This window comes from Mustela erminea, chromosome 3 (assembly GCF_009829155.1).
Source record: "Mustela erminea isolate mMusErm1 chromosome 3, mMusErm1.Pri, whole genome shotgun sequence".
Taxonomy (NCBI): domain Eukaryota; kingdom Metazoa; phylum Chordata; class Mammalia; order Carnivora; family Mustelidae; genus Mustela; species Mustela erminea.
This window is the reverse complement of record NC_045616.1, coordinates 102,166,512-102,236,860: the sequence shown is the minus strand read 5'-3', so window position 1 is coordinate 102,236,860 and position 70,349 is coordinate 102,166,512. Positions and strand designations below refer to the sequence as shown.

At 48.4% G+C, this 70,349-nt stretch overlaps 1 protein-coding gene and 2 long non-coding RNA genes across 8 annotated transcripts; 2 read left to right on the top strand and 1 right to left on the bottom strand.

Moving 5' to 3' along the window:
- The first annotated feature begins 33,240 nt into the window (after window positions 1–33,240).
- Window positions 33,241–38,526, top strand: LOC116585506. Of its 4 annotated transcripts, none has more exons than XR_004283668.1 (4): window positions 33,247–33,285; window positions 35,239–35,451; window positions 37,181–37,271; window positions 37,586–38,526. It is a non-coding gene; the product is annotated as an uncharacterized LOC116585506 (long non-coding RNA). The 4 variants fall into 4 exon arrangements; XR_004283665.1 differs by having other exon boundaries at window positions 36,965–37,271; XR_004283667.1 differs by lacking the exon at window positions 35,239–35,451 and having other exon boundaries at window positions 33,241–33,285.
- A 4,534-nt stretch (window positions 38,527–43,060) lies between these two features.
- BOD1 (biorientation of chromosomes in cell division 1) lies at window positions 43,061–50,418 on the bottom strand. Of its 2 annotated transcripts, none has more exons than XR_004283664.1 (4): window positions 49,915–50,418; window positions 46,035–46,159; window positions 44,695–44,962; window positions 43,061–43,817 (listed from the first exon to the last, which is right to left on the bottom strand). XR_004283664.1 is itself a non-coding variant. In XM_032334900.1 (4 exons), exons 1-3 carry the CDS (start codon window positions 50,401–50,403, stop codon window positions 44,767–44,769), a joined length of 810 nt encoding a protein of 269 aa, XP_032190791.1. In that variant the 5' UTR covers window positions 50,404–50,418; the 3' UTR covers window positions 43,061–43,817; window position 44,766. The 2 variants fall into 2 exon arrangements, 1 of the variants encoding a protein (XP_032190791.1); XM_032334900.1 differs by having other exon boundaries at window positions 44,766–44,962.
- On the top strand, window positions 50,301–69,963 carry LOC116585507. 2 transcript variants are annotated; one of them, XR_004283669.1, is made up of 4 exons: window positions 50,301–50,662; window positions 51,292–51,440; window positions 54,108–54,223; window positions 67,448–69,963. It is a non-coding gene; the product is annotated as an uncharacterized LOC116585507 (long non-coding RNA). The 2 variants fall into 2 exon arrangements; XR_004283670.1 differs by lacking the exon at window positions 51,292–51,440 and having other exon boundaries at window positions 50,304–50,662.
- Window positions 69,964–70,349: the final 386 nt, after the last annotated feature.

Below are 70,349 nucleotides of genomic sequence, written 5' to 3'. Positions count from 1 at the left end.
TAGAAAGTATTCAGTCCAGGTCATCTGTTACTGTCACCACTGACAGTGAAAGGCAAAGGACCCCACCCCATCCTCAGGGCACTGTCCGGTGCTGTGTTGGGAGGGAGGTGGGACTGGTGGAAGGGAGCATGGTAGTCCTCTGAGATATGTAGAGCTTATAGGATCTTCAGAAATGGCCTCCCTCCCTTTCAGAAGCCAGGAATGGTTCAGGGCATTACCTGAATCCCGTGATGTTGAGACTCTGTGACCAGTAAAACCTTCTATGGTTCTTGGGGCACCTGGGTGGCTCAGTGGATTAAAGCCTCTGCCATCGGCTCAGGTCATGATCCCAGGGTCCTGGGATCGAGTCCCACATCGGACTCTCTGCTCGGCAGGGAGCCTGCTTCTTCATCTCTCTCTGCCTGCCTCTCTGCCTACTTGTGATCTCTGTCTGTCAAATAAATGAATAAAATCTTTAAAAAACAAAAACAAAAAAAGCCTTCTATGGTTCTTCTGGCCCAGTAGCCTCTATTTACTTGCCATTACTCCAGGACCCCAGGGATCAGGGCTACAGGAGGGGAAGGGTCCTCCTGGCCAGAGATCAGACTCACAAGGAAGCTTATTTCTTCCCAAGGAACAAACCCCCTTTGGAGGCTGCTGCGCTATGGCTTTAATTGGCCCATCTCACCACACAACATGCCTGAAGCCCTGAATGTTTCCTTAGACAAGACAGTCTCTGACTTACAGGAATGAAGAGTCACCTTTAATTCCTGGGTCCAGAAGGATCCCAAGTGAATTTAGAACAACTGAAGACTCAGTTCAGAGGGACCCTTTAAAAAGCAACCAGTAATTACAGTTTGGGAGCCACGAAGTAGCCCGAAGAGACCAAGGCCTGTCCATACTAGACCAAAGAAAGAATTTTATTTACCAACTTTTCATTTATCCTCCACCCACTTCCAAGAATTTGGGGTGGCTGACTGCAGAAAGCAAACAAGAAGCCCATCTCCAAGCCTTTCCCTGCTGAAGTGGGCTCTTTTGCCAAAAGGAAACAGAGACTGATTACGGAACCCTGTACGTCTTGTGGAGGGACCCGCTACTCACATGCATAATCCACCCTGAAAAGAGAAACCATTCCAGATGCTTCTTTTTCCTGGCATCATCAAGGAATGAAATTTGTCATCAAATGTTGCCGTATTTAAATCACCGATTCCTCTCTGTTCTACGCATTGGAATTCTAACATTAGAATTCTTAATGTGGGCGTTTCAGGAAGGTGACTGGAGAGATTGTATCAATTTATCAGGCAGTTGGTCTCAGAGTAGATGTAGTTCTGGTAGAAGAGTTGAGAGTCTAGACTCCTGGGGAAAGACAGGAGGGCTGCATGGGGCATGGGTAAAGTGAACCAACCGTATAGGGAGGTCTGGTGTCTTGAGCAGGGGACGTGGTCATAAGAGAAAATGTACATGTGTGAGGGCAGGAAACACATTTTTGAGCATCTATTTTATGTTTAGTCTTTGAAAATGTGATCTCTAGAACAACCCAGTGAGGTCAATATTATTTATTCTTGATTTTACTCAAGGAGGACCCTGAGGTTCAGAGAGGTACAGCGATGGGCCTAAATCACACAGCGAGAAAGGAAATGAGTCCTGACTCGTTCACAACATGATCTGGGAGCACCCGATCCAAAATCCAGGAGCACGTGTTAAATCCTCAGCTCTAGGCCTGGGGAGGCTTTTGGGATTCTCTTAGTCAAACCTCCTCCTTTGATGGACAAGGTCACCCTAAAACTTGTCTCTAAAGCCCCAGGTTCCTGCTTTTTGCTAATGATGCACAACTTCACAGGGCTGGCCAGCTGCCAGGACTTGGCCCTACAGGAAAGCACCCTCAAATTCTCCAAGCTCGCAAAACCGTTTTCAGAAACGGAAGAGTGTCACAACCACACCTGCTGGGAAGTGGAGTCTATTTTGTGCTGGAAGCCACTTTATTTACCAGTACCTGATCTCGTTCTGTGTCAGAGCACATTCCGAAGGATCTAGAAGCACACAGGTCAGATCCTGTTAAAACCAGCACCCAGAGGGTAGTGCTACTTCCTTGTGTCAAGTGTTTACAGGCCTGAGGCTTGGAAATATTTTTGACATAGAGTGCTTTTTGTTGCTTATGGGATTAGATTTTTTTTGGTAAATAGCTGCATGAATTCCAGCGCAAACACAGACTTCCTTATATCATTTGCAGGTCAATTAACATCACTTTTCTTAGTGTTCTATTGGCAAATGCTGCCAAATTGAGGCAGTAGCACTATTAGAAATCAATTTATTTAAAAACCACTATGACATGTATTAAATGGAGTTAAACCAAAGACAGGTAGGCATTTCTCTTGGGAGTGGAAAGAAAGAGGGTAATGATAAGTTCAAGCATGGAACTATACAACCAGTAGGCCAAGAACTGCCAGTTTTTGAACATCTTCTTTGCGTTGGGTACTCTTCTCCCTTTGAGTTATCATTTAACGAGAACCAGTCAGACTGCCCGGGTTTTACTCTCAGCTTCGTCATTTTCCAAGTGTGTGCCCCAGGACAACGTCTTTACTCTCTCTGTGCTCCTCTTTCCTCATCTGTAAAATGGCGGTCATCGTGGCCCTCATCCTCGTGGCAGGATTGTGGGACTAGATGGTTATCCTCGTGAGGCATTTAGCACAGAGGTGGGCTTACAGGAAACCCTCAGCAAACATCAACCGTTCTTACCTTTTGCTTTCATTAATGTGCCAAGTAAGTTTTCTCTTACTCATTTTGTGAAATTCTTCTCTGGGCTCACAGAGGGTTAATACACTGGCCAGAGCTACACAGCTCATCTGGGACAGAGCTGGGTCTTAAACTCAGATGTCTCTACCTGACCCAGACCTCTACTAAAGCCACTGAAGTACCAGAGCAGGCCTCTGTGTGATCTCGGGCAGGCAGATGGTGGTAGGAGGTGAGGTGGCTTGGAGCAGGAGGGCCACTCCCATGTTGTTTTTTCTGGGGTTGGTATGGGACCTTCTACTTCATAAACGTGAGGAGAAAAACATTATTGTTACCCAAAAATTGGCTGGCCTAAGAGGAATTCAATTTAGGAGAAAACGACTCCTGTGGTTAGGGGAACACTTCAGCGTGCCTGTTTGGTTTGAAACGTGAGGCCCACAGGGCAGACCCATCACACTGGCTCTTACCCTACAAGACCTAGTGGCTCCTTCTTGTGGGAAATACTTTGTCAATCCCCTTGATCATCCTGAAATGAATTGAAAATTATCTGGACACATCATTCCTTTCCCCAAATTAATATTTGCCCTAACTATAATAGAAAAGAAGGAAAAACGTAATTTATGATAAAATAACATGGGCATCAGTGCCGAGCCACATGGGCACGGTCACCCTGGGGGATGTGTTTGAAGTGGTCAAACACCTGTTACAAACTATAATGCCTAAGTTTAGATTTAAGAGAAGCAAACAATAATCAAATGAAGATCATTGAAACTTCCTTCATAGTTAATAGCCTGAATTAAGAGTCAACTAAGTATATATATAAGCCTGCTTAAAACCTAGAATCATCTAGAAATGTAGACAGACACAGGTGGGTTATATGGGTTACTCATGTACCTCGAGCCGCTTTGCTGTCAGTGACAGATTTTTTTTCTGAAATGATTCAAACATTGGTAGCGTTCCAAATAAAACAAAATAAAATCTTCTCTAAATTTACACAGGAGTTACATTCTGGGAATCTCCATGTATATTAAACTGTGCAACTCCCCTCCCCCCCGATTTTGTGTTTATGTGTGAAGCTGAGCTAGGTTCCCAGTCCAATCATTATAAACAGATTTTTCAGCTACACAGATGTCTGATGGATCATTCAAAAGGTGTGTGGGATTAGAAATCAAAATATGAAAGGTAAAACTAGAAAACTTGTAGAAGGAAACAAAGGGGTAGGCAAAGATGACTTGGGACCAAAAATTATTAACCCTAAAGAAAAATTTGGTGAATTTTACTGTCTTGGAATTCTGTTTCATCAAGTGACGCTTTTAGGGACATGGAAAGACAAGAATGAAAGAAGCTATTTGTAATCACCTATTCATTGGGAGAAGTCACATACAGGATGTATAAGGAGCTACAGATTAATAAAAAAGCAAAGGCAAACAACCTGACAGGAAACGAGGCAGAAGTGTTGAGTGGGCAGTTCACAGAAAAGGATCCCCAAATGGTCAGTGACCACAGTACCCTAGTACAGTATGCCTTCCAGAGTGGCTACCATGAGGCAGACGCTCTAAGTGTTGACAAAAAAGTGGGTCAACAGGGAACTCCCCTACTGTGTGGGTGGGAATGGCAGTTGCCACACCAATTTGGGGAAGCTCATTGGCAGTAGGTTATGACAAGGCTATGAAATACCTGTCCTGTAATGCAGCTGTTCCCCGCCAGGTGTCTGCCCAGCCAAAGTGGGTACATCAGCGAATTAAGAAGCATGTGTGGGAATGTTTGAGGCAGCAGTATTCCTACAAGCTCCATACTGGAAAGAGCCCATGTGCCCATCAAGAACTATATGCAGCCACATGGAAGGATGTCACACACATGATGGTAAATGGAAGACACCAGACACAAAAGAATACACATGGCAGATGGCATGAAGCCATTTCTAGGAGGTTCAAAAAAAGGAGGGGAGGGCAGACTCCTAAAGTTAGAAGTCAGGATGGTGCTTATCTGTGGCTGCACGGGGGTCTGCGGGAGCTTTGAGGGTTCTGATGGTCTTCTGATTTGGGTCTGGCTGGCAGTTCCAGGGATGTGCTCACTTTGTGCACATGCATTGACGGGACACTTATATGCATATATGCGACACTTATATGGGTATAGAAGGCGTGGTCTTCTACACGCATGCTACAGCTCAATCAGTGTACAGTAAAGACTGGAAAAAATTAAAGCCAGAAAAGTGCCACTGGGTCCCTGGCAATCATCGGAACAGCTCAAAACGTTGCACGGATTTCCAGAATGTGCCCTAAGATCCCCCTGTGAGAACCACCGGCCCAAACAGAAGGGGTAACACAAAGAAATGGGTGAATTCTCAACGTGGGTAAGTCACAGGAACTGAGGGGCTTACTGGCTCACGCCTGGGAGGAGATGGGAGGAGGGGTCTACAGAGGAACCCCAGAAGCAAGAACCGGGGCTGGAGCTTGGAGGGCATTGCTCTAATGCAACCTGGGTTGCAGTCCCGTATTTTGGGCTGTGCAGTCTGGAGTAGCAGGGGTGCCACCTGGGGGCGCTCTAGTGGCCATGCCCAGTGTGGCTACAGGGCTCGGATGCTGAGGATCAGGCACTGAGGTGGTGGTCCGCCAGATTAGTGGGCCCAGTAAAGAGTGAGTGCAGTGAGAGTCTCTGGGGTTCTCATCCACTGGTTGTCTAGGGGACCAAATCAGTGAGGGGGATGGCCAGTACTTCCTAGGATGTTTCTGAGCCCAAAGAACAAGCCATGAGTTCTCTGGTCACAGGTGAGAGTTTCCAAGGCAGCAGACCACCAGTGACGGGGTGGGAAGGAACATGGCTCTGGATGCTCGAGGGTCCGAGCCGGGACCCAGGCCAGGGCCCCTCCCTTCCCCATGCCAGGGTGGTAAATGGAGGCGTGCGTGGTCCCTCCCATGCACATTGGGTTGTAGAGGTGCCTTGTGGGTATCACCGGTCTGAGCAAACATGAGGCAAGTGAGTTAGAGCCAAGGCTTAGGCCCTCACCTCCCCGAGTGTTAAGCCTTTAGCTGCTGGGTGATGTGAGTCTGAGGGTTACAAGGGAGCAACAGGGAGAGACAGGAGCACACTAATGGGACTCGAAGCAGCTCTTTACAACCTGCGTGATGGTGTTTAAGATGTCCCAGCCAGTACAAGTGTGCATTTATATAGTGGCTGAAGGTCAGCGCAGCCTGAGTACTGTCCAGAAGAGAACTGAAGGGAAGCATGGGGAGGTCATCTGAAATACATTTTTAACTAAGAGACACTCGGGCAGCATACAGTTCTGTCTTATAAACAAATGTCCAAGCCACCTGAAGTTGAACAAGAATTCAAGAAACAGAATTCTGTCCTCAAAGTGGGCTGAGGCAGTTCACAGGTTGTCCGTTCTCCACAGACTGAGAGAGGAAGAGGCATCTGAGCCAGAGGTCAGACCAGGGAGAGATGGTCTCTCAGTTAAGATTAAGTTCAGCTGCTGTGAAAGCACCATGCCCAGAAGAGCAGTAGTTTATACAAAATAATGCTGACTCTTCTCTCATTTAAAACAGCTCTACAAGTTGTTAGTCCAGGGCTGGTGTGGTTGTTTCATGGTCACTGGGTTGCCAGGTTCCATCACTATTTCTGCTTCACCAGCCTTATCCTTTGCCTTCATGCTTATTTTGCTTCATGGCCCAAGGAGGCTGTTGGAGCCCCAGCTCTCTCTTATGTATTCCAGAAAGGAGGATGGAAGGAGGGGTAAAGGGGTACTCCATCTCATTGCTCCCCTTTAAAGGAATGTCCTTGACGTTGCCTAACGCAAACCTGGAGTAATTTCCAGGATATCATAGGAAGCGTGGTAGCAGTAAGGCCATACAGCAACAGAGACGCTTTAATGGTAGTCATACCCATAGCAAGCATTTTGTAGGGCATATTGGGAGGAAATGGAGCCTCTTAGAAGTCAGTAGTTTTGTACCCAGTGATTTAAAATGAGCACAAGGGAATGCAGTTAGCAACAAGAGTTCTGGGCCCACAAAGCAACCTGGCAGAGGGCAGAGGATAGAGGGCAGAAGGTTAGGCTGTTGAGTCTGGACGCTGGAAGAGAAAGAGGAGCAAGTCAGATGAGAGTGGCAAATGGCCTCAGATGCACCTGCTCAGGGGGCTATCTGTTCCTTGGCAATACAAGTCCAGTGTGAATGCCAGCTCAGTGCCGTGTGACCCGTGTGCCTGTGTCCAAGTCCTCCCACACAGAAGCCCCAGGTATCAAGCTTCCCAGAGTCCTTCCTGGGCCCTTCCCCAAGACATCCAGGACCTTCAGACCCAGGTCAATAGCTCCATCACACAATTAAGTCTCTAAGTTTAACCAATGCAAAACTATGTTCGCTCGGTGGTGGGATATGAAACATAACTTTTCCTCTGTGATGCTGAGACAATCTGGAGCCTTGGGAAACTCTATCAGTTGGCTTCTTCTGATGGCTGAGCATGAGGAAAATCTTACCATCCCCGTGCCACAGGCATTTGAGTAGGAATCCAGCCCCACTACTGGGCAGGGGTAAGAAATCCCTCACTTTGTAGCCATGGGCCCCTAATCCTACCATTGCCCCCAACACCAGCCTCACAGCTCATTGTTCCCCCAATATCTTTTGAGCATCTTCTGTGTACACCAGAAGTGTTCAAGGTGCTGGTGGGCAGGTCTTCCCTTGAAAATGTGGGTCCCAGGCATAGGTATAAGGGTAGGTCCCCATATTATTTATCTCAACAGTTAAGAGTTCTAATCAAGCAAAGAAGCCATTAAGCACAATATGCTCTAAGGCCTTCTCTTGAGAAATGTGCTTTCATAACTTTCTGGAAGGTCAGCTTCACATTCAGAGTCCTTGGATGTCTTAGAGCTCCAGCTGGAGTGTGGCCCCAATGAAGAGTCAGCTTCCCACAATGGGGGCCACCTTCTGTTTCTACCCCTGCTGCCTCAACACACCACAGGGGCTTCCAGGCACACTGTGTGCTGTCCTTGATTCCTGTGAACAGCCATCCTTGGCCATGCCTTAGCCTAAGGGGCTGTTCAAACTGGGACACTTCCCAACCCTACAATCCTGGAAATGGGCTTGCGCATTTTGGGGGTCTAGGATCAGCCCCATCTAAAATTCTGGGTCCAATAGGATTTGGAGATGATTAGGGGCTATTTGTCCCTTGAGGCTCTGCCCTTCATGAATCTGGAGATAAAGGGCAGGGTTAGACATGGCTAGGCATGCCTCCCTTGGGTGGCCTGCCCAAACCAGGACCAACTACAGTGGCGTGGCCCCTCTACCCAATTGCATTCCTTCTGCGTGCCTTCTTTTCCTCCTCCTCCTAGCACCCGTGAGCCCGACCTTCCTATTCTGTATCCTATACTGTGAGTTCTAATCTTGGACCTTAGAGTGTGCAGGCCCTTTTTAGGTACTCAGGACAGAGCCACTGGTAGATCAGTGGTGAAACTTGGATTAGCTACAGCTCAGAGGGGCAAGGGGGAGTGGGAAGAACCCAGGCCCTGTGGAGGCAGACAGACCTGGGTCTGGCAATGGTCTCTACCTCATACCAGGCAGCCGTGTATGACCCTTCATTTCCAGGAACTGTCTTCCTTACATGTCCCTTTATAGGCTTTGAGGGGATTAAAAGGGAAGTCCCTAGCCCAAATGCCCTGGGTCCTCTTCTGTCTATGTCCTTCTCTTTAGTTTTAGATTTTCCTGCTAATTCTCTATTTAATTATTAACAATTCTTACTTATTAAGCATTATTTGTTAGGTACTTCTTGAAGTATTTTATATATGTTAATACTTTTATTTTATTTTATTTTTTTTAATTTTTGTTTATTTGACAGAGGGAGATCACAAGTAGGCAGAGAAGCAGGCAGAGAGAGAGGAGGAAGCAGGCTCCCTGCTGAGCAGAGAGCCCGATGCGGGGCTCGATCCCAGGACCCTGAGATCATGACCTGAGCTGAAGGCAGAGGCTTTAGCCCACTTTGCCACCCAAGCGCCCCTATGTTAATACTTTTAATACTTACCATGACTCTTTCAAAGAGAAGCAGGTCAATGTGTAGGCACATTAGTTAAAGTTTGCCTTTAACTGTGCACAGGGACAGTTTCAAAGTGTGCCTGGCAGATCAGTGAGCACATGTGAACTTGCTAAAACATGCACATTCTCAGGTCCCAGTCCAGATCCACTGAATCAGAAACTATGCGGTTGGGGCGCAGCCATCTGTGTGCAATGTGACCTCCAGGTGACCTTGATGTGCACTCAAATTTGAGAACCATTGGCCTCCTCTTTCCAAGGGTTCAGCTATCCTGTGTAATGATTAATAATAACCAGTGCTAACACTTATTTGACTTACAGTATGTGCCAGGCCCTTTCTAAATGCTTTGACACTCTCAAAGTATTCTATGAGGCTATAAATATCCCCATTTTATAGGCAAAGAAACTAAGGCACGGAAAGATTGACTGTGCAAGGTCATGCAGGCCTGAACTCCAGAATCTGCTTCTGTGTTTTCCCAGTGGTTGTAATGAAGACACAGAGGCATGACAACATATTATATGATTTTTAAAAAATCTGTTCCCTGAAATCCTTGCAACCTCATGGGTTTTTCTTAAATAGTGGTTGACCAGAAAATGTGTCTGTTGGGAACTGTCCTGTTCTCAGGGTATCTGACTCGTCTAGGCTTACCTTTGCATTGGGTGGCACATCCAGATATCACCAGGCAGGTGACATAGCAGGCATGACAGCTGACAGGCAGTGAGGTGGTCCCAAGGTGAGGCAATGGGGCTTGGTGAGGACTGTGGTGAGCTGGGGTGTATGCCCAGTCCAAAGCGGGAGACCACTCCACAGCCCCAGAGAGATGTTACCATGTGATGACATGGGCTCCTTTCACTCCATTTTATAAGCAAAAACAGAAATCTGGATTTTATGTGAAATCTCCCAATTTTAAAACTGACCCCCCCAATTCACGTTTTCAGACACCATGAAGGCTATTGATCTGCAACCAGGCTCTGCTCCACTGCCACTCCTGTGTAGCCCTCTTCAACGTCCTGCAGAAGGGAGTCTGCACTGGTTGATTTAGCTGTATTTCTGAGATGAGTCTCCTGAATTAATTACTGAATTTTATGCATTTTTCAATGTCACCCTGGAGCCAACAGCGAGCCAGCTGTGCAGGGGGAAAAAGAAGGAAGCAGGGAATTGAGTTGCACGTCAGAGATCCCAGAATTACTGCGCTGGGGCTGGCAGGTTCTCTTCAGCCCACGGAGGCAGAGGGCCTGCGGTCCTGAGGTTCTGTGGTCCAGCAGGCCAGTGGTTCAGAGCCTGCTTTTCAAGCTCTGCGGAGCCTACATGGCAGAGAAGGAGGTGTTGCGAGCGCCCCCTTGTGGTAAGATAGAGGCACTGCCGACAGCTGGAAGGTTGCAGGCGTGAACTTCCCGGGGCCTGGTCCAGGTGGGGAAGCTGGAAAATTGGAAAATGACCCGGGTGGTGGTAGGGGGCGGAGCAGGAAGGTAGCCCCCTCCCTGCAATTCCAGAACTAGTCGAAATGTTAACAATATCAGTAATAATAATACAATAAGTATAGTAACCATATTAAAAATAAATAGAGTGACTTAGTAGTTGATATTTACCAGCTGAAGATTCACAGTTCAGAAGGGGTTTTACTTACTGTGTCTATTTAATCATTAAAAACACAACACTCTAGTAACACATAAGTGTATTCTCACTGAACAAGATACAAATAGATTGGAAGAACATCCTAAAAATATTTTTAAGGTCTTTAGAAAACTTTTTTTTTCATTTCATTTATTTTATTTTATTTCTTTTCAGTGTTCCAGAATTCATTGCTTATGTACCACACCCAGTGCTCCATGCAATACGTGCCCTCCTTAATACCCACCACCAGGCTCACCCAACCCCCCTCCAAAACCCTCAGTTTGTTTCTCAGAGTCCACAGTCTCTCAGGGTTCGTCTCCCCCTCCGATTTCCCCCAACTCACTTCTCCTCTCTTCTTTTTTTTTATTTTCAAAGAGGAAGAGAGAGGTGCAGGTGAGGGGTACAGAGGGAGAGGGAGAGAGAGAGAATCTTAAGCAGGCTCCACACCCAGCACAGAGCTGGATGCGGGGCTTGATCTCACAGCCCTGAGATCATGACCTGAGCCAGAATCAAGAATCTGATGCCAGTTCGACACTTAACCAACTGAGCCACCCAGACGCCCCTGGAAGACGTTCATTTTGAAATAATTCTGAGCTTGCTAAAAAGTTGCAGGAATGACACAGACTTTCCACACACCTATCATCTGCTTCATCTTCTGTTGATAGTTTGCCGCATTTGCTTCTCTGTCATTTGCTCTCTCAGATGCCTGAAAAGCTAATCTAGGCTTCCAATGAGGTCCTAGGTAATGTCAGGTACAATCATTTGAGTGAGGACCATTGACTTGGGTGTCTGCCTGGATTTTTAAGAACTGAGCCATTTGACAGAATGTCATAGCACGAGACTCCTTTCCCCATAAGTAGTTCCACGGGTATTTCCTAAGAATAGGGTTGTTCTTTGCCATGGCCCCAGTCCAGTTGTGAGAACTAGGAACATTAACATGGAGGCGAGACTGTGTCATCTACAGGCCTTCCTCGAATTTCACCAATTGTTGCAGTAATGTCACTTGTAACATTTTTTTGTTGATCCATACTATAAAATATGAAAGTACTGAAGTTTTCCTCACCCTCCCCTTTGGCCACCTGTAGGCTGCCTACCCCCCCAAGAAGTCTGTCTCTCATTGTCCTCAATGAAATCATATTTCCCACTTAATTTGTATGCCTTGAGAACTCTTTTCAATCTCTTCCCCAGGCAGCCAAGGTAGAACTTTCTAGTATTATTTTACACCAAAAGGAAGTCTAAAGCTGATGGGACAAGTGCCTTTGGTGTCCAGGCTGGAGTGCCAATCCTGTCCTGTGACCCTAGGTCTCCCAGCCTTGCTAAGAAAGCAGGCGAAGGTGAAGGGAAACCTGGTTCTCCAGGGTTATTACAAATGCTGCCCCCTCTCCCCGCACCTTTTGGCAGCTTTTGGAACAACCCTGGCACCCTCCTCCTTGAGACAGCCTCCATCTGGCTTCCCAGAACACCTCTCCCTCCCAGTTCTTCCCCTCCCCCCGCCCCTGCTCTTTTTGGGTCTCTCCTCAGGCCCTCCACTCTGAGCACTAGGGCTCAGTCCTGGACACTCTCTCCACCTGCACTCCTAGGCGGCTGAGCGCATCAGCTCCTAAGGGGAGAGAGCGCCCAAATGCTGGGGGCTCCCAAGTTTGCACAGCTAGCCTGCCATCGCCGGTCAATGCTAGGCTCACATACGCAACTGCTGACTTGACATTTCCTCTTAGATTTCCAATGGGTGTCTCGTGCTTAAGATGCCCAAATGGAACCCCCGATTCCCCAGCCCCAGCCAGATCCCTCCTGTCCTCCCCTCAGCAGGCGGTAGTTCTGTGTTTCTGGCTGCCCGGGTTGAAGCCTGGAGCTGTCTCCCCTGCCTCTCTTCTCTCTCATACTCCACATCCAAGAGCGGTTCGTCCTTCCTCCCAGTTCCACCCCCTTCTCACCACCTCTGTGGCTGCCCCCCAAGTCTCCCCACCTGGATGATCACAGAAATTTTCCAGCGGGTCTCCCTGCTTCTTCTCTGACTTGGAGCCTATTTCCTACACAGAAGACACAACAGCATTTACAAAACACAAATCAGATCACATTTGATTGTCATATCGAATTGTCACATCCATGCTCTGAACGCCCCAGGAGCTTCCCATCTCAGAGTCAACGCCTCCTCCCCTGCCTCTTTCATTTCTCTCCCACTCTTCCCGTCCTTGCTTTCTTCTAGCCTCATGGCCTTCCTTGCTGTTGCTTGAATGCACGAGCACACTTCCACCTCAGCGGTTTTGTCTGGCTGTCCTCTCTGCCGGGAGTGGTCTTCTCTTTGATATTCCCATGGCTCTACTTCTTCCTCTCTGACTCAGCGAACTGTCAGCATTCTGGGGAGCTTCCCCCTAATTGTTCATTCATTCAGTACATTTATTCATTTCTTCAACAAGTATTTATCGAGGGTCCGCTTTGTGACAGGGTGCCACTCTAGGTGCAGAGGAAACATCTTTAACAAGATTCTCATCCACATGGAGAAAGGCTATAAACAATAAGATAGAGGGTCAAGGATAACTATTTCAAAGGGGGAGGTGAGCAGGCAAGGGAGGTTGGGTGTGCTGGAGGGGTTGCAATTTAAAATTGGGTGATTGGAACAATTCGTAGAATGCCATTTGAACAAAATTTTGAAGAGGTGAGGGCTTGAGTCATGAGGACACCTGGGGGAAGAGCAGCAGGAACCGCCAGTGCAAAGGCCCTGAGGCAGGGAGCATTCCTGCAATTTCTAAGAACAGCAAGCCCTCCAGCGTGGCTGGAGTGGGTGAACAAGGAGAAGGAGTAGGAGATAGGAAGACAGGGGAGGAAGGAAGTTTGTGGGGTCAAACTTTTTTCTGAGTAAAGCAGTGGCCATCAGGGAGGCCACCCTAGCAAACCCCCTCCTTCTTCCCAGTGCCCACACTCCCTGCCTTGCTCTGTTTTCATCACTCAGCAAACTTACATGCCAGGGCCTTTCCTAGGTTCTGGGGACACAAGAGGATGTTGCTGGTGGCTGCCCTTAAAGACTCCCCAGGCAAGCAGAAGGGACAGGGAAAGGATAAACGCACAGGGAGCTAAGTGGAGGGCTTCGTGGTGTGATGGGGTCCAAGGCACCTGGCCATCTGTAGCCAGTGGGTGTGGTGGGCAGGCCGGGTGGGCCTTGTCAGGGAGCCCAGCAGAGTGCAGCCCATCCCTGGTGGAAGTGTTGACCAGGGTCTGTGTTGCTGAGTGTGATGGCAGCAGTGGGGTCTTCTTTGCTCAGAGGAGGTGGAGGAAACTCACGATCACCTGTGTGGGTTTAACCCAGAGCTCTTACAGCAGCTGTGGTCTCCCCACTCCATGCCGACCGGGGCACAGAGGGCTTAGCACACAGAGAAGGCTGCCCGCCCCAGCCCAGCATGCTAGGGGAGCTGAGCTGTCCCCCGAGTCCCTGAATCCCAGAGGGGAGTGGGGGGCAGAAAAGAAAGGGCTGATGGGCACATCTCCCAGGTCCTTTACTTTGTTCTCCATGATTTATGAGACACTATTCCCTGATTTCACACTCCCTGGGACTCCAAGACTGTGGGCCATGAAACTCTGCTCCAGAAGAAGTCTTGTCTCTGGGGGATCTGGGTCTCAGCCCTGACTTGGTCCTGCTGAAGCTACCATAGAAAAGGGACCACTGGTGCCCTGAGAGCCAGGGTTGATGTCCAGTTGGGTACAGGACGAGTTTGATTCCTGAGGACCGTAAGTGTCCCTGCCCCGCAGCATCTCAGTTGGTAACTGACAACGCCAGGCCCACAGTCTAACCGTGGGCCTTTCATTCATGCTGCACCACATTCTGGACTCTCTGCGGGTGTTCGGGACACAGAAACCAAAAGGCACAGCTCTGCTGGGGTCGGCTGGAAAAGGCCAGCAGGTGAGCGGGCAGGTCTAGTACAGTGTGAGCAGTGCCATTGGTTAGGACCGGTGGGTGTGGCTCAGGTGGGGCCACCAAGGCAGCCTCTGGTGGGGAAAGGCCTTGGATTAGTGTTCTATGCCTGCTGCAATAAATTGCCACAAACTTCATGGCTTCAAGCTGCACACCCTTCTTCCCCTTTCATTCTGGAGCCCGGAAGTCTGAGATCAGTCTCCCTGGCTAAGGTTGGGGTGCTGGCCAGGCTAGACCTTTTTGGAACCACCGAGAGTAGAAAATATTCCTTGCCTTTTCCAGCTGCTAGAGGCTGACTTTCCTTCATCTTCAAAGCATGTCATTCCAATCTCTGCTCTGTCATGACATGGCCTGCTCCCCCCATGGTCGAATGTCCCTCTGCCTCCCTCTCTAAGGGTGCTTGGGATGACATAGAGCTCCCACCTGGATAACAGTCTCCAGATCCATAACTTACCACAAGGGCAGAGACCACCATATAGGGCAGCATGAATTTTGGGGGTTCAGGCGTGGATATCTGGGGGCCTAGCACTGCTTCCCAGAGCAGATGACTATGAGGCAGGGCAACAGGGGTGGGGGTGTTCCTGAGTGAGTGACGGGCAACCAGCAAAGGCCAGGAGGCATAGAAAAGGCTGGCATAGTTGGTGAGGGTGCAGGCCAGATCTCAAAGGGCCTGGGGCACCAAGTTACAGGAAACTTGGCTTTGTCCTGGGAGAGGTAGGTCTGCCCTAAAACCAAAACATGGACAAAAGGTGGTTGTCTGGGCCAGAGCCTCTCAGGACCCAGATGTCATGCTCAGAGGGGCTGTTTTCAAAAGGGTGGATGGGGTTCTGGAAGACCAACAGGGATGGGGCCTGCCTGGGATGGGCCAGTGATATGTGACCACCTCTTTGGGAAGGTGTGGCCATCCCTAGGAAGCAGGCAGGGAGGAATCATCAGATCCAGAGAGGGTGGCCCTCTGGCCAGGAGTCTGTAGCTGACCTGGAAGGGACGGAGCTGGGTTACGGTTGCCCCAAGTCCACTCTCCTCTTGCCCTCCCCTGGCCAGCTGATGCCCCCCTCCAGGACAGAGCAGAGGGGTGAAGGACAGAATGGGGCAGCACGGGGGAATGCTCAGCACATATGTCACAGGGACAGTGGCACAGCGGTGTCATTTGCAAGGAGGATCACTCTGGACACATGTACAAGGATGGATCTGAGTGGGAGACAGGGCAGAAGTGGGGGGCCAGCTTATTCCCATTGATCAAAGTAGCACTTTTAAAAAATAAGTTCTCCCCAAGTGGGGATCTATTTACCCTGTGGGGTGTCAGGGATAGTTTTGGAATCAGCAGTCTCTGATAGGGTAAAATTTACCCCAGGCTGCCACCTTACAGTGTGCTAAATGCCTCCCCAGTGGGGAAGGCTCGGCGGGCTTGGCTTCAAGCCACAGAAACCACCCATAGCAACTTTAAGCAGAAATATAACTTATTACAGGGTAGTGGGGGGCTCCTGGCATTCTTGATCAGCCCAGGGATCAGGCTGAGAAGCCCTACGATGGGGACATAGCCCAGATATGCCAGTTCAGGATAGCTCCAGGGAGCGATCCTGTGAGCCCCACAATGAGCCTGGGCACTATCCTGGGTCCTCTGCTGCCTCCATGGGAAGCTGCCTCATCTTCTTGCTGCTGGCTCTTAACGTGTGGCTGCTGGGACCTCTAACCATGGAACCTGGTCACATGTCTATACTCCTGTTCTGGGACACAGAGTTTCTGGCTTCTCTGGGGAGTCAGGGATACAGAAGGAAGGAATTCTCCAAAGCTAAGAAGGTTGTAAGGGATGAAGGATATTTACACATATTAAAAGAAAAAAAAAAAGGACACATATACATTAGAAGTAAGTAAAGGTAAATTAAAGTTCAGACCACCATATCCTTCATCCTCTGGACAGCATGTGTGCTAGTGGCTTCTGTCATTAGGGAGAATAATATCTCCATATTATTCTTCCAGTATGCAAAACCTTTCCAGGACCCTCCCCCTGAGAGTCACAGGCACCCCAAAGTATGCCCTAGCTCCAGTCCGTGTTGCTTTGTCATGAAGCGTATGGGCTTCTGGTGTCCCATGCAGGCCCCTGGGCAGGCTGGAATACTGATCCAGTGTCCCACTTGGGTACCCTCCCCTTCCCTCCCCTTCCTCTGAAACATATTGAGGGCCTAATCTGCTCTAGACTCTGGGGGGACACGAACACCATGTTGTCTGACTCCCGAGCTCTCTCAGATCCCACTTAGGCATCAGCAGGAGTCACAACCCCCTACCTACCATCCATTCCACGGAGGCCAGTTGCCAAATGAGACCTGCCAGGAGCCAAGGGCAGGCCCACATGTCCTAATTCTTCTGTGTGCGTAATGAGTCAGATACCCTTAATGGAGGATCCCAATACTTGGACTTCCCTGGGAGCCCCCCTCGCTAGATCACCCCGTTTATTAAGTAGGTTAGCTACTCTCCATGGGGCTGCAAGGTTGCTAAGTTTCTGCCTCTCCACAACGGAAGTCCCCTCTCTTCAGTTTTCAGTATATTTTCCTTTAAATCCTCACTACCATCCCCCTCCTGGCAACGTGATGCCATTGTCTAGACTCTCTGGGACACTTCCTTCACAGGCCTCCCAGCTTCTGCTGGGTTAGGTTGATGTTCCCGTGGGCCCCCAGACCTGGTCCGAACTTTATCCTGGTTATCTGCTGCTGTGTCACAGACTACCCCCAAACCTAGTAGCGTAAAACAACAGCAAACATTGACTGGCTTTCACAGCTTCTGTGAGCCCGCTCAGCTGGGTGATCTGCTGTGCTGCTCTCCTGAGGTGGCGGTCCAGAGGGAAGCTGGAGTGGCCATCACCTGAAGGCTGGATCGGGGCTGGGGGACCCACTCCGGAGGTGGCTCACTCAGATGGTTGACAAGATGCTGCCTGTGGTGGCTTTCTCTCCATGGGACTTCCTCTCTATGGGGCTGTTTGAGCAACCTTGCAACATAGCAGTTGGCTTCCACCAGAGCACAGGGTCTGAGAGAACAGGCGGAAGTCACAGTGTCCTATGATTTAGCCTTGGACCTCATACACCATCCCTTCTGCAGTGTTCCACTGGTCCCACTGGCCAGCTCTGATTCAGTGTGAGGGGAGAACACACTGGCGCATGGATGCCAGGATGTGGGGCTCATAAGAGGGCCATCTTGGAGCTGGTGACCACAAACAGTTAAAGGGACATAAGATATGTGTTATATATACACGTCTTTCATTATAAAAGTAACACATTATTTATAGAGATTTAGGAAAACTCAGATTAGTCAAAAGAAGGTGGTAGAAACTTCCATAATAGCTCCACTCTCAGAAAAACCCCTGTCAACATTTTGGGGGTATATCTTATCATGTCTGAGCTTTAAAAATTTTTACAAAAATTGGGTAATGCTGGGCAAAATCGTTCATGACCTCTATTTTTTCATTTAATAGTGCAGTCACAAATATGCCCTGGCACATCTTTTTTTAATGGCAACATTATAATCCTGGGAGCTTTGAAAACCTGAGGCCTGGGTGCTACCCCCAGAGAGTCTGATGTGATTGGTTTGGTGGAAAAGTAGGCTCAGCAGGTTTTTAAAGCCTCCAAATGATTCAGACACACTGCTAAGGTTGAGAACTGCTGCTCTAGGGTATCTGGTTCTGCAGAGGGGTGTGTGTGTGTGTGTGTGTGTGTGTGTGTGTGTGTGCGTGTGCATGCATGTGAGTGTGTGTGTGTGTGTGTGTGTGTGTGTGTGTGTGTCCCAGATGCCTTCAAGTTTGTAGATTCCCACGGTCACAATTCTGAGGTCGTCCTTCCTGAGAATCTCATTCCACGTATTATGGAAGAGCCTGGAAATCTCTCCCAAATGTTCCCCGATCCCACCCCTCACCCCCAGTCAGCCCTCCCGGCACCCCGAGGCCCCTCCCCGACTCCCCCGCATCCCCCACCATAGGGGCTTATGCCTTATTGGTCACTTCCTGCCTCTGATTTCCTGTTCATACCGAGGAACTAGTCCCACTCCTGTCTGTCCCTAGGACTGTTGCCTTCTTTCTCTCTGTCCATGTCAACTTAGTGTTGGTTTTCACTGACCGCCGGCATACAAGTTTAGCAGATGTTTCCTGGAGGTCTGCAGTCAATGAAGGGGGTTGCTCCTGGAGTTAAATCACTCTGCCCTAAAGTCCTTAGGTTGACTCCTGCAAAGCCTGCTTCCTCCAGTGGTCAGCGTGCCGCCGCTGGCCAGACTCCAAACTGCTGTTCCTTTCATGATCAGAACAATTCGACTCTCTTTTTCTATGCCTCTCCTCTACGTCCAGGTAGTTCCAAAGAGATGCAGTTCTCTCTGTGAGGAATCGAGTGGCCTGTACCCTTCCTAGGTGAGCCAGCTCCCACTGTAGCCAGTGTTAAAAAAAAAAAAAATAGCATCTCCTTCTTTCTTCTATTTGTGCAAAGCTTCAGGGATTCTAACAAGTTATCGTAATAGTTAGAGGACACTGCTGAGTTCAATGCAAGTATTCTGGCCAGAGATCCAGGGTCCTTAGATGAAACCCAGTAGCGGGAGGGGTCAGGGGTTCCTTGGTTCTGGAGAAAGGCAGCTGGTGTCTCAGCAGATGTTTCTAAAGATTTGGACTTGGGCCACATCTGTTCTGCGGGGAGAGCAGGAGGAGGGGAGGGAGGGAAGAGGAGAGAGAGCAAAGGAAGCTAAAGATGAAAATAAAACGATAAGGTTCCCCCTAAAATTAAAGTGATCTCTTTTCCTGATCTCAGGAAAAGGCAGAGAGAGAAACATGGGGAATCATGGTGACTCCAAGGCCCTGTGGTCCATCCGCCTTCAGATCCTAGAATCTGCAGTCAGCCTTGGCTGTATGGGATGGACACACTTAGCCAAGCTGCCCGGGAAGCCAGCTGCCACTTCCTTTCCTTCCCTTATGTTTTCCCAAGAAGGGAGAAGGCTTTGCTTGAAAAGTTCAACATGAAGCTTTGCTGTGTATACCCACTAGATGAGTGAAAATTAGAAGGTTGTCTAATGCCAACTGTTGGCCATAGTGTAGGTGCAGTGGGAACCCTGCTTCTCTACAAGGCAGTGAGGGCAAGGGCTGCCACTCCACAGAGCAGCCTTGCCCACCAGCGCAGGTTCAAGTTAACTGCATGGATCCCCCGCTGCTGACCAGGCCAGCCTGCGGGCCAGAGGCACTCTGTCCTAGGGGCATATGCCAGAAGATGATCGTTTGGCACTGTTCATGGCAGGGGAGTAGGAGGCCACCGAGAAGGCCGTCCCTGGAGGCTCCCATCAGGCAGAGCACAGGGGGCGATGTACGTACAAACTGACGTAATCTATAGAACAAACTACCTTGGAATTCAAGGATACACATGAAACACATAGGAAGGCTGGCCACGTAGAAAGGGATTGTGAGTGGGAACTGGGGGCTGTAGTGGGTTAAAGGTGGTTCTGAATGCTTGGGCATTGCTTCCATCCAGAGCTGGGCTGATACCTCTGGGTGAGCCTCTGACCGGCCAGGAGAGTATAGCAGAAGCAGTGTCCTGTCAGTTTCTGGGCCTGGGCCTAAAGAGAATAGTGGTTTCCATGCCCTCTCTCATGGAAGTTGGTCTCTGGGAGCTCTGAGCTGCCTTGCAACAAATTGACTATCCTGATTGTCCCAAATTGGAGAGGCCACGTTTAGGCACTCTGATTTGTGATCCTAACTGAGCCCAGCCATCCAGCCAGCCCCGAGCCTCCAAGATCACCAGATGTATAACTAAAGCCATTTCAGATGCTCTAGACCAGCCCACCTAGGCTGATTACCACTGACTTTAGTGGATGCCACAAGGGGCAGAAGAGTCCACCATGTGTGTCCTGCTCCATTCCTCATTCACAGAATGTGATATGATAATAACATCACTGGGTTCCAGGGGCATTTTGTTGTTCAGCAATAAATCCCTAGAAAAAGATAAAGGGCATTAAATCATGAAAGCCCTTGCACTGAGCAATGATGAGGCTTTGTGGCAGAGAAGTATACAGAGTCCCATGAGCTGAGCCCTCCTGCCACTCTTCTGGGCAAGGAAGAGATGCCTGGATCTAGCCATGCAACTCCAGTGCTATGGGTGGGGAGTGGAAGGCCAGCACGGATCCTGTGCAGCTGACAAGGAGGGAATTTACTTCCTCACTCACTAGTTCCACAGTCCAGAAGTGGCACATACCTGGTCAACTTGGCGACCATTAAAAATGTTATGGAAATATTAATATGTTTTCAGAGTTAAAATCATTTGAGATTAGAAATATACTGAAATGTAAATCTTAAAGCGGGAGATAGCCCAACGGCTCACCTGCCTTAGAGCTGACCAGTATTCAGTAAATATTTATTGGATGTCAGACACAGTATCAGCACTGGGGCTAAAAATGAAGTAAGACACAGGTCTGCCCTGGGGGAACACAAAGAACAACTTTAAAAAATGAACTTGCACTCACCACCCGTCCCAGGCCACTTCCTCAACTTGGAGCACCTAGAGTTTCCTTGATGACATGATAATCTGCTGTTATTATAATATTTTGAAAAATTTTAGTGGGTTTTTTCCAGGATGAAATCTGTTTATGTACTGCCCTTCTTCCAAAGCATCATTTTGAAGAATGATGTTTGCTACCAATATTTGATAGATGGCTAAGTTGCTAGATCATCAGGATCTTTTATTTATTTACTGCTCCTAACATTTTTTTTAAAGATTTTATTTATGTATTTGACAGACAGAGATCACAAGCAGGCAGAGAGGCAGGCAGAGAGAGAGGAGGAAGCAGGCTCCCTGCTGAGCAGAGAGCCTGATGCAGGGCTCAATCCCCGGACCCTGAGATCATGACCTGAGCTGAATGCAGAGGCTTAACCCACTGAGCACCCAGGTGCCACGCTCCTAAAATTTCTACACAGGAAGATTCATTGTCAAAATTCAGGGCTTCTGAGTGAATTGGGAAAAAAAAAAGATTATTAACAGAGTATGAATTTTATTTCTAAATATGTTAATTTAGATCCCATCTTATTGCAAAATAATTTGGGATAGCTTACATAAATATGCCCCACATGAACTATCACAACTCCATAATGAAATGACAAGCCAATTAAAAAATGGGCACAAAGTGTTTTGAATAGACAGCTCTCCGAAGAAGATGTCCACATGGCCAATAAGCACATCCAAAGACGCTCGATGTCATTGGTTGTCAGCACAATGCAAATCAAAGCCCCAGTGACTTCATACCCACTAGGATGGCTGTGATCAAAGATGGATCAAAACACACCTTGGGAAGAAGGTGCAGAGAACCCTGATAGACGGCTAGTGGGAGTAGACTTTGGAAAACGGTCTGGCAGCTCCTGAAATGGTTAAACTGAGAGTTACCCTAAGATCCAGCAATCCCACTCGTAGGTATATACCCAAGAGAAACAGGAACGTGTATCCCCACGAAAACGTGTACAGTACACAAATGTTCAAGGAAGTATTATTCGTAATAGGAAAAAGTCGGACTAACCCAAGAGTCCATCTGCTGATGCAGAAATAAAATGCAGAAATAAAATGTGATGTATCCACACAGTGGAATATTATCCGGCACTAAAAAGAAGGTACTGATCGATGATACACAACATGCATGAGCTTTGAGAACATGCCCATACTGTGTGATTCCATTTCTATGTTAATAGGCAAGTTAGGCAGATTTATAATAGATAGGTCTTGAGGCTTCTGTATCTTCTGTCTTTCAAAGCAGTCCACAGGATATTAGCAGTACATAAGTCCTAAACATTATTATTATTAATAATTTACCGCTCACAGATTCCAGTAGGAACCAGTGGAGGAGAATCTCAGCCCCTTCTGAAGTCTCTGACTTAAGCCCAGGACCCTATGCAGTAAGCACTGAACGGGGTGTTGGCCCCAAACCCTTGGGAACTCCCTTAAGAATGCCTGATGAAGGGGCACCTGGGTGGCTCAGTCAGCTAAACGTCTGACTGTTGATTTCTGCTCAGGTCATGATCTCAGGGTCATGAGATCGAGCCCCATGTGGGGCTCCATGCTCAGTGGAGTCTGCTTCTCTCCCGTGCCCTTTGCCTCTCCTCCCCCCTCCCTGACTCACATGCACTCTCCTTCTCAGTAAATAATTATCTAAAAAAAAAAAAAAAAGAGGGGCTCCTGGGTGGCTCAGTGGGTTAAAGCCTCTGCCTTTGGCTCAGGTCATGATCCCAGGGTCCTGGGATTGAGCCCCGCATCAGGCTCTCTGCTCAGCAGGGAGCCTGCTTCCTCTTCCTCTCTCTCTCTCTCTCTGCCTACTTGTGATCTCTGTCTGTCATTATTATTGTTTTTAATCTTAAAAAAAAAAAAAAAAAGAATGCCCGAGGAAGACTGAGCCATACCTGTGTGTCCATCTTTGGATCAATGACTGGCTTGATGGACTAAAATTGTAGAGATATTTCTAAGGGGGGGGAAGCCAAACAGATAAGCATAGAAGTCCATAAGGAGACTGTAAGATCAGCCCAGAAGCTGAGGCTGGCAAGAAGGTGATGGAGGGAGGCAAACAAGGAAAATAAAAGGTAAAACTAAAACCATTCATATTTTAAAATAAACTTTGAATTGGCAGTTTTAGATCAGCAGAAAAATTGTAAAAGCAATACAAAGAGTTTTCACATATTCCACACCCAGCTAACTCTATTATGAACAGCTTTTATTGGTGTGGGACAATTGTCACAACTAATGAACAAATATTGATATGTTATTACTAACTAATATTAACTCAGATCTCTTTAGTTTTTACCTAATGCCCTTTGTCTATTCCAGGATCCCACTCAGGACTCCGCAGAGCCGTTAGGGACCGTGTCTTTTTGGGCTCCTCTTGTCTGTGACAGTTTCTCAGACTTTTCTTTTCCATCCGGTTTCTCGTGACCTTGACAGTTTAAGGAGTACTGGTCAGGGATTTGGTAGAATGTACCTGCACTGGAATGTGTCTGTTATTTTTCTAATGAGTAAAAGGAGGTGGTAGTTTTGGGGATGAAGAGCACAGAGGTCACATGCCACACACGTCACATCATGTCAGGGGAACATACCGTCAACATGACTTCTCGCCGTTGTTGTTGACCTTGACTGCCCGGCCAAGGTAGACTCGGGTTTCTCCTCTGTCAGGTTACCCTTTCCCTCTGTTCTCATACCCCCTCTTTGGAGGATGTCATCCGTATAGCCCACACTTAAAAGAGCCAGGAGTTGTGGTCCCCCTCCTGGAGGGTTGGGTAGCTACATCAGTTAATTTGGAATCCTGAACAGGAAACTGGAATTATGTAGAATCTGTTACCAACCAAAGGGGGAGCTGGGGCAGGAAACACGTGTCTCCAGGTTTGAAATTGGTCTTGTATCCTTCAGTGAAGAAGGGGGGAGCTGGTGCCCCTCAGAGAGAAGGGAGAGAGGAACGAGAGTTGCCTGGCCTCTCCCTACCTCCCAGACCTAGTGGAAGAGGGGAGCTCTGTTCCTGACTCTGGTGCCCCAGGCTGTCTCCACTGTGCCATTCCTGCTGATGACATGCCTGGGAATCTTGACATGACACATTCATGAGTTTCTCAAGCAATAATGGAAAAGTTTTCCTTCTTTTGCTCTGAGCAGTTCATTTAAAATAGCAAAAAAGGTCAGTTATAAAACTGCAACAAAATAATCGGTCTCAGGAGTGTTTCTCCTCCTCCCCCCTCCTTTGAGTGAGTGGCCAGCACTGAGCTGCGTGCCTAGACCTCCTGAGATGATGTGCTGTCCCATGAAGGCAGCAAAATCACCTGATCAGGGCATATGGGGCCCTTGGGACTCATGAGTGGGTGGGTCCCAGTTCTGGGAGAAAGCCACCAAGAATTTTTCCACTCCGTGATCAAAGGGAAGACTCTTCTGGATTGGACTGTTTAATGAAAGGCAAATGTAATTTGGAAAAAACAAGATCTGGCTGCAAAATACAAAGGTTATTTTTACTGTAGAGGGCCAGTTGTCTAATAAAATGCCACCACTGCCAAAGTTTGTCTCTTCCCCAGCCCCAGGAAGCTTTACAGGCACCTAAGTGTCTGTCCTTTTGATGATGCTGTGAATGTCTCAGTGAGCTCAGTGGGAGCCTGGCCAAGGTCATGGAGTCCCTGCCGGTGGATTTGGTGTCACCTAAGGGCTGAGGTTTATTTCCAGAGGGAGAGATTGAGGTTTCCATTTGTGACAGTCATGGAAGTGCTTCCTTAGTGCTGTCCTGTTCGGGCCGTGAGCTGCACCCATGTGTCAGCTTGGGGGCTGCAGGAGACATGGTACGAAGTGTTGGTGGTTCTGTTCTAGAGCTGCCTGCAGACTCTGACGCATGGGGTGCAGTTTTGTCCTGAATTCATGTGTCTTGTACACAAATCCCTGCGACCGGACAGAAAACATTCTCTGACAGCTGTCTGTAGACAGGATTAGGGCTGAGCATGGCGTCTGTGTTCCTGAATCTGGACTCGAGGTGTCCAATAAGCCATTGGCTTCCTAGCAGGTATCTGAGATCAGCTTTCAGACCTTCCCCAACACCTGCTGCACGCTTCACCTCCTCTTAAGAGCAAGCAGCAGAGCAGTGGCAAGACCAGGCTGGAATCCTGCAGCTACCATTCCTTACTCTCTGACCCCGGACGATTCCCTGGCACCTCTCTGACCCTCCATTTCATTAATTGTGAGAGGGGATGACAGGCAGGACACGATGTCTGAGAAACGGTGGATTGCACAAAATAAAGTGAGTGACTGGTAAAGAATATATTTCCTCTTCTGACACAGAGTCCCAGCTCTTGATTCTTAAAAAACTCAATGATTTCACGTTTCTACTACTTTAAAAAAAAATACCTTAATTTTTTTGGTGTGTGTTATGTTAGTCACCATAGAGTATGTCATTAGTTTTTGATGTAGTGCTCCATGATTCATTGTTTGCGTATAACACCCAGTGCTCCATGCAATCTGTGCCCTCCTTAATACCCACTGCTGGGCCAATCCATCCCCCAACCCCTCTCCCCTCTAAAACCCTCACTTTATTTCTCAGAGTCCACAGTCTCTCATGGTTCTTCTCCCCCTCTGATTCCAGCCCCCTTCCCTTTTCCTTTGTTTCTCCCCATGTCCTCCATGCTATTCCTTATGCCCCACAAGTAAGTGAAACTGTATGATAATTGACTCTCTCTGTTGACACATTTCACTCAGCATAATCTCCTCCAGTCCCATCCATGTTGGTGCTAAAATTGGGTATTCATCCTTTCTGATGGAGGCACAATACTCCATTGTATGTATGAACCACATCTTCTTTATCCATTCATCTGCTGAAGGGCATCTTGGCTCTTTCCACAGTTTGGCAATTGTGGCCATTGCTGCTATGAACATTGAGGTCCATATGGCCCTTCTTTCCCCTAAATCTGTATCGTTGGGGTAAATACCAATTGCAGCATCATAGGGTAGCCCTATTTTTGATTTTTTGAAGAATCTTCACACTGTTTTCCAAAGTGGTTGCACCAACTTACATTCCCACCAACAGTGTAAGAGGATTCCTGCTTTCTCCACATCCTCAACAACATTTGTTTTTTCTTGCCTTGTTAATTCTGGCCATTCTAACTGGTGTAAGGTGTTATCTTAATGTGGTTTTGATTTGAATCTCCCTGATGGCTAGTAATGATGAACATTTTTCATGTGTCTGTTAGCCATTTGTAGGTCTTCTTTGGAGAAGTGTCTGCTCATATCCTCTGCCCATTTTCTGACTTGATTATATGTTTTTTAGGTGTTGAGTTTGATAAGTTCTTTATGGATCTTGACTATCAGCCTCTTGTCTGTAGTGTCATTTGCAAATATCTTCTCCCACTCCGTGGGTTGCCTCTTTATTTTGTTGACTGTTTCCTTTGCTGTGCAGAAGCTTTTTATCTTGATGAAGTCCCAAAAGTTCATATTTGCTTTTGTTTTCTTTGCCTTTGGAGATATGTCTTGAAAGAAGTTGCTGTGGCTATGTTGAAAAAGTTATTGCCTGTGTTCTCCTCTAGGATTCTGATGGATTCCTGTCTCACATTGAGGTCTTTCATCCATTTTGCATTTATCTTTGTGTATGGTGTAAGAGAATAAGACCTTATTTTTTTTACAGCAGTTTTAGGTCCACAACAAAACTGAGAGGTAGGTACAGAGATTTACTACATGTCCTCTGACCTCCCTCACACACAGCCTCTCCACTGTCAGTGTCACTCATTGGAGCGGGACATCGTGACCAAGGATGGACCTAGACATCACAGTCATTCAAAGTCTGTGGTTTACCTCAGGGTTCACCCTTGGTGTTGTGCAGTCTATGGGTTTGGACAAAAGTGTAATGACATATATCTACCGCTATCATATCACACTGTCTTTTCCCTGCCCTAAAAGTCCTCTGTCCTCCACCTACTCATCTCCCCACCCCCACCCCTGGAAACCACTCTTCTTTTTACTGTCTCCATGGTTTTGCCTTTTCCAGAATGTCATATAGTCAGAATCCTATGGTGTGTAGCCTTTCCAGACTGGCTTCTTTCATGCAGTAATCTGCCTTTAAGGTCCCTCCGTGTCTTCCCATGGCTTGATAGCTCACCTATTTATAGCCCTGAATGATATTCCAGTGTCTGGGTGAACCCTGGTTTATTTATTCATGCCCCAACTGAAGGATGTCCTGGTTGCTTCTAAGTTTTGGCAATAATGAATAAAGCTGCTATAAATGTCTACATGTAGGTCTTTCCATGGATGTAAGTTTTCAAGTCCTTTGGGTGAATACCTAGGGAGTGCTGTTGCTGGATTGTACAGTAAGATTATGTTTAGTTTTTTAAGAAGCAGCCCGACTGTCTTCCAAAGGGGCGGTATCATTTTGCATTCCTGCCAGCAAGGAGGGAGCACTCCCATTGCTCCGCATGCTTGCCAGCAACTGGTGTCGGTGTTTTAGATTTTGGTCATTCTAACAGGTGTATGGTGGTATCTCGTAGTTACAAACCATCACTTTTTTGAAAAGCATACATTTCAACAGATTATTGGTATGGTTTTAAGAGATCCCAATCTTCCCACAAATCTGAACATGGTAATTTATCACAGACCCTAAACAAGGGCTCTGCCTCGGGTTTTCGCTTTTAAAAAAGCATTTTCTGAGAGAACTGCTACAGTCTCATCCTGTGCTCTGTGGATATTTAGGGGGGTCTTTGCCCTTATGCGCTGGGACTAGACTAAAAGAGTAGCCAGTATGAAGGGCTAAAAACACTTTAATATGAAGTTGCCTATCAGCTAGGCAGATGCATTCATATCTTGTGGAACTGATAGGTCCCATCCCAAGAGCTTAGGGTACGTATCTGGTCCTATTTTTTTTTTTTCTGATTAATCACTTGAATACTACCCCCCCAACTTCAAACTCTTTTGTTACAAAGCCTAATGCCTTGCTTTTGATTTTTTTTTTTAAAATAACCCAGGGCCTGCCTTAGTTCTGCTTTTGAAATACCAGATGCAGAGGGACCTATTGTTCTTGCCCATCTTCACCACAAGGTGGCGCTGTTGAACAGCAGCCTGTGCAGCTCTGTGGAGGGGAGGCCTTTACTCTTCTGTATCTGTGGTCCCTACAGGGATGTTCCGCTCTCAGGCTCCAGAGTCCGCTCCCTTGGTTCATGTGCAGATCCTGTTCCCCCAAATGAGACCCTGAGTAGCATGCACCAGCTTCTGGGTGTTGAGCCTGAATCATCCACCTCCCCAGACTCCCATGTTTTTCCTGGTAAGTGTGATGGACTGAATGTTTTGTCCCCATTCCCTACCACCTACCCCCTCCACTCCCAATTCATACATTGAAGCCCTAAACCCCGGAAGGGACTAAGGTTGGTAGGGTCCTGATCTGATAGGATGAGGGCCCTTCTAGGAGGGCCACTCTGACACCGGAGAGCCTCATGTCTGTCTTCCTCAATGAGGCACTGAGGCAAATGTGAGCGGTCAGGGAGAAGTCAGCCGTGAGCAAGCCAGGAAGAGGGTCCTCACCGGCATCCTGACCTTGGACTGCCAGCCTCCAGGGCTGTGAGGAAGCAAATCACTGTTGTTGAGGCCCCCGGTGTGTGGTAGCTTGTGATGACAGCCAGAGTGGACTGACACATTGTCTGTGTGTTGCAGGGAATGACCCCCATGGAGCTCCCTGTGTCCATTCTTGTCAGCATCCTTTGCTCGGGGGCACCCCTGTCTTACCTGCCAGAGCTGCTTGGGGAGGGAATTCTGGCACACTGAGTATCCAGGCCACAGTCCAGCAGTATGGGGGAGAGAGGAGTGGGGTTCTAGTGGGCATGCTCTTGGCCCTTGCCCTGCAGGAGAAGCCTGGTCAGAGGAGGAGCAGAGAAGGGGCCTCTAGAAGGTGGGGCCCAGGCTGGGGTCCTTTCTCTCCAGCTTACAGGCTGCCTGGGCTGGATCCTGGGTCTGCTACCCACTAACTATGAGCCTGGGGATAGGTTCTTTGTTCTCTTTGTGCTTCATTTTTCTCACCTGGAAAATGGGTGAGTGGGGGCAGTAATAATAGGACTAAGCTCACAAAATCATCATGAGTTTGAAATGCATCAGTGGTGTGAAGGGCATAGACTAATGGCTGGCTTATGGTAGATAGTACCTAAAAACAACAAAAATGGGCTGCCTGGGTTGCTCAGTGGGTTAAGCCTCTGCCTTCGGCTCAGGTCATGATCTCAGGGTCCTGGGATCGAGTCCCACATCAGGCTCTCTGCTAGGCAGGGAGCCTACTTTCTCCTCTCTCTCTCTATCTCCCTCTCTACTTGTGAAAACAACAACAACAACAAAAAACAAAAAAACAAAAAACCCAGCCTCTCCAAGGGTTCTCCAAACCATCCACTCACACATAAGCAGTAGTGGTCTCTTCACACTTTACTCAAGATCTGGTACGAGGGCCAGAGGTCTGGGGTTACATCATGCTCCCCACAATAAAACCCCTAAAGATGTCCTTCTCTCATGTTCTCTTTGTTTATCCTGCTTCCGGGGTGTCTCTCTCTGGCCCTTTGGCCCGGTGGTCCCCAGCCTTCCCTTGTCTCTTATCTAGTCCTGACTCCCCTCCCCCCCGGGAGAAGACACCTTCCTCTCCCAGTCTCCTTGTCCCTGAGCTAGTCAGTCATATCCTTGTTCATTTGTATGTGAGCTAAGGGTCTCTCTCACCCTCCATCCCAATCATTCAGTCAAAATATTTCTTTCAAAGAAATATAATGTCCTCCCCGGTGGATCCTGGTGGAGGACATCTTCTCCAGCCTTCCATGCGCAGAACTGAACGTGGGGCCAAGGTGTGCCTGGGGAGTCCTGTTACCCTATTTCATTTCTGCATCTGTAGCCCTCGTTGAAAAGTAGTTCCCCGAAGACAGGGGTGACACCGTATTCATGACACTGGGGCCTGGTTCCAGGGGCACGGATGACATGTGGATAGGGGGAAGGTGTGCCGCCTTTGCTCTCTGCCGCATCCCTCAGCAAGGCCTTCTGGGCCCTTCCTCTGCTCTCATGAGGGGCTGGTTCACCACACCCTGACATGCTCCGAGGTCCAGGCTCCCTCCTGGGAATGGTGCCTATCTAGTGACCCACTAGTCATTTCCACTTTTATCTTCACCCTTGGGCTTCCGAGAAGCTTGCTTTGAGCTTTTCCCTAGCAACACAGAACATTTGCAGCTTTGGCATTTAAAATTACCCCCTTTGGGACGTCTTGCCTTAAACAGAAAGAAAACAACGAGACTCAAGTGCCAAAACTAATTGGAGACCCCTTCCCCACCCCCAAGGCCTGACGTCAATCTCTTATTTAAAACCAAATATAAATTAGAGTTATGTACATGTATCCACCCACAAGCAACCAAGAGGTAATACTCCTTTTTTTAAAAGATTTTATTTATTTATTTGACAGAGGGAGAGAGATCACAAGTAGGCAGAGAGGCAGGCAGAAAGAGAAGGGGAAGGAGGCTCCCTGCTGAGCAGAGAGCCCAATGCGGGCTCGATCCCAGGACCCTGAGACTGTGACCTGAGCTGAAGGCAGAGGCTTAACCCTCTGAGCCACCCATGTGTCCCCAAGAGGCAATACTTCTATCCGTTTGATCAGATACTAGCTTAGTAAATGCATATATTTTTTAAAGATTTTATTTATTTATTTGACAGACAGAGATCACAAGTAGGCAGAGAGGCAGGCAGAGAGAGATAGAGGGAAGCAGGCTCCCTGCTGAGCAGAGAGCCCGATGCGGGACTCGATCCCAGGACCCTGAGATCATGACCTGAGCCGAAGGCAGCGGCTTAACCCACTGAGCCACCCAGGCGCCCAGTAAATGCATATTTTTAAAGATACACACAACTATGACTTGTTCCAAAAATAAATTGAGATAGCTATAGAATTATAAGTTCATATATATCTTTTTCATTTCATTTTATTTTATTTTACAAACACTTATTTGGGGGGTGCATGGGTGGCTCAGTTGGTTAAGCATCTGACTCTTGATTTCAGCTCAGGTTATGATCTCAGTGTCGTGAGATCCAGCCCTATATTGGGCTCTGTGCTCACCGGGCAGTCTGCTTGAGATTTCCTCTCTCCCCAACTTCTGCCCTTTCCTCCACCCTCTCTTAAAAAATAAAGAAGCAAACAAACAAACAAAAAAGCACTTATCTAGAACCCATTCTGTGCCAGGAAATGTTCTAAGAAGGCTACAGATGCTGACTCACTGACTCCTCATGACTACCACTGGAGGTAGGCACTATAAGAATCCCCATTTTACAGATGAGAAAACTGAGGTACAGAAGAATGAAGTGACTCATTTAGAACACATAGCTGGTGAGGGGCAGCCACGAATCCAGGCAGTGTGGCTTCAGGGTCCATGCATTTAGGAGCTACACTATGCTTCTAGAACTTCAAGGAGCCTAGGAAATCATCTCTTTGTTTCCCTGTGTGTCCATTCCTTGAGCAGACTCACGGTGAGCCCCACGGCTGTGCCATGTCCACCCAAGGCACTGGCCACACCGAAGGGACAGCGTCTGGGGACTGCTCTTAAGGGACAGCCAACCTGTGGGCCTCCCCACACCGAGGGGCTGAGTGCGGCGTCAGGACCCCAGCCCCAGGAATGCACTCAGTGACCCCCTTAGGGTGTGAGGCTCAGGAGCGCTACTTACCCTCTAGTCTCTGTTTCTTCAGCCGTAGCATGAGCGTCAGACCCCGGCCCTCTTGGCTGGTTTTCAGGGTGTGATGAATTGGTGCTTGGGAAGGGGCCTGTGGAGCCCTGAGGGACACCTGCTCAACCCCCCTCCTCCTCCAGAGAAACATCACCCGTTTGGCCTCTGGTCTCCGTGTCCATTTGGAGGGAGAATCATTCAACAGATGTGCTTTGTTTTTGGGGGGTGCTGGGGGCGTGCTCGGCGCTGGTGAGGGCAGGGTAAGGTGGACTCGATGGCAGGCGGAAGTGAGTTTCCAGCGTGGTGCAGGGTGAAAGGTCAGGTGTGATTCTGCTGCTTTTGGCTTCCAGCAGCGCAGTTGACTGAGAGGCGGTTTCTTTATCTGTGATGGCACTGGTCACATGAGGACCGTGAGGGGCTTAACTGAGACGGGTGTGTAAGAGCCTGGGTATGCACTGGTGCCAGTCCCGCTGTGTGGCCTGCATGGGGTCAGACACTAAGAGGAAGGTGCTCCCCATGGAGAGGACCCATAGCTCAGTTAGAAGGAAGACCCTGGCTTGGGGCTGGCCAGGCCCCACAAAGGATGAAAAGGACAGAAGTTAGGGACACCACATGGATGCCATCCGGCTTTCTGCCCCTCACTTGCAGCTCTGCCTGCCCTTGGCTTTGGTGATTATTTGCATCCAGATGGGCTGCCACCCCCCAGCTGCCTCTTGCAAGGCCGGTGGCCTTTGGGGCCACCAGGGAGTGGGTTTTTGCTTACATGGCCTTTGTCTGTTTATAGCAAGTGGCACTGATGAGACAGGTGCTGTGGTTGGACTGGGGTCCTACCCTATAAAGACAGCTTTCAGGCCACACTTGGCTGGAAATTTGGGGACAAGAGCTGGGTGAGATAGAAGGCGAGGTCAGAACTGGCAGGTAGCAGCAATGTTTTAGGCCCTTACTACATGCTAGGACTGTACTAAGGGGCTTGCATGCATTGTCCCAGCTCTTTGGTCCACAGAGAGGCTGAGAGGCCTGTCTCTGGCTGCTTAGCTACTCATTTGGAGAGCTGGGATTGGAGCCCTGATCTCTCTGCAGGTCTGTGCTGTCTTCCCCTTGGTTACTCTGCCCCAAGTGAAATGAATACCAGCAGTTTCCGTTTAAAGATCCTCTGTAGTCTTTAATGCAGCATTGTAGATAAGGAGACTAAGGTTCCTAGTGGACCAGTGACTTGCTTACTGTAGTTCACAGAAGTAGGAAGTGACAGAGCTGGGGCACATCACCCAAGGAGCCTGGCTGTCCCACCAGGAAGGTCTCCTCTGACAGACACTTTTCCTCTAGGAAAACCCAAGGGGTACCCCTCCTGACCTGTCTTACAGGTCATCTCCTGGCTCCCTCTTTCAGCCTGATGCACAGGGTGTGTCTGAGGAGTATGGAAGTCTGGCCTGCATCTCTGCCCTCAGCTCAGCCATCTCTGAGCTCCATGACAAGTGATGCTAGCTCACTCAGCTACATAGGGGTCCACATGGTGGTCTAACCCAGGTGGGTTTCCCTCCAGAGCTATTGCTTCTTGCCTCCTGTAGAGCTTCAGGTTCCAAGGCCCTCTCGATTCCCTTCCCTGTGCCCATCATACCCTCTCTGGCAGGTAAGCTCACTTCTGATCCCCTTTCCCGCTCAGATCTGCCTCCTCTCCTGCGTATCCCTGCCCTGTCCATGCCCCACCTTTTCCATCTCCCTCTCCTGTCCCAAGGTCTTTTGGAGCCTGCTTGCAAGATAAATCCCATGCCTTGGGCTAGGCTTCTGGAATCTCCTGAAGGAGACAAGCCCTTACTCCGGGTCTGCTGCCCACAGGCCAGTTGGGCAACTTGGGCCACACCTCAGAGCCCATGGAACAAGAAAAGCTGCCAGGTAAGAGGTGGAAGTTGGGATGCCTGGGTGGCTCAGTGGGTTAAGCCTCTGCCTTCAGCTCAGGTCATGGTCCCAGGGTCCTGGGATCGAGCCCTGCATCGGGTTCTCTGCTCAGTGGGGAGCCTGGTTCCCCCTCTCTCTCTGCCTGCCCCCCTGCCTACTTGTGATCTCTGTCAAATAAATAAATAAAATCTTCAAAAAAAAATAAAAAGAGGTGGAAGTTGAGGTGACCCTGTTCCGTGAGGATGTGGTTGTATCACTCCTCACGAACAGATGGAGCCCAAGTCCATTGCCAGTGCTGCATCGGGGCACTTGAAAACCATCCCCAAGATAGCCGCTGGGAACTGTTTCTTTTTTTCTTTTTAGAGAGATTGAGAATGAGAGAGAGAGAGAGCACATGGGGCAAGGGCAGAGAGAGAGAAAGGGAGAGAGAGAGACTCTAAAGCAGGCTCCTCGCTGAGCATGGAGCCCAATGCAGGGCTCGATCCCCGGACCCTGAGATCATGAGCTGAGCCAAAATCCAAAGGTGGACACTTAACCCACTGAGCTCCCCCAGGTGCCCCCCACACCTCCTGTTTCTGGTTCTTACAACAACCCCCAACAGATTTTCAAAAGGTCTGTTCCTGCCTCCCTGGGCCCCTGTACCTCCCTTCACTCTACCCTGGGGCTGATCTCACAACAGATACTCCCACTCGCCAGAGGAACGAATGCTATAGGAACTGGTAAAATTCTAGGGCCCCACTTGGGCCACAGAGCTAGTGTGGTGTCACTGGTGCCCACGCACAGGCCCAGTGCCCTTGGCCATCACCTCTCTCTGTCTATCCATGAGATCACTGTGGCACAGAGCTGGCTCTGCTCCCTTGGAGCAGGCCTGGGCATCTTCTTCCTCTTTCTTTTCAGCTTCGGAGGCTAGCATAGAGAGCAAGGCCTAGAAGAGTCCTATCCATTTCTTATGTTGCCCCTCCCTCCTAACCCAGCATGGGACTTGCTCTGGCCTGACTTTCCCTGGGTTCACTTAGGCTGCACTCCAGGCCTGGGGGCCCGTGTGCCTCTCTTGCTGTCCTTCCTTTCTCTTCTGCTCTGGTGGGAGAGGGAGCACCTTTTAGCTCCCTCGGGTGACAAGTTCCGGGAGTAGGGTTTGGGCATGGGGAAATGGGCAGAGCCGGCCTTCTTAAAGCTTATTTTGGTTCAAGACCATGTCATCCTGGAACTGGCTTGGGCCAGCAGCCCCCTGTGTGGTCCGGCTTGTCTCCCTGGAGTTCTGTGTCAGGGCTCTGGCCACAGGCTCTGTGGATAGTCAAGGACCAGCTTATTGATGTCGACTGTGCAAACATGTTCTTTCTTGGGGGTGTGAGGCTGGGCCAAGGAAGTACAGAAGTGGTTCTGGGTCTCCACATCAGATGGGACTGGTTTACAGCTACAAACCACAGGGTGTTCTCAGCACAGACTTAATGAGGGGAAGTGGAATGATGTATTACAATACTCCTTTTATGGGGGTTTTATCCAATAATGTTCACTGTGTTTCCATCCACCCTTGCCCAAGCGTTTATGGGGAGATGTGTGCTGGGCATGGAATTAATAAGATCCCAGCCTATTAATAACTTGTGGACTATAAATAAGTTTCTGTTAGTTTCCACAGCTCATGCAAATGGCAGAGTGGCCCTTTATCCAACCTGGTGGGTGTGTGAGGGGGTCTTGCTGGGAGTATGAAGAGTAAGTTCTGGGCAGGCATGAGAAAGACAGGTGGCCTGCCAGCAGAGTGGCTAACACAAGAGCCACAGCAAGACACAAAAGCCAGATTGGGAGTGAGGCCAGGGCAGAGCGAGTGTGGAGACGATCAGAAAGCATGAACAAAGAGAATACAGAGGGCTGGCTTGACCCCCAAACCTGCTCTCTCTCTCTCTCTCTGCGATCTGGCACTGTCTGGGAGGTAACCCCAGTTTCCTCTTCTAGCCAAGCCTGGAGATGGCCAAGCCCCCCAGCCTGCCTGGCAGGGGCTATAACGTGGAGATGACTCGCTGCATCAGCCATTCCATCTTTTCACTGTCACCACCTTGTGGTGACTATCACCTTTGGCCAGTTCCTTGTCAGGAAGGGCTCGTCTGTTCATAACCACCTGGTCTTTAGGCACAGCTCAGGTCAGAGGTTTGCAGACTGAGATACTAGGTCAGTATCTGTTGAGATGGAAGTAGGGGGCCGGGGACCAGTACGGGTGTCAGAGCCAGAATGGATGAGGGGCAAGTGTCTGGGTTTAAGGTGTTGGCGGTGACAGGGGGTGGTTCTGTGGAGAAGTGACCGATCTCATGTAACATATGGAGGATAGTGGGAAAGGCTAGAGAAGGAATGACAATTAAGGGAAGGAAAGGAGCTTGAGTGCACCCCAGGAGGGTCTGGAAGCGGGGGCACATCTGGCACTCAGTGTGACTTTTAAATACCAGACAAGGGAATCAAAGCTTCTTGGAGAAATGGCAGATTCCAGGGCAGGAGCAGGAAAAGCAGGAAGTAAGCCTAGACCGCCTCCTCGTGTCAGAAAGTAAGGAGGTGCTCAAGGACAGATAGACAAATGTTGCGGGATACAAAAGCCATCCGGAAAGGCTGCCCACCAGCCAAATCTGGGACAACGTGATGCCGAGCAAGGTAATAACCCCAGACTGTATAACACATTGAGTAAAACTGGAATCCATGGGTCCGTACAGATAGAAATGAACAAGTGAACCAATAAACAAGGACAAGAAAAAGCTTTTTATTATGGTAGGATGCCAACTAATGAGTGTGGAAGGAAGGATGGAATTACAAATACCCAGTTGGCTGTGGTCAAGAGTGATATTTGGTCGAACAGAGCTGTCCATTGGCATGAATGCTGGATGAAGAGCAGAACATATACAAATCTCCAAGTCCCTCCCCACAAAATACTTATTACAAATGGACAAAAGAGGGATGTGGCCAGCACCACTTTAATCAGGTGATCAAAGTTAACATCAGCCACAGACAGATCTCACGCACCCATAGGATGCTGTGACCAGAATGCATCATTGCTTCTGGGATGTTCCTATCAAAGATGCAGGATTAGACGCTCACCATGAGTAATCATCAGATGAACCCAGCTTAATAGCTGTTCTAAAAAAGATCTGGCCTGGAATATTAAAGAGGGACCATTCCAGATTAAAGGAGACAAGAGAGATGCGGCCACTAAGTACATGTGTGATTCTGAACTGAAGCCCTTCACTACACAGAACCCAATTGGGACCAACTGGCAAAACGGAAATGAGGTCTGAGGATGTGGTGGGAGAGCTCAGTGAGAAATAAGCCAGTCGCAGAGCACAAATATGTACGGCTCCACTTAGATGGGGTGCCTGGAGACCGCAGAGACAGAGACGGCAAGTTGGATGGTGTCTGCAGAGGGGGGATGGCGAGCTGCTGGTAATGGGGACAGAGTTTGAGTTTAGGAAGATGTACAAATTCTGGAGATGGATGGCGGCGATGGTGGAATAACATGAATGGACTTCATGCTACTGAATTAGACCTTAAAGATGGTTAAGATAGTAAATTTTATGTATATTTTGCTGTAGTTAAAAAAAAAAAGTGTGGCTTTGGAGATGAACAGAGCAGGGCTGGACTCTTGGCTCTGACTCTTGTCACTGGATGGTCTCAGGTGAGTGCTTTTTTCTTTCATTGCCAGTGGGGACAATGACACCGTCTCCCTGCAGCGACACCCTTTAGTGAAGTGGCTGGAGTGCTCTGCACGTGGCAAGCATTCAGACGGAACAGGCTGCTTCCTCTTATCTGATCTGTACGTGGAAGGTGGCTGCCATTTTGCCCATCACCTCCACCCCCAGCCCACCTGTGACCTGTTGGCCACTCAGAGCTCCTAAGCCCACCATCATCTTCTCTCCAGGAACTTCTGGGGACAGTTGTAGAGTGCATCCCAGCTGAGGACAGATGTAGGAGCTGGCATGCTCGCGTCTGCATGAGCCTTCTCTGAAGGGGTGAGTACGGACTTCATACTGTGGCCCTTGCTGCTGGGATGGTATCTGGGAGATGGGACACTGGGGAGGACCTTCTCCCTGTGAGACTCATACCCTTGGAATGTCTCCCCCCCACACAAGTATTGTCTGTGTAAATAAGTAAATACACACATGGCTCCGTCATTACCACAGAGGTGCCGGAGAGGGGCCCCCAATCCCTCCTCTGTCTCTTCAGTGCTGTCATCTGGCAGTAGCCCCTAGCTTCCCAGCTGAGACTGCTGTGGCCCTTGCTGATAAATTCAATGGATTTCTCCCTGTCTCCCTCTTCCTGTCAGCTCTGCAGCTTTGCCAAACACCGCTTCCCCCCACATCAGAGAAACCAGTGACCTGTATCTGCGATTTGAAGAGCGACATCTTTCATGGCCACGGTGAAGGGCACTGTCTGACATAATTGTAAGTGTGCAATGAAGATTTTTTTTTGAATGAACAAATCATTAAATGAACAAAAATTTAAAAAATATGACTAGCCTTAATGCAAAAGTAAGCTCAAATATCATGGCACCGACGAGCTCACAAAATCATTTTGATGTGCAGATAGCCAGAAATAAAGGCAAAAGCCATCTGTTTTTAAATAAAGCAGTCCTAGATGTGGATTATATTTTTGTGTTGTAAAATGTCACCAATGGAAAAACAAGGTAAATATCGACGTGTACATAGGCACTCTTGGTATTATGCCTTCTTAACTATCTGTGAATTAAGTTATTACAAAATAAAGAGCTTGATTTAGGTAAAGCAGTAAGTGCAAGCCCGATCTGTCAGAAGACACATCTGCCAGTCGGGGCATCATTCATTGACAAGTCAATCAGATGGCACTGTAAGGCTGGTCAGGGCATTTGTTTAGCTGCAAGCTGCAAAAATGGCCATCGATCAATCTCTGTAAAGTGGTGCGCCCTGGCAGCAGCAGCTCGGGGGCGGGTCATGTACCTAATGAACTTGTGGCTCTAAGAGGAGAGGAGGGAAAATGGATTTTTAATAGCATCTTATGGTTATGTGGCCTGCATGTGGCAAGATCTTCCCAGAAAGAGAGATCAGAAGTGAATGCAGAGAACACCTATGTGACAAAGGCCTCCATATGACGATCAGATAAGGATGTGGTGGTCTGGCCAACTTTTCAGCTTGACAGAATGGCTCAGGGAATAAAGTATAAGGCTCAGCTTTTACATGGAAACCCCATAGACTCAAAGCTTCCATTGAGAGAGAGGTATGAGAGCAAGGGAGCAGAGGAATACACCAGATTTATGAGTCAAGTCCCCCTAAAAATTTTGTGTGTGTCTTCTGGCTTATGTTGCTGGTTGGAATCTGTCTAGTAAAGCTCCTGCTACGTTTATAAGATAGCCATTCTGACCCAAACCCCCATGATCCCCAGGCTCCAGAAGTCTCCGCTCCAAACTTACAATGACCCTTGGGGCTGTGGTCACCTAGAGCAGGACGGGGATTGAGAAAGCCGGACAGTCTCTCAGTTCCGACTCCCCAGGAGTGTGGTGTGGCCAGAGTGCCTTGGAGAACACCGTGGCCATGGAAGAACCTCCCAGAGGGTGGCACCAGAGGCCACTGCAGGCTGGGCCGTGCCTACAGGGGATGCCCGGCCTGCCAGTCTTCCCCTTCCTAGTTAATCCTCTGTTAAGGACTGGTCGGGGGCGGGGGTTATTAGGCAGGTGACTTCTCTCTTTAATTCTGAGGTTTGAGGAGGAGAGGCCTAATTGCTAACGCAGACACCTCCTGGGAGTTGGTCGAGCTGGCTGAGACCACTAGATGGTACTTTGAGATCATTTTCCACGGACCAGGAGCAGGATCGCTGTGGGAAGACAAAGCATATTCAGGGTCGGGAAGGCACACTGAGGTAGCCTTCTGGGACTCGGCCACATTTGGTTCTCTGCTCCTTCTGGGCATGTCTGTACCTCTCGGTGCCCTTGCAGTAAGGTGTGACCACGTGCCTAGCTGTGGCCAGTGGACTATGAGGGAACGCCATGGGGTCTCTTGCAGGCTGGATCATTCATCCTTCATCTGAGACCTTCTGTGGTTCTCTTCCTCTGCTGTGCTCTTATGGAAGAGGTCTTGGGTTAAGACGATGGGCTAAAATATTGAAGCAGCCAGGATGCTAAATGTCACCTTGAAGGCAACTTGCCCTGGAGCATTGCCCGAATTATAGCCATTTTGTGTGAGAAACTTGGTGTGTGAGGCTGATGAGATTCTGGTGTTCCTTTGTTCATATGCTGTAGCAGAAACAGGATCTACCGTCACTCATGCTGCCCCAGAGCCCAAGTGGCAGAGTCGGGACTCGGATTCTGAGCCTTGAACCAGCACACCGTATGAGCTCATCGGATTGTTGCGAGATGGCCATCGTTACAACTCCAGGCCAGGCTGAGTGTGACAAGCTCTCCCACTTGCCCTTGGCGTCACCTCCACACAGACCAAGTGCTACACCCTGAAGAGGGCTGCGTAAGTTTTGCCACATTCAGATCCCACCCTGAGCATCGTTTGACTTCTACCATATCCAAACTCTTGCTCTTGTTAGGGGTGGAAGTGATTTTCTTTCTGCCCTTCAGGTACTTGGCTGAGACCCCTGTAATAAAAGAAAGGTTAATGAAAGAAACACGGAAGCTTCTTCACATGTATACCTCATGTCGCCATGGAGACACCCAGGGAAAAAGAAGTAACTCCCTGAGGTGGCTTGGAATTCAGGATTAAATTAAACAGGATTAAATTAAACAGGGAAGGAAGAAGGGGTAGGGAAGCCTTTTCAGGGAGAGTCAATGATTTTTAGGAAAGATGAAGAGCCCTTTAGAAGAACAGATGGAAGGTATCACAGTTTGTGATGAAGTTTATCAGGGTACACTGTTGACTTCTAGTCTCTTCTTCTGGCTGATGAACCTCCAGGGAGGGGGACCTGTGACAACTGTGTTCCTTTTGGGGTATCTGCCTTTAGGAAATAAAAGGATTTCAGTGAAATCCTCTCCCCATATTTGCTGTTTTCCAAGTGCCTGCAGCTCTAAGTAATCCATGTATCAGAGGCAAATTTGGGGATTGCAGGTCCTGAACTCCTGTGGTCATATTTTGGGGTGGCATATTCTAATACCCTTTACCCTCTCATTTAGAAGACTTTAAGCTTCATACATCAATTAGGCTACACAGACAAGCCCTCTTCTGGCTTCAGCCCTGGCGAGACTGCCATTCAGGGCGAGTCTGAGGGGCTTCTGAGAATATCGTGAGCTGGTTCTCAGTCTGCGTCCTAGCTATACCCTGAGCTCACCTCTATGTGCGATGTTCTGTGACCTTCCCTCATCCTTGGATAGGTTCAATATGGACACCCAGAGAGAGATGTTAGAAAGGGAACTTCAGACTCCATTCCAAGCTTGAAAATTCTGGAGCCCAACTCAGGTAGCTGAAAATCTTGTCTCCATGAAAATCAGTCTAGAAGATCTGGCCCTCGAGCTGGAGATGTTTTGAATATTCATCACAGGATGTTGACCCTGTAGGGCAAGTATCCCCAACATCCTCAGGGGCCCTCATGGCGATGGAAATGAGAAGCTAGCCAGTGGCATCTGCATGTCCCACGTGCTATCCAAAGTGGGAGAGTTGCTACAGAGTTCTGGCGGATTGTCGTCCTGCAGAAATACAAGTATGTTGCCAAACCTTGACATTTCTCATTAGGAAGCAGAAAGAGAGCTCTATATGGAATTCTCCCCATTTTGAAATATTGGTAATTAAAAACAGAACAACAGACAACAGTTACAACTCCAAGGCCAACAGGACATGCCTGGAGGGCAGAGTGGGTTTGCAAGCTCTGCCCTCTGACAGACGTTTGAATGAGGGGCACTTTAGCTCTAGGTATGCATTGAAATGTAGCAAGAATTCAAGCTGACTTGTCTTTGGCCTACATTTGGAATGAAGGGTGGACCCCAAAGGACTGACAAGTCTGACTTGTTAAGTAATAATGAGGCAGAATATCAAGGGGGTAGGGTGGGGAAGGCAACATGAACTTTAAATCCAGAGGCTTGGGTACAAACCTTGCTCCCGTACGTGACAGTTGTGTAGTGAGTACGTTGTTGTTTCACTGGAGTCTAGGTTGCCTCATCCACAGAATGGAGAATAAATCCTAACAGGGTTGTGAGAATTAAATTTATGTGTAAGAAAATATCGGCCACCTGGTCAGTGCCTAGTTTGTCTACTTCCTTTCAAAGGCTCCAGAGTGAGGAAGAGATTTGACAAAAGCAGCGTTTCTGGAAGAAAGGCCAAATGGCAGTTTGGACACTGGAGACAGAGAGACTGGCAAGATCTCAGGCAGTGTGACCAACTTGAGAGGACGAGTAATTACTACCATGTGGCCTTGGAGCCAAGCCCATCCCTAGTGACAAGACCATAAAAGTTGACCTCCTGGCTTCTCCATGGGTATGGTGATGGCCAGGGTGCGATACGTAGTGCCAACAAAAGTTAGGCTGTGCCAGCTGTCCTGTCTGCTTCCCGCCCTGTCCTCGGCCAGCCAAGAGGGGCAGGGCCTGGCCACCCGTCAGCGCTGATCCCGATGGGGAGTTTTCAAACCCAGACCTCAGTGCCAGCCTCAGACCTACGCCAGACCCTGACCTTTGCCGGGTCCCCACAGACATCCTCCTCTATCTTAAATAGCAATGAGTCTCAGCAGAGTTCTCACCAGCATTCTGAGCTACTTACCAAACTCCTCTTCGGAAGACACTTCTTTTGAAAGCCAAGGAGATGTAAGTCACATGCACGCATTCCTACATCAAAATGCCCCAAAGCAGAGTCCTTGCAAGGAATTAAAAAACGAAACAAACTCAATAGTCTCACCCCTCAGGAGCTGCTGGAAGAGACAGGTTTACACACTAATCACAATTAAACTGTCATTGCCAGTCAACATCACCAGCTTCCCAAAAACTTTCCTTAAAGAGAAAATGATTTTTCAGGCGAAGAGAATCACCAGAAGAAGAGGGCTTGCTGGGCCCCTCGAGTCTCAGAATCCGGTCTGGGGTGGGGGCTGCTTTTCTAGCAAGTTCCAGGGTGATCCTGCTGCTGCTGGTAGGGGACTCTGCTTTCAGCAGCACTGCTGAAATGGGTCTCTCAGTACTTACCTTAGTTCACAGTGCCAGTGAGCAATCCCAAAGGCACGGGAACCCATTTGCCCTCGATGAGTAAACAGAAGACAGGGTAAACGGCAGAAATAGGGTAAAGCAATGCCAGAACATCTGACATAAGAGCCACAAACTTCACTTATAAGCCAAGAAATGTAAAGGTGCAGGTGGTTCATTTTAACGGGGAACCAGCTAAATAGGTTACAATTTATTGGATGAATAATATCCAGTGACAGATTCAACTAGGAACCCAAGCTCTTGGATATAAGCTCTGATATTATTCAAGGCCTGCAGTACAGTGTTTGCCTGGGGCCAGCACAAGCATCCCCTGGAGCGTGAGAAACATGCTCAGATCCCACCCTAGAACTTCTGGGTCAGGATATGCACCTTTCCGAGATACCTGGGTGATGCTGCTGCTGTAAACTCAGGCTTGAGAAACAGAGAGATGGTTCTGCCCTCACAACTAGGGAACAGCAGCAGTCATGGTCCAGGGGAGAAGTGGGACCACCTGCTCACTTCCAGTATTACCCACTAGCTTCAGGGCGTGGGCAGCTCCGAGTTCTGCTCATCCTCTGCCCCCACCACTACTCACATGTGGGCAGGGAACAGCAGGCAGAGGACAAAGGTTACTCTTCACAGGCTCACAGTCTTAGAGGCTACACTCAGTTGAGGCTTCAGAGTATCAAATCATTTTATTACAAAACTTAAGCTATTTATTAATCATTCAACTCTTCTAAAAAACACAAACGCGAGAATAAAACAAACACACCCAAGCTCACTAGCCCTTGCAGGATAAGCAGCAGACCTGGACGGAGAGCCTGCAGGTGTTTTTCCTTCTACCTGTTGTCCGCACTTCCTCACACATCCTACGGTCCTCTTACAGGCAAAGGAAACCGAAGCTACAAGGTTCACGTACAAGAGGGTCATGACAACTTTAGAGCTAGTTGGTGCTAATGGCTTATACACTCTAGTTGACAAATAAGCACTAATTCCTACTCCATGCTAACCTTTACTCTCATTCTTTGAAACTGCGTCTTTGGAACTGGTTATGTTCCTTCACTGTAGCTATAGCCCCTCTAGGGATCCCCGAGCACAAACCCTAAAATCCACACAGTCTCCAAGTTCAAGTATAAACATTTGTTTCAGGACAACCCCGGACTGATGTAGTGTTTCTTTACATCTCTGTAGTGTATGTTGGGTGTCATCCCCTTTGGCAGGCTGACCAGACAGCAGCACCATGAGGGGACAACACGGTCAACTCCATTATGGCCCGTTCCATCTGGGCACCGCCCCACAGTCAAGGCTGAATGTTGAAATCAGTGATGACCTCAGCCTGTCTTCATTCGGAAGTTGTACTCTTAGGTAACCAAATCCATTTCTTCATGGTCAATTCAATGGAGCTTCCAATGGTGTCAGACACACTCTAAAGAGAATCAGATGAAGATGTTTTTTGAAAGAGACTACATTTAATTTTACCTTCCTAAAGGAATTTACAGTTAAACTAGAAAGACAGGTAATGTTTTATATTCCACAATGGAATTGAGTTTTTCCCCCAGTCCAGGCACAAATAAGACACCCCTCCCCCTTAAGGCACTGCCCCCCACGAGCTTATGCTCTTGTTCTGTTCACTCACTGATGCCTTCCCATCATAAATAAGAAACATCTTAACGACGCTTACAGAGAGAACACCAAAATGGAATGAGGGGACAGGTGACTAACAGTGGCTAGGTAAGAATCCACTGCTTATCTGCTGGTCACTGCCCACATTTACTAATGTCTCAAAGCCTGCAAAAAGCATTGCTTTGTGGATCTGTAGCTGACTTTTAAGATTAATTAAATCCCAAACATAGTAAGAAGGGACAATGCACATAACAGAAGAATACTATGGTGACTGACATTGTTGAACTCCAATCTCTAAACACAAGGAAATCCAGCAGGGCTTAAAGCAGACTGTGAGTCCCGTTTAGGATGCCTTTTTAGAATGCCGTGTTTGATTTTATATTGAAATTGCAAACTCAAGCTGAATTCATGTCTAGGCATGAGACTCATTTAATCAATTTCAGAAAAATAGGACTTTCATTTGAATTTCTCTTGTGCACAACAATCACCCCCGTTGGTCTCTAACGAAGTATCTATTCACAGCGTACATGTTTAGCTCCAGGGGCACAGAAGATCACACTAACACAGGAGAATGCTCCCCATTAGTTTTCAGTAAAAGAGAGACTCTTGAATAGTAGCTCAAGTCCATATGCAGTAAATGCTTTTGTGAATAAAGAACAGAATCCCCAGTAGTGGCTTACCCCTTTTCTATCCATTTTATATATCTACAAGCCAGAGATGAATGCTCCTGGACAAAAGACGGATACTGGACCTTAGGAAGCATCCTGGGAGGGAGCTGGGGGCTCTTGGCTCTCAGGCTCCGGAGGGGGTGCGGGCACGGCTTCTTTTTTCTTGGCTGCCAGGAACTCGTGAATTGCTCTTTCTATCTGTGGTCTGAAGATGTGGTTTAGTTTGGGATCCACCACTTGAGAAATGATTCTGTCCACTCCAGCTTCCAACATCCCTGACCTTGTGGAGACAAAGAGACCACTCTTTGAAGGTCTGTGCACCCTCCACCCAGCGACCTGTTTGCACCATGCATACCTGCAGTACAACATCAAAACTGGAAAAACGACACCAGTACGATCCAACCTTCCTTAGTTTTCACACATGGGGCTAGACACCATTGTGTGTTTGCACAGGCAGCTCTGTGCCATTTCAGCACAGGAGTGACTTCAGGTGACCACCCCCACAATGAAGAGCTCTCCTCAGCCACCACAGCAACCCCTGGTGTGACCCGTTTCAGGTCACACTCACCCCCACCACCTCCTGCCCCTAAGCCCTAGGCAACCCCTGATCTTGTCTCCAGCGCTGTCATTGTTCACCAATGTGACATATATAGAATCGGCACCACACATCTTTTTTTGATACTGGCTTTTTTCACTCAGCATAATTTCCTGATATTTCTATTTCTAAAGAGGTAGGCTTCACAAGCTTTTAGACATCCTAGAAGAGCCAAGTGGATCAAGACCTGAACTTGAGTGCTAGTAATAAGACCAAAAAAAGGACCGCAAGCAGATTAGAAAAAGCCAGATGCCATGACCGGCCTCTGCTGTTGGGCCCAGTAACACTAAGAAGTCACCTAGATGAGCCAGCAGCAGCACCTTGTTAACTAAGGTTCAGTTTGTGACCGAAAGACATGCTTTAATAAGACTCCAGGTCTTCCTGACAGCTGCCCTTACACTTTAGACCTCTCGCCCAAGATCCAAACACTGCTATCTTGGTAGAAAACGCCCAGGTATGTGCCAACTACACTGAAAACTTCAAGCAAGCCGGGAATCATGTTTCGTAATTTGGAGTATCTTTCGAGGCACCTGGTCGAGTTTACACAGGAGACCTATGGAGGCTGGATAAACTAGCAAGAATGTCAGTTGAGTCCTTTGATTACTTGAACCTTAACTTTAATAAAGGGGTGGACTGCTGCAACATGTGCATGTGATTTTCTGTAAAGTACCATCCACCCTGACCAGTTAATAACACCGATCAGCTTTTCTGTGCCTCCAGCAGTGAGTACTTTTCACTCTTAATTCTGATTACTTACTGAACCACACTTTGCCTCAGACCATTTCGCAACTGGTTTTTGTTCATTGTAGGATTCCATTCCTGCTTGTCCAGATGTGTTGACACAAAATTATCCACTTTCTGCCTCAGGTTCTGGTAAGCTGGCTGAAACATTTTTAAAAAAGAGGTAAGGTAAGAAGTTATATGCACCAAAATTTTAGAAGTCAGTCATTCAAGGATACGGCTTTCCACAGAAATGTAGATGTCTCAAGCCCCTAAAGACACTTCTATCATGACGATGAAGACGGCCCTGAGGCCCAGAAGAGCATGAATTAACGAGCAACAAAGTGCTAACATTACAGTGGGCAGGCACAAGGCTAGCAGATGCCTTATCATCCCATTTACTTTCCAAGTAACAGTACAGGGAGATTCTATTAACTCTCCTGCCCCCACTGAAGAGATTAGAAATTCATGCTTAGAAAGGGGAAACAACTTGCCCACATGGCCAAAATGTGGTAAATCCAAGGTTAGGATTAGTCTGTTTCTGAATCAGAGGAACTGGGCTCTAGCCGGGCACCATGACTAACTGGCTGTCTGACTTTCAACAAGTCACCAACCTTTCAGTCTCAGTTATTTCCATTGGTAAACCTGAAATGTTACCATCCCACTTACCTCGCAGGGTATCCCAAGCAACAAATAAGGGCTCAGGAAAGCCCACCACATAAAATGAAGGGCTATGCGAATGTCGGCACGATGTGAGAATGGAGACTGAGGTCAAAGCCTATGGAACAGTTGGAAAGGCTGAGGGGAAGCACAGCTTATGGCCAAAAATGGAGCTTGAGGCTCTTATTGGCTTAGAGTTGATTTTAGACCCAACTATGATCAGGACAAAATTAGAAGGAAGTGGTGAACACATGGAATTTGTATTCTTAGCCTCTAAGACCTTCTGGTATGATCAAACCAGGTATAATAATGTGCTCTGCTGCTAGGCATCACCCCTGCCTCCCTCTGCCTGGGCAGAGACTGCTTCTCTACCCCAATGACATTGAGTTTCAGCAATGCAACATGGTCTGGTCAATGGGGTGCTAGTGACAAGAAGCCTTAAATGCGGTCATCCTCTGTCTGGCTTGGTTCTTGTGCTCTGGTGACCCTCTATGAGGGCATGTCTGGGACCTAAGATGAGTTTGTATGCAGCCAAGCTAAACCCAAGCCCAGGCCACCTGAACCATCTAGCAGAAGCCCACTTAGATTAGCTCAACTTTAGCTGACCTGCAGCCCTATCAGCATGAAGATGAATGCTCATGATAAGTCACCACGATTTGCTTCATTGTGCAGTGTTAACTGTGGCAAAAGTCTGCTAGCAGTCAAAGGTAAAAATCGACAATGAAATCAGCAGGCTTCAACTCTACAGGTGGGCTCTTGCCAAAGTCCTAGGGAACTGACTGACAAACACCCATGTACTATCTAGCTAGCAACTCCTCCTTCCTCTCCTCACAAGGGTAGGACAGAGACTGCCATGTTCTCCTGACCACAAATGGGGTGCCTGACCCACGCTAAGACAATGCTGATGTTCCCTGGGATTTTCAGAACAGGAATTGAGAGTCCCTTTCTAGAGGAAGAAGAGGTAAGATATAATCATAGTAGGAGTAACTGAACGGATGACGCCGCTCTGCGGTGACGAGACAATAGCTATTATGAAGAGCAGAGATGAAAGACACCTTGTGGAGCATCCCTGGTTCCAAATGCATTGCTACTCTTCTGACAGCCTGTTCAATCAGTTCTTTCTTGGGGTGCCCAATCAACAGATCCACCCCTTTGCTTAAAGAAACTGGAATTAATTTGTCACTCAGAACTATGCATCCTGATACTAGATTTTCTACTATTCCAAATAAGTCACCTGGTTTGAAATGATAGTTACTGTTTACTGAAAAATAACAAAAGACAGCAAAGGTCACCACAAAACCTGAACAGATCTTGGCAACACAGAATCATCCCTTCAGTTCTTAAAGTGAAAGGACAGAATGGGCCTGCCATGAATATTCTACTGTATTATCTATCCCTCACTTGATTCACCTCACAGTTTGTTCTACTTATTTGTATTTTGAGTACAGTGCAAAGTAAATTACAATATCATCAGTACACTTTCCTCGAAATATTTCAGCAGTCTGGGAAGGGGCCCAAGAATATACATTTCTAACAAGTTCTCAGGTGATGTTGATGCTGCAGATCCAAGAGCCACACTGAGAACCATGGAGCTAAAGCCACAGTGACTGAAAACATGCTTCCAGAATTAAAACCACCCAGTAACTAAGGGAAGGAATATTTAATATGTATGTTGGGAAGGCTCCAACTCTTCCTCCCCCAACAGCTTTACAATACTACTTTTCTTTCTTTCTTTTAAAAATAACATGCACGGGGGCACCTGAGTGGCTCAGGGGGTTAAAGCCTCTGCCTTTGGCTCAGGTCATGATTCCTGGGTCCTGGGATCGAGCCCTGCATCGGGCTCTCTGCTCAGCAGGAGCCTGCTTCCCCCACCCTCTCTCTGCCTCCTTGTGATCTCTGTCAAATAAAAAAATAAAATCTTAAAAAAATAATAGTAACATGCACGAGGTGCCTGGGTGGCTCAGTTGTTAAGCGCCTGCCTTCAGCTCAGGTCATGATCCCAGGGTCCGGGGATTGAGCCTTGCATCAGGCTCCCTGCTAAGCAGGAAGCCTGCTTCTCCCTCTCCCACTCCCCCCCTTACGTTCCTTCTCTCCCTGTCTCTCTCTCTGTCAAATAAATAAAATCTCTTAAAAAAATAAATAAAAATAAAAATAACATGCATACTACATTGACTTAGACACATAAAACAGAAAATGATAGGAGGGAAGAGCTTATGATGGAAGTTGAGAGCATCCAGAGTCCTAGGAAAGGTGGAAGCTCAGCTGATACGTATCTGAGACCTTTAAATAAGGAAAATTAAACATTAAATATTAAGCACTTCTAACACCATGTAGCGTATATACCATTTGGTCTACATGTCAGTTTTCTACCCTACAGTTCAAACTTTGAGGACTGGTAGTGACTTACTTGTTCCTGTATCCACATAGCCCCCATGCTGTAGGCCAATAAATGTTCAATGAATAAATGGATGATGTCTTTCCCTATCTTTGAATTGTAATTTTAAGTTCACGATCTTCATGTTAGGTAGGCAGATTTTCTCGAAGACAAGAACTTACTTCTGTAACAAAACCTCTTTAAACTTTAACCCTTTTCTTGTTAGAAAAGCTTCTGAAAAGGGAGAAAATGGAACATTCCAGCAACTACTCTATGTCTGACACTTAACACAGCTGACTTCATTGAATCTCCATGACTTTGGCAAGTAACCTGAAATAGCATTTTACTAGGGGGTTAACCTATGGCATTAGAATCTAAAATTGGCACCAAACCCCCTTTAATCCACGGTGGAGTACAAGATGGGGTTCCGCACAGTGTACCTTAATTCAACTGGATGTTCAAGCCTGCAAATCACTGAGCTAGATAAAAGGAAGGAACAAATGGCTACAACGTTCTGATGACTACATTCAAACCGTTCTCCCTTCCTTACCCGGCTTTCTCCAATGTTCTTAACACACAAGACGTTTGTTACTGAAGGGCTTAAAGAAGTCTCAGCTTGGGAAAGATCAGAGCTAGGCTCTGAAACCAGTACTGAGTCCCCAAGTTCAGAGAAACGACTGGACCGTCACACAGCTAACAGTGATGGGAGCCCAGCCCACGTGTACACCACTCAGAAAGCTTCCTGTACTGCCTCAAGCGGTCTAACACCTCACTGCTGAGATTTTTGAAAGTATCTTTTGTTTTCCTTTCTGCTTTAGAAAAGCCAGCCTGCAACACTGCCGTCCTCACGCCCAGCCCAACCCCACCCCCTTCCTCCCAATACCTTGGTGTCCACGTCCGCCAGACAGTCCCGGCGGAAGCTGTCAAACAAGCCCCGGCTCTTGAGCTGCTCCACGATGAGAGCTATGAGCTGTGGGTCTCCGGGAGGCAGTGAGGCCGGGTTGATGGGGCCGCCGCTCCCACCGGCCCCTGTCGCGCCTGTCGCCGACCCCGCCGAAGCCTGGCCCGCTCCGCCGCCGCCCACCGAGCCCGTGCCCCCGCCGCCGCCGCCGTCCGCCATGGCTGTGCCCTGGGCCCACAAAGGAAACTGAACACGACTTCTCAGGGACAGAGGGTCTGGGTCATACAGAGGTGGCAGAAGCGCCCAAGGAGGAGGTGTTGGGGGGAGAGGTGGAGGAGGGGAGGGAGAAGGCGGCGGCGGCAGAGGAGGAGGCGGTCGGCTCTGATGCAGCGGAGGTAGTGGCAGGAGCGGTAGAAACGGCCCGCTCCATCCCGGGCGCTGTGCAGATGACGTCACAAGCGGTCTTTGCATTGTGGGGTGGGAAGTTTTTGGCAGTCAGCTCCGCCTTTTTTTATAGGTAGCGTTTTGGCGGTGGAAACTACAACTCCCCGAAGGCTCTGGCGCCAGTTTGTGGGGCAGTGTGGGAATTGTAGGCTCAGGCGCTCACGATTGCTAGAACCTGCGCAGGCGTTCCTGGACCAGTCACTTGCTCGCTTGGAATCAGCACGTCTCAGCCAGTGTCCGATTATGAGAACCATCTGTGGGACTGAGTAAAAGTGCAGAGTAACAGGTTTGTCCCCGAGATGTTCGGATTCAGTATTTCTCCGTTGGGGCCAAGGAGTCTGCTTTAAACGTGCACACCCACGCCCTCCTTGAACAATAGGAGCCCGGGAAATTTGGGCAACAGTGGACAAATCAAATTTATATTATGTCAAAATGTGTAGGTGCTTTTTCCTCCTTCAAATTTAATAGCAGTGCATATTTTTTTAATTGGAAAATAGGGGCGCCTGGGTGGCTCAGTAGGTTAAACCTCTGCCTTCAGCTCAGGTCATGATCTAGCGGTTCTGGAATCGAGACCTGCGTAGGCTCTCTGCTTGGCGGGGAGCCTGCTTCCCCCTCTCTCTTGGCGTGCCTCTCTGCCTACTTGTGATCTCTCTGTCTGTCAAATAAACAAATAAAATCTTTTTTTTTTAAAATTGGAGAATAACAGAACATTGTGAGGAAGAAGATAAAAGTTTCCCTCAATTTCTTAACGTGTGTGGATTTGGTCCCAGATAATAGACACTGTCAATAATAATGGTGATAATAATAAGAAACTAATATCGAGTAATTGGAATGTACCAGGCATGATGCTAAGCCTTTTACACCCAGTGCTTGACAGGAAACTAAAAAGCAGATACTGTTATTGCTGTTTTACAGATGCAAAAATGGAGACAGAGTTTGTTGCTCTGGTCACATAGCTAGAGGCTGAAGAGGAGGCTTTGAACTCAGGTTTTCTGAATACAAATCTTGCAGCTTTTAACCCAAGCTATGCTACCTCCTGAGATCTAGAGGGCATCACACACTAGGTAAGGCTTTTTATCCTGATTTGGTTTTAGCCTTGGGTTCACCACGGGAACCCCATGGAGGTCACCACTCTCCTCTCTTCCTTTCAGCCTTTTGCCTATTATTGGCTCAACTCCTGCCCACTGGAGCAATTAGGTCAGCTTTTGTTATTTCCCCATCTTTTATAAACAGTGCAGGGGATGTAAATAATAAATCCTGCAACACCATTGGTTACTGGGCAGAGGCAGAATGGACAGGTCTGGTATGCTCTCCTCGTTAACATTTCCTACTCAAGAGAGTTAAAATTAATCTTCAAACTAAATATTCAGGTGTTAGTTATTTTTTTAAAAATTTTATTTATTTATTTGATAGAGATCACAAGTAGGCAGAGAGGCAGGCAGGGAGTGGGGGGAGGAAGCAGGCACCCTGCCGAGCAGAGAGCCTGATGCAGGGCTTGATCCCAGGACCCTGAGACCATGACCTGAGCTGAAGGCAGAGGCTTAACCCACTGAACCACCCAGGTGCCTCCAGGTGTTAGTTTATACTCATCCTTTAACATCCACCTCAGTCTTTCTCAATTAATGACAAATGTTACTGTTAATGACATTCTCTTAATACCTCACCATCCTTGAATTGACCCAATGCCTATTCTGACTGACTTCACACTTAACCAGCTTTTGCCCCAGGAGAAGCGCAATTCAGGCTGCTTGTGCCACAGGTTTGTTCTCTTCCAAGCTCTCTGATCACTTTTCCCAGCCTTTTCTCCATTTTGGCACTGTACGCCTTACTTTCTTTCCTCTTCTGACCCTCAGAACCTATCTGCCTTTGGTCTCACAGATGTAGACTTTCAGAGCAGACTCTCTTGTAGCGGTTATTATAATCAAAAGTAAATAATTAATAGACTCATTAGCCACTTGTTGCCCCTACTAGAGTATAAGCTTTAGAGCTGGGACCACGCCTTGTTGTTCATTACTGTGTCCCCCGCCTGAAGCACAAAACCTAGTTCAAAGTGAATGTGTAAGTTCCTGTCTGTTTCTGGTATGTTTAGGATAAGGTCAGAGTGCGTGTGTGTGGAGGGTGGGTATCCCCTAAGCCACAACCTCCAGAAAAGTGAGAGTCATTATAGCAGGAAATACTGGATTAGTTTATTTCTCATGGGAAAGTGATCCTGGAGATTGGCAATGGGTGGTTCACCGTTTTGCAGTCTTGGTGTGGGGACCCTTGTGTGTCCCAGGTGGCGGAATTCTGAACTGTGAGAAGATGTGCACCATACATCTGTGACGTTGCCTCTGGAATTGATATAAATGGTGTGGGGTGGGGGTTTGTGCAGTCAAGGTGATCAAGCCTAAGGGAGGCTTATTATTCATCCAGACTTCTAAATAGGAAGCCACCACTTAAATCAAGATGCTCTCATCTCCAGTCAAGGAGTGTGTAATACACAGTGCACTAGGGGGCACCATTGCTCTGTTGATAATCCAGGACCTTTAGCAAAATCTACGGAGATGATTGCTTTAACTTTGGCCCAGGAAGTCTCATTTTCAGGTATTCTTCGGGTGAAAATAATTGTTGAGTCTCAGTTTTAAAATTGGTCTCTAACAAGTTTCCCAATCCCAGTGACTTGGACATACTAGGTTCTGGACTATTTTTTATATCAAAGATTACATAGAAGAATGAAAGCCCCATTAAGCCCAAGTCCAAGTCTCAAAGGAGAAAGGGCAGGAGCTGGAAAGAGTTGAGATCTATAGGTTGCCAAGGGAGATATGTAAAAAGCAGCCAAGTGCATGCAGGGCTTTTTGCATCAGGTGGTACAGGATTGGAATTCCAGCTGTCACTTTGGGACAGTGTGGCTTTGGGAAAGCTGAATCACATCTCCAAGCTTCTACTCCTCAGGACCTTGGAGAGGATTAAGCGCCATTTTGGCAATCCACTTAGTGTAATTCCTGGTCCTCAGCAAATGTTTAATAACATTTCAGTTGCAGATCTACCCCTGGGTTGGGGCATTATTTAATTTAACTGTCTCCCCACTGACCTCTAAATTCCCTGAAGGTATTGTCTGTTTCACCTAGAAGAGTGCCTGGTATATATAGGCTCTTGGAAAATGTATGATGGAGGAAAAAAAAAAAAAGAATGAATGAGAAATTTGCTTTTCTAAGTATAGGATAAGGCTGTTTAAGATTTTTGATACTGCCTTCAAGCAAATGTCAGAATATAGCCAATATTCAGAGGGGTCAGCTACAGTCCAGTAAGCTCTCCGCATTATGTGTCTAAATGGTCTGTGATTTATGACCATATGGACTAGGAGACTGGGCCAGGAAGCAGACCCCAAGGTTAGAAGTCAATCTATGGGTTGCCTTGGTAACCTTCCAACCATGTAATCCAAGATCCTGGTCCCTAAGCAAGAGCATTGCAGAGCCCTAAGAACTGAATCCAAGGCTGCATTTAGACACCACAGCCACTTGGGGTAGACACATGGTTGATTCTTATTCATGTTCACGGTGCAGCCCTTTTTCTTCTCGCTTCCGTGTCGCCGTCCAGAGAGCTCTGCCAGTTCTTAGTCTGGACAGCTGTTCGTTTCCTAATTAACAGTATCCAGAGTTTCTCAAGATTGCCTGTCTGTAGCGTGTTGGCTCCATCTATACCATGTGATCTCCACTGCTTCATTTTGTTTGTTTCTTTCTAATATTTTCCAGCATATCTAATGACAAAATGGATCCAAATATACACTGAAAACCAGGGCTTTAATAAGCAGGAGTCCATAGCACCGATCAGTATGATCACCGTCTTTCCTACTGGACATGCATCTCAGGTAACATTTCAGGCTCTGGTGTTTTTAACACATTGTCATTTTGAATGATTTTTACTAAAGGATTTCTGGTGAAAGAGGCAACCTCAGATCATATTGAGAAAGGAGTGGGAAGTTTGGAATCTGGGCTGGGTTTGGACATAGCACCTCTGCTTATTGACTGTGTGCCTTGAGGTTATCCATGAACCCTTTGGAGCCTCGGTTTGCTCATCTGTACAATGGAGATGATATTAATACCTACCTTCTGTTGTCCTGAAAATCAGCCATCATAATCTATACAGAACCTGGTGCATAGTAGACCCTTAATAGCTAACGATATGGTCTTGGTACAACACCCTGGTGTACTCGGTTATAGTCTATGAGTGGGGCAGAGATCTTGATTAATAGGTATCCAGAATTAATGTACATGTTACTTTAGGAGTTTTAATCTTGTGATGACCTAGGAAACCACTCAGCTGACCTCTAAACTGGTGAGCTCAGTAAAGCCAAGCTCATAGTCAAGCCCTCCATGCTATTGCTGCTAGGGTCTGGACCCGTAGTCTGCCTTTGTCGTCATACTTCTCACGCCATCTCTCATTCTCCTGTGATGCTCCCGATCTACTACATATTTATTTCTAGTTGCTAATCCAATATCCATTCAGCCCTGTTAAAACATCCTTCCCTAGTTTCTCCTATTACTATGGTCACCTATGGGGGGGTGACCATAGGTCCTGCTTCTGGTCAGAGAGGTATCTGCGGAGGCCCCTGGGAAAGCCTGGCCTTGCTGATAGAAGCACCCCCCCCTTCCTCCTCTAGCATGAAGGCACATGAAACAAGACCCTAAGGGTCAGCTGGGGCCATGTAACTTGTTCTAGTCAGTGACTTGTGAGCAGAAGTGACTTGTGATACTTCTGGGCCAGAACATTTAAATACCAACATGAGACCCTCCAAGAATTCTCTTTCCATCTGCTCGTGATAACTGGCATGGTTTCAGATAGCGACTGAACTGTCATCCTGGGCCCCAAAGTGAGGAGACATGGAGCAGAGGCCCCACTGGCTCCTAGTAGACCCGTAGCAGGAGTGAGAAACTGGTTGGAAGCCACTGAGCCTTTGGAATTGTTTGTTAGTGCAACAGACCCTAGTCCATTCTGACACACACAATCGTGACCCGATTCCTCCACTAAGTCCATCACCTGTGAAGTAACTGAATGCTAAGAACTCCCGAGTGAGTGACTGACTGAATGCCAGGCCCCATCCCTTCAGCTCCTGTCTAGAAATGATTGTACATCAACCTCGTTTACGATGTAGGTGCCCCCTCTGAGACAACTTCTGTCAGTCCTTCTTCAATTTTGATAGCCATCCAAATTCTCTTATTAAAAACAAGAGTCACTCGGCCATCCCTCCCAGACCTACAGAAGCAGTCCCTAGAGGTGGGTCAAGGCCATCTGCATTTTTAAACAAGTTTCCTGGAAGGTTCTGACAATGGGCCAGGGTTGGGGACTCTGGTCTCTCTGGGTGGAAATTTCCAGTGCCATCAATAGGCCAGAGATGATGAGTATCTTCAGCCTGTGGGATTTTAGCTTCTTCCAGTCATTCTGTCCCCAGCTCTGCCTCCCAACCCCCACCCTCATTCCCAGGCGGCCACTTTGACCTAAAAGCAATTACCTTTGGGAAGGGTTCCCTTGAATATGTCAGTGATATCTCCTCCCTGACCCTCATATCTCTAGTCTGTCAAAAGAAGGGAGTTGGACCAGGGTGGCCAGAAGAGCCTTCTTTGAGAGGTGTCAGTGCTTAACAATCAAACATCTTTCACACACACATCACACGGTGTCATGGGATTGTGCTGCTTCTAAGATAATACAGGCTTAGCACATATGTGATGTGTATAAATTCCTAAGTGTGCCCCATGCTCTGAGGTGTAATCATCAGATAAAGTTAAAAGCTGTGTGGCAGTTGTCTTCTTCATCCCTTTGGTGTTTCTCTGGGACTGTATATTTAGCCTTATTTGGAGATAATATGTAAATTGGAGGATTGAATGGCAAGGCCCGGGGGAGTGGCTCCCCTGACATCCCCCTAGCCCCACACCACACCATGATGTGTCCAGGGGAGGCAGAAAAATGCCTGGTGTTGGGTGTTTGGGGCCCACTTTCTGTAGCCAGGCTCTGCCAAGGCAAGCAGCGGTCTCTTGTGGAAACCGGGGGGCGGGGGGTCTCCACAAGGAAGGGAAGGGGGAGGCGGAGGGTCCCTTCCATTTCTGAGAGCAGAGCCAGCTTTAGGCTGTGCTGGATCTTCATGGAAACACAGCTGAAATTCCAAAGATTTATGATGGGTGGAGAGACAGAACCGCAGGGTGCTCTGGCCAGAGGAAGGGAAGTCATATTTATTGAGTGCCTACTCTCTACTGGCCCTGAAGGGAGCTCCAAACCCCTGCGGCCTGTAGTTGGGCCAACCGCTCTGCGAGGCAGACAGACGTTCTTCTCGTTTTACAGATGACACTAAGGTATGGAGAGGGGAAGTCACAATCAAAGCTCAGACTAGGTCTGCCTGATTCTAAAGCCTAGATTTCACCTTCTATAAAGTTGTAGGAGGACTGTGACCTCTGGAGACAGGCTGGGGATGGAATTCTGGCCTGCCACATTGCAGCTATGAATTATGGGTCATCTTTCTTGTTGGAGCTCAGGTTCCTCCCATGTGACATGACAGTAGTGACAGAACCTACCTCATAAGGATGTTGTGAGAATTATGTGAGACAGTGCCTGGCAGGTGCTAAGTTCTAGATATGTGCTACCTGTGATTGTTCTAGAGAGAAGACCAGTTTGTTGGACAGGGAAGGGCCCTTGCAGGAGTGAGGAGGTATGTGCATGTAGATTTTATTGTTCCTGAGCTCAGGAAGCTTTCTCAGGGCAGAGAGAGCAGTCGCTTAATGTGGTCCTTGGGTGGTTGAGTTGCCCTGCCCTATGACAGCCTGCTGTATTCACCCCTTCTTCTGTCTCTACAAGCTGTTCCTTATTCCCCACCCCCCTGCCCTGGTGGCTGCTCTGCTGGCATTCCAGACTACACTGGGACATTCATATCTTTCTGGGCTCAGGGACAGGGGCACGTGGGGGAGCTCCTGGGAGCTCCCATACCATGTGTGTCTTTACTCTCTCCTGAGACAAAGTAGGCAAGAAGGCTCTAGAAGTCCATGGTCTTACAGAGGAAATGAGTGCTGGGCCATCCCCCTAATTTCCTTGCATTGCCTTCTCTGGCCAACCCTATGAAGTAGCCATGGGTTTGGGGCCCAGGTCAGTGGGATGGGCTGAGTGTCTTTAACAGGTTACTTAATTTCCCTAATAGGCCTCACATTTCCCACCTGCAAAACAGAGAGGATCCAAATCATCCCTACTTGCTATAATTTTTTGAATTAATAAAATATGGCATATAAAGCACCAGGATGGAAATCAGTGCAGTGCTCAGTTTGCCATTGTTCTTATTACCCATGGTTCTCCTGGAAGTATGTATGCTTGATAGTGGAGCTAAACTACTTATTTGTTCGCCTGGAAACAATGATATCTGCATTCTGTTCTAGGTCCAGATGGGTAGAGGGAAGAGAGGGGAGATACCCACATGAACTATGGCCTTGGTCCTTGTCCTGGAGGAGTTCAAAAACTGGAGGAAGATCATTAGTAGAGTGCCTGGGGAGGGAGGGAGGTGTAGGGGGAAGAGAGAGGGCGCAGGTAATGGCTCGAGGCCGCCTTGGGGATATCACAAAGGAGGCACTATTCGAGAAGGGTCCTACTGAGAGCAGTGAGCTTTTGCCATTCCTACTGAGAGCAGTGAGCTTTTGCCATTCCGTGTAGGAGTTCCTTTGAAGATCCCCAGCTTATAAGTTGGTGGAAATGTAGAGAGCAGGGACTTGACTTCTTAGCTTCCTAAACATGTGGCCTTGCCTCCAGCCATCTGTGGCCAGCCAGCCAGGCGGTCTGACACAGCAGGGAGCATGTGAGGAAGCGGGGTCGGGGGGGGGGGGGTGCCGTCCCTGTCAGAGGGAGCCATGGTGGCAGTCCTGCATGGGTCTGATACCTGCTGTCTTGTCTGTCCTAGCATTGGGGCTGTGGTGTTGCCAGGCAACAATCCGTAGTGTGACTTCGAGTGTGGCTCCTGTCCACCCTCAACCCTGGCTCTCTGGCCTTCCCAGAGATTCCAGGAGCCATGTGTCATTTACTTTGTATGTTCACTGCATAAATCAGCCAAAACTCCTTTGTGTTGTGATTAAGAACATTTCCTGGATAAGTAGGCAGAGAGAAGTGAGAGGCTCCGAGTCCCAGGCAGAAGGTACAGCTTGGGCAAAGGCTCAGAAGCTTGAAGAACACCAATGTATTCTGAAAAGAGTTGCAAGCCCGTGAGCTCTGTGGGGCTAAAGAACATGTATTCCACATGGGGCCTGGGGTTGGGGGGACCAGCAAGAGGTGAGGTTGATGAAGTAGGCTAGAGCCCCGAATGCTACCATTACAGAGGGTGAATTTGACCTTGGAGTGGGCACTGTGTGTTTTTAATAGGGCAGTACTGGCATCCAATATGCAGTTTTCTCTAGGACAGCACACAGCATGGTAGGACTGGGTGAAGCTAGAGGCAGGGATACCAGTGAGGAGCCTGTAGGAGTCTTTTCATGGGGCAGGTGTTGGCTGGGGCTACTGCCCCTTGGGAGCTGTCAAAGACCGATCACCCTGCTGCCTCCACCCTGGCCATCCTGGGCCCTGCCTGACCCATTGCATGATTTCTGCAGAATCTCCATGGTCACCTGTGCTTTGGAGTTCCTTCCTCTACCACATTCATCGTAGCTCCTGGATTTTTGTATGAAACTCAGCCTCTTGATTCTTTGATGCTGACCGAAATTCCAGAGGTGTCAGAGGAAGTATTGACATTTCAGCAACGTTGAAAACAAACTGCAAATTGTCCTTTCAACCTTCTTGTTCTCAGAGGACTTTCCATGTCCTGAGGGATTCGTGGTCAGCTTTTTCTCCTCATGAGTGCGCTAGCCTCTGGCCAACTTATTATTTCCTGGCTCCTCTCCCTCTGCCCTGTCGCCTCTTCATTCCCACCCTCATGATTTGCCAACAGAATGCCAACTTTTTGTGATGGGATCCTCTGCAAGTCAGTTCTTCAGCTCCTTTTTGCAAACAGCCCCTGGCTGACTTTTGCATCTCTGAGCCAATCAAGAAGGTCATCCAAACAGGAAGGTGATCCTTTTAACAAACTCCACGCTCCCTTGAAGACAAGAGTGGTTAACATGACTTTCCTGCTTTATGCTACAGCTGTTCACGGTTGTGTTTTGCTGCTAATAACTGTTAACCACAAAATAGCAGTAGCTTGTGCAAGACAAGAGCTTGTCTTATATAAAAGTCTAAAGGAAGGCAGTGCTGGGCAGATACGGTGGCTCCATGACCACCCTAAGCCCCACCATCTTGGAAGTGCTGCCTCGTGATCCAAGATGGCTGCCCTAGTCTCCTGACCTTCATCTTGGAGCTTTCTGGTAGAGTCTCCAGTTAAAAATTAGGGTTCATATTATTAAGGAAGGAGTGGCACATGTATACAGGGAGGAAACTAGTGGTCTGTGCTGTATCTATGTACCTCCCACTTCTCTCAGAAGCTACAACTGTATTCCCTGTGCTGGGTGACTGGAGCTTTAGTGTTTAGTCTGTTGGTCGTTAGTCAAGAGTAATTGTTCTCACTCCTTTTAGAAGTGTCAACATTACATTTCTAGGAAGGGCTGTGGGGCTCGTCAGACCCAGGTGTGTGAGGCCCTTCAGAGAGGCAGGCCGACCCTCGCTCTTGGCACCTGGCTTCTCTGCCTTTTTCTGGGGCTCTGCTTGCCTTCATCTCTCTGTGGCTGAAATGGATTAGGTCCCAGTGGCCTGTAGATGTCCTGGCTCCTGCTGCCTGTCAGCCAGTTGTACGCAAAGTGTTTATTTCCAGAAAGAAAGTAGAGCTACGGAGAGGTGCCCATCTCTCTGGGGAGATGGCTCAGTGGTCAGGAGCCTGAGAGGGAGAATGAGGCTGCCTCAGCTCCAGGAGCTGCTCTTGGCTTCCTGCCCCAATTCCTCCCAGGGCGTCTGGTGCTTCATTGTCAGCTGAGCTCTGGACGTTTGGTGCTGCCGCTTGTGCTTTGAGGGGACTGCCTTCTGTGACTGCACCCCAAAGTGGGGATTCCTTGTGCCTCTGGGGATACTAGGGGAATACACAGATCTTCATAGCTCTACCTAGAATGAAGCTCTGGTCTGTTATAGTGTCGTTTCTTCTGCTCTTTCCCTCGATGGGCTGTGGTTGGCAGGCTTCAGGTGGTGGACTGTGGGTGGGCATCACTCATGCTATTCTCAAGATATTCCCAGCTGTCTGCCTCCTACATTCGAGGCAGGGTTGCACCTGCTGGCCCCAAGGCGGTGCCATGTGAGTAGTCCAACCAATGACCCATGAGTAGAAGTCACACATGCCCCTTCTGGACTTGGGCCTTTAAAAATTGCTGCTTTGGGGGCGCCTGGGTGGCTCAGTCGTGAAGTGTCTGCCTTCGGCTCAGGTCATGATCCCAGCATCCCGGGATCGAGCCCCATATCCAGCTCCTTGCTCAGTGGGAAGCCTGCTTCTCCCTCTGCCTGCTGCCTCCTGGTCCTCTGCTTGTGTTCCCTCTCTTGCTATCTCTGTCATAAATAAATAAAATCTTAAAAAAAAATTGCTGCTTTGACTCTCCCTTTCTGTCGGGGTGACAGTGGACAGTATTTGAAATGGTGGGTGCTCTGTCCGCCTGAGATCTAGGTCAAGAGTTACCTGGAGCCGAGCTCCCAGGTGGCCCTTGGTTCATAGACACAGTGAAGGAGAAAGAAACGTTTAATGTTTGAAGCCACTCAGATTTAGGATTTTTATGTGATCACAACATTATGCAGCCTACCTGACCATTTGTGGTTGCCAGGCGTCCCAGTGCCCTTCCTGTTTGGGACTTTGCCCTCTGAGCCTCGGTGTACAAGGTGAAAATGCCAGATCCACACCCACTTTCCCAGCCTCCCTTGCAGCTCAGGGGCCAAGGCCAGCCCAGATGGGGCGGGGGGTGGGGGGCAGTGGCCAGAGGCTGGGTGTTCTTAGCAGCTGCCGCGGAGACAGTGCTGGGCTGGTTCTGTAGCAAGGGTTTGGGTTATGCTTCTGGCTGTGTGACCTCCCTTTTTCCTTGCCTGCTTCCTAAGCCTCATTTTCCAGCTTTCCCATATGTTCTGTGAGCTGCCCAGTATCTTTCTGTAAATTCCCTTTCAGTTTAAATCACCCAGCATCATGCTGCTGGAGACTAGGAGCCTTGGACCAAAACGGGCATTTAGGGGCGGTTGTGAGGCTGCAGGGAGGCAGTGGGGAGGCACAGGTGGGATGTGACTAGCTTCTCTTCCCCTGAATGAGTTGCTTCCCCAAGAGCAAACCTTCTCTATCTTAGCCCAAAGCAAGCCAGAGGGTACTGGGCTCAGGGGTTCTGCTCAGACTTGGACCACCTTTAGGCACGTGAATCATACATTCTTTATCAGTAATACACAGCAAATAATACGCCCTCATTTAGCGGGTAGTTCCGAGGAATGTATTTGAAAGGGAATGCATTTGGGAGCATTCTGGGAACCGCAAATCGAACCCCCAGTGTGAGTTTACCCTTTATCCTTGGAAGCGTGACCTCGCTGAGCAGATCCAGCCAGGGACGCTGGGGTGGCAGGACTGTAGAATGGAGGCCGCCCTTCCTGATGCGCTTCTGTCACTCACCTCCTGCGTAGTCGCAGCTCCGTCCTCTCGGTTCCAACCCATCTGAGATTCTGCCCAAGAGACCAGAGACTTCACGTTTAAGACAATGAAAGGATTCCTGATGAGCTCGGAAAAAGCCGAGAAGCATAAAGGTGGGAAAAGATACTGGGGATTCTTTTCTTCAGTCCTCTCAATTTCCAGAGCTCAGAGAAGGAGACCTCCCGACGCACAGCCACACAGCAGCTCTCGCTGAGCTGGGGGTTGGGAGGCACATTTTTTCCACTCTGACAGTGAGTCTTAACCCGGAGGCATACTTGTGGTGTCATCCAAATTGGCAAAAATGATCTGGAAAGACAGCAACTCTCCTTCAAAACTACAAGCCCCATTTCATAGCAACCTGTGATCACCTGATCCCTTACCCCCGCCCCCCACCACCATGAGAGAAGGATCCTCAGAGTACACTTCTTTTCGCTTTCTCAGCCATCTGAAACACTTTATTGCGGAAGGGTGAAAAATTGCTGAATTGATCTTTTTAAATTAACATGGGATCCAAATGAAAGAAATTTGGAAGAAGAGAACTTTCTCATCCGAGTGGCTGCCAGCACTCAGCCCCACCCCCCACCCCACCCCCCCCAGCTGAAGTGCCCCTTGTTCTTGCCTTCTCTGCCCCAGATTCATGGGCTGCTCTCTGAATCGTTGGCAGTTTTCTCTGCACTGTCCTGACAACCTCCGGCCATGAAATTAAAAAGCTAGTTACCGAATCTTGCTCCTAACGTCTTTGTCCTTGCCAGCGATTCGACAGAGAAATCTGGAAGAGGGAGCCTCAGCTATGCCTGCAGTGGGCTGAAATGCCACCAGAATGACAATGGGCTTCACCAGGGGAGGGGGAGAGAATGCGCAATTTGCCAGGAATGAATGCATGAAAGAAAGAGAGAGAGGAAGAACGGAACTTTGGGCTTCAAATTGAAAAATTCCAGTGTCTCCGCAGAGCTCTCGGTGCCTCTGCTCCAGGACCTGCTACAAAATGCTGAGCAGGGCACATTTCCCCACACCATTGCCCTCTGGTCCTCCGCCAGGGTCCAGAGCTCACGGCTGGAGAGCTGGGAAGTCAGAATTTGGGGAGGAAGTGGCTCCAAACTGGGGCAAGCCCTCCCTGGGAGGCCAGCCCGCCTAGCCAGCTTGCCTGTGGCCGAGCACCCCCTAGCCTGCCACCCCCTAGCCTGAAATCTCTCCCCTGCTTGTAGACTCTAGGTGCTCACTCCACACACTGTCTACCACCAGCCTCCACTCCCAAGGAATTTTAAGAAATCTCAAAACTGGAAGAATTTTCATTACCTGTAATTAAGGAAAATCTTTCTAGAAGGAGACTGTGGTGTGTGGCCTGCTGCAGGTGGGTGGGGCTCAGTCCCTTCGCCTTGGCACCTGCGCTGAGCAAGGGCCTGGTGGATACTCGTTGGGTGAGGGAAGAGGGGCAGCTCTGTCAGAGATCAGCTCTCTTCCCTGCATTGCCCCCTCTGGGCATGGGCTCACAGATGGCCACGTGGCTATATAGGGAAGTGGGAAAGAGGCGTTTGAGCCCTGGGTTGCCAGGGAGAGCAAATGAGGTCCTGGCTTTATAGCCAAAGTTCTTGAACAAGTTGCTTAATCTCCCCAAGTATGACTCCTTTTCTGTGAAACGGGAGTCACCATGGTAGCCACTCAGAGGGAAGCTGTGAATTAGTCAGTGTTGAATAAAAATAACGTAACCAGGACCTGGACCCAGAGCCCATCCTGACCCGGAAGTTCTTGAGAGCCTTGGCCTCACCATCCCAGGGAACTTGGGATTAGTGTCATTGCCGAACAGGTCTGGCATCGAATGGCCCCCGGGAAGCTGGGTTGGTCCTCACTATTTAACTGAACACAAGCATTCACTCAGTCACCCAGTTGCTGTTCATTGATCTGAACCAGTGTCTATCGGGGGCCTTCCTGTGTCCCACCCTGTGTACCACCCTGTGGGATTTGGGCTAAGGGAGTAAGGGAAAGGTGGCATGGGCTCGGTTTTTGGAGCTTACAAGCGAGCAAGAAATAAACGAAATCAAGATCAAAATCCTTTGGGGTTCAGATCAGGAGGTGGTCAGGGAAGGCTTCTTTTGAGAGGTGTTATTTGAACTGAGACCTAAGAAGAAGAAGAAGCTGCCTGTGCTCAGACCTGAGGAAAGAGGGTCCCATTGGAGGGGAGCAATCGTATAAAGGTTTGGAAGGGAGAACGAGCCTGCCCAGCGGGTTAGCATGTCCACAGCTGATGGAGTAGTGGGACAGGGGCAGCAGCTGGGTTCATTGGAGAAGTCATTCCACAGGAAGCCCATCCAGAGGACTGGTGCTAGGCCTGGAGTCCAGAATGTGAGGTAGGGTTGGAATACTTTGACCAGTGGCTTCCCGCAGCCCTCTCTGTGTCCTGCACCTGCTAGGCCTGCTTTAGAGGACAGACTGTGCAAAATGGAGAGGCGGCTCCACCAGTCTCCACGTTGTTAGGTATGGCCCAACTTCTTAAAAGTGCATGTCTCCTGCTGGCCTTGGGGTCATGACTGCCACCAGGCTCTCCTGCCGCCCACCCTGTGTGGAGTGCGCAGTGGTGCTGGCTGCCAGTGATAGAGGCTGCTGAAGTCAGAGAGGCTTTTCCCGAGCTGCGTCCTGACTGGGACGGTAGTCAAGTAAGCTCCATGGTCAGCCTGTCCTCCGGGCCCCCAGCCTGCGCTCACCCTTATGACCAAGCCTCCTCTGCTTTGATCTGTGTCACATGAGGACCTGCATCCCCCCTGGAAGTCGGACCTGGAGTCCCCACACCGTGTTGCCATGACTAGTCAGCGCGCAAAGGGCTGCCCACTTGGGGTCAGGCAGCCAAGGGACCTCGAATCATCTGTGAGGTTCATTATTATTAATAATACAGGCCAGAAAGAATAAATATGAAAACCATGTTGTAGAGAAAGTCTCTAATCTGGCCTGTTTGGAGATGAGCTGGTGAATCCTGAGGTTAATGAAAGCGGTTAAGTTTGACGGTCATGGACTGCGTTTGTAAACTCAGAGATGTGAACGGGTGAGACATTCGTGAAGCATCTCCCGTGCCAAACACTACAGCGGGCACGGGAGGCCCCCAGGGTGTTAGCTGTCGACTGGGAACCCGCCCGCCTGCGTGCTTGGAGCGCCAGCCCAGTGCTGGGCCGGGCCACGTGAGAGACGGCTGGGCTGCAAATTCTGGTGTCTGTTCTGCGTCAAGATTTGGCTTTGTCACCAGATTTCTGTGGAGATGAACCTGACAGAGCCCCGAATGTAGTTCCTTCTGTGGTGGGTTAGGTTTTCATACTCGATGAAGTCAATTATACCTACATCTTGGTGAAGCAGGCACAGAAGGGGAGGTTTGTATCTCAGAAAAATCTCTTTTTAGATTAGGCAAAATAGAATTCATGCTTGAAAAAAAGAGTGCTATTTCTGTCATCAGTCTGATTTTGTACCCATTTCAGTTTTAAGCTCTATGTCCCATTCCAGTGCAAAACCCTCCTCCTCCCCCATCCCCTCCTCCTCTCCCTCCTCAGATCTTGCCCATCCTCCTCCTCCTCCTCATCCTTCCCCTCCTCACTTCCTCTCCCTCCACCCTTCCCCCCTCCTTCCTCTCCTCAACTCTTCCCCTCCCCCTCATTATCTCCTCCCCTTTTCTCCATCCCCCCTTCTTCTTCTCCTTGTCTCTCCCTTCTCTCTCCTCCCCCTCAGCTTTCTCCCTCCCCCCCCCCACCTCTTTCCTGTTCCTTTCTTCCTCTCTCCCCACTCCTCCTCCTATAAGTCAGTCCATATTTATTTGCCTTCGATTTGAGGTGTAGTCGCAATCAGGAGACTTACTGTTGGAAATCAGAAAACACAGGAGCAGCTGACCTCGTTTGTAGGAGTTCCTTTGTTTCCTCTCTAAAATGGGAACAGTTCAACACCACATCTATTGACTTGGGCCTATGTTTGTTTTTGCCAGTCTTCTGGGTTCTCTGAAGAAGAGGAGAGGAATAAAGAGGACAGCATCCTCCCTTTTAGCAACTTCCTCTCTCAGCGGGAACCTCCTTTGTGACGGGAGCTTTCTGTCTGGACACAGACCACAGTATGACTGTCTGTATGCAATTCACAGCCCGAGAGGGCGGCTCAGGCCACAAATGCTACTAAACATCAGGGTCACTGTGGGCTGGAGGAAGGCTCTGCAGATAGGGTAGTGCTTAAGCTGAGCCTTGGAGTTTGGAATGATCTGGAATTTGGAATGATCTGGAATTGGAAGGGTGGTCACTCTTGATTGTAATCATTGGACAAACCCATCACTCCCCAGATTCCCCTTCCTGCACTGTGTAGACCTGCCTTCTTGTTTTCTTGCCCGTCTCCTCCTCATGGCAGCCCCCTTGCCCTTATGTCTTTCTGGCATTGGACCTTTTCTCCCCACTTCCTCTCACTGGAAGTAACCAGTCCTCACTCATGCTCACTTACCGATGTTTCCCTCAGCACTCCCAGGAGACCCAGGTATCCTAGTGCTGTGGGAGCAATGTGGGTGACAGATCAGGCATGGACTTGGAGTTCACACTGACTTGAATCTGGATCCTCTTCTGCTCGAGACTTGGCGGACCCGGGCAAGCTGATCAACAGGTCAGGCCTCTGTATCATCGCCTGTCCCTGGGGGTGATGGTCCCTACTTCAGGGCTGCTTTCTGGATGAAATGGGATAATGCGTGGGTAAAAGGTCTAGTGCAAGTAGAGACACCCCCAAAATACTGGTTCTAGCCCCAGTTCATTTCAGCCAAACCTGATGGCAAACAGAGCCCATGGGGGAGATGGAGGAGTCGGAGCACTCACACTGCGGAGTCCCATCACACTGGCCTTGGGCCTGATGCTAGGACAGCTGACTTATCCGGAGTCTTCCCAATTGCTGCGCCCTGCATGAAACTGACTCATGGATGAGAAGTGTCGCTTCCAGCGGCTGACGTGTAGAAGGCGTGAGCTTCACCGTCACAGCTGAGCCCAGGCCATAGAAACTGAACCCCCGGGGCTGCATCAGGCAGAACATTTATACCAGCCTCAGAAAGAGGATAAAATGCATTGGAAATGATGAATTGCCTCCGTGAAGTCTTCACACAGAGTTGTTCTCCCTCTCTAGTCGAGGTCCCTGCGGGCGAGAAGCATTTGGAAGTAGGATGTGGGAAGCCCCAACGTGACTGATTTTCCCGAGTTGCCCTCTGGAGCTCGCACACAACATTCCGTCCTCAGAACTCACACAATGCCGAGAGCTCCTCACGTACCGAGAACAGAGTAACCAAACCCGGGGCAGCTGGCATCGTGGGGCGCTTTGTTTGCTAACCTGACTGACAGACTCAGCGCGCTGACAACAGCCCACCAGCCTGCTTCAGGCAGCACAGAGCCCGGAGCCGGGGAGCTCTCTTGGCCTGCCTGTTAGAGTGACAGCAGCAGAGATCAAAGTTTAATGCACTGATTATTTTTCTGTTTTCAGGGGCCAGACAGGATAGAATGGGCCGCCTCATCCAAGGAGCCTGCAGAAGGTGGCTGGGTGGGAGCTGAAAAAGGAAGGAGACTTGTCTGAAACAAGGCCAACCTCACCGTGTTTCTCAGCAGGGCTCTGAGTGCCGGGGGCCCTTCCTGGGGGACAGGGCTGTGGGGCCTGTTCCGTTGTCTTCAGGCTGCTCTGGTCCATGCAGGTTTGGTAGGCAGGTGGCACTGAACAGAGGGACCCAGCTGAATCAGCCCTCAGGAATAGAACTGCTTGCAGGAAAACCAAAGAAATATCTGGACATCTTTTTGTGCTTCTAGACCTGCTCAGAATGCATGCTGCTAACAGAGCCTCTGCCCTCAACTGTTGGAAAGTGGGTCATGCAACTGATACCAGGCAGGAATATGCTCACTCCTCTGCCCTTATCGATACATCACAACAGTAATTCTTATGACAATAGCAACAACGAAAGCAGCTCACACAGATTGAGTGTTTACTGTATGCCAGGCGGTCTTCTGAGCACTTGACGTACATTAATGCAGGCAGTCCTTTTTTTAATCTTGATTTTCCTTATGAATTTGCTCCATGTTCTTGAGGAAGTTACCCACCTTCCCTAAACAAAGAGATATTTACATGTAATTCATAGGTTTTTTTAGAGAGAATGACATATAAGGACGTTATGTGAAGTGTGAGGTATATGATAGGTGCTCCGTGATGGTGACCAGTATGATTTTTATTAATCATATGAATGGTCCTGTTTATCTTCATCTTTATACCTATTTCCAAAGGTTGCACCTTCCTAGGACCTGTCCTTCTGAAATTGGGAATGTAGAGTTACACCTCCTTTTTCTGGACAAAACTCCTACTTAACCCTCAAGAGCCATTTCAAAAGTTCCCTACACTGTGAAACCGTCGCCAGTCTCTACAGTGCGAAACAGATTGCGCTCTTTGCCATCACGTCATATGATAATCATGTCTGTTTATGGTCTATCTTGGACCGCTGGGAAGATTCTGGAGGTACAGTTAATATCTGCTGTGCTCCCCTAGCTTAGCAGCTCTCCGGGTGTGGCCTGCAGACTCCTGGGAGTCTGCAAAACTCTTTCCGGGGGTTCTTGAGGTCAGAACTGTGTTCACAAGTCTTTACCTTGTTCATTCTATTGACATTTGTAGCAGTGGTGGGTAAAGCTGCTGGTATTGGTTTCAGTTGAGGCTATGACATCAAAATGTACAAGAAATTGTTATACCCATCACTGTCATACGGTTGTGCTAAAACACATGCCAATTTAACTTAAGAATGTCCTTAATGAGGCAGTGAAGTGATTCACTTTATGATATCCCTACCCTTGCCTTTTCAATAATCTGTATAAATTAAAGTGGGAAGTACATCTAAGCACTTTGGCCACATAGGAAAGCACAGTGGTTGTAGGTAAGGTCGAGGAAAAGCATGTGTGTGATTGAATTGTGAGCTGAATTAGCCATTGCTTTTTCATGACACATGCTCTTTACTTGAAAGGACAGCTGACACACAGGGTGGTCTTTCATATTTGGGCATTGGCAGATGTCCTCTCAAAAATGAATTATTGAGCCTGTCACTTTAAGGAAAGCAGTATTTGTTACCAATAGAAAGTTCAAGCTAGGTGAAAATCAGAAGTTTGGAAAACTTTTTCCGCCATTCTGCATTCAACATCTTCTCATTACATGTCCTACAAGAGAATTCCAGTGATACTAGTGAATTAGAATTTTTGATGCTGTATAGTGACATGTGTAAATGTTTGGAAATTCTGCATGAGTCTGTGAAGCTGTTGTTTTCTAATGAACATTCCAGATGTTACAAGGTTTCACATGGGTGAAAGACAGTTCCAAGTGCAAGATGGGCGCCTGGGCGGTGCTGTCAGTTGAGCATCCAGCTCTTGGTTTCGGCTCAGGTGCTGAAATCGGGGTCATAAGATCTGGCCCTGCATCAGGCTCCACGCTCAGCACGGAGTCTGCTTTAGACTCTCTCTCCCTCTCCATTGGTCCCCCTACCCCCAACGCATGTGCCCCCCCTGCCTCCGCTGAAATGAATAAATAAATCTTAAAAAAAAAAAGTGCAAGACTGATGGATTTTATGGTGGCAGAGAAGAAAAGTTCAGCAACACAGTTTCAGACTTTACATCGCAGCAAACCTTAACCCAGACTTGTCAAGTGTGTCTGTAGTACCAAAGAATATCCAGTGTTATCTGAAAAGGCTATTCAGATACTGCTCCCTTTTCTAGCTACGTATGTGCATTTTAACTGGAACCAGAACAAGCTATCAAACCAGCCTGAGTGTAGAAGCCGATCTGAGAATCCAGCTGTCTTCCATTGGGCTGGATGATGTTGAAGATATTTGAAGATACGTCCAACAATGTCGCTCCTCTCACTGAACTTTTTCATTCCGTAAACTGGAGTTTTTGTACAATCGAAAATATTTTTATTTCATAAAATATGTGACGTGTTAACATGTGATGGGTTTGTTGTTATTTTTAAATAAATAAACGACTGAATATTTGTGTAGTTCTTCAATTTTAATTTCTTATTTGGCAAATTAGCAGCAAAAGCACTTTGGGGTCATTCCTCAATAAGTGTTGAGCATGTAGAGGCATCTGAAGACCAGAGAGGTTGAGAGCCACTGACTCATGGCCCAGCACATCGTAGGTGCTCACTAAATAGGTATGGTGTCCAGGCCCTTAGAGGTGATGACAGGCCAGGCTTCCTGGTCCTAATGTTTCTCTGCTGCTCTCTTCCTTGAAGGACAGTGACTGGACTGCCTGGCTCTTACTCCTGTGACTCGGAGCAGGATGGACGTGACCTTGGAGCTCCTTCAGACTGAGTTCCACTGCCTCGTTTATGCTAAATAGGGTTACTCCTGAGTCCTTCTGTCCAC

What these genes read in the sequence shown, in the direction of transcription:
- BOD1 (XM_032334900.1), bottom strand. Translation starts at nt 50,403, where the DNA reads ATGCAAAGACCGCTTGTGACGTCATCTGCACAGCGCCCGGGATGGAGC. An exon ending in TGGCGGACGTGGACACCAAG is followed by an intron (nt 46,160 to 49,914) that starts GTATTGGGAGGA and finishes AAAATGTTTCAG; the next exon opens with CCAGCTTACCAGAACCTGAG. An exon ending in CTGAGGCAAAGTGTGGTTCA is followed by an intron (nt 44,963 to 46,034) that starts GTAAGTAATCAG and finishes TGTCTCCACAAG; the next exon opens with GTCAGGGATGTTGGAAGCTG.